The sequence below is a fragment of the Salvelinus sp. IW2-2015 genome, linkage group LG3 (genome assembly GCF_002910315.2).
Source record: "Salvelinus sp. IW2-2015 linkage group LG3, ASM291031v2, whole genome shotgun sequence".
In the NCBI taxonomy this organism is placed as follows: domain Eukaryota; kingdom Metazoa; phylum Chordata; class Actinopteri; order Salmoniformes; family Salmonidae; genus Salvelinus; species Salvelinus sp. IW2-2015.
In genome coordinates this window covers 20,700,615-20,761,562 of record NC_036840.1, presented here as the reverse complement: position 1 = coordinate 20,761,562, position 60,948 = coordinate 20,700,615, and the positions used below count along the sequence as shown (strand labels likewise).

Below are 60,948 nucleotides of genomic sequence, written 5' to 3'. Positions count from 1 at the left end.
TTGCAGCGCATTCATGGTCATACTTGTGTCTGTCTGTATTGTGTCCACCCACAGTGCATGTGACTACTGTATACCTACAGTACATAAATGAACGTTATTTGTAGCCTATAGGATATCTCATACACAAAATGCAGCTCAAAGTGAAAACTGTTGTTGTTAACTGTACGTGTGTGTGTGTGTGTGTGTGTGTGTGTGTGTGTGTGTGTGTGTGGATGTGTTTAACTATACTTGTAAGTCCCCACAAGAAAAGTAAATAAACAAACATTTGACCAACTGGGGTCAAATGCTATTTCTGGGGAGTTTAGGGTTAAGGTTAGAATTAGTGTTAGAATTAGGTTTAGGGTAAGGAGCTAGGGTTAGGGTTATGTTTTGAGGTTAAGGTTAGGATTAGGGGTTAGGGAAAATAGGATTTTGAATGGGACTGAATTGTGTGTCCCCAGAAGGTTAGTTATACAAGACTGTGTGTGTGTGTGTGTGTGTGTGTGTGTGTGTGTGCGTGTGTGTTAACAGTACATGTTACTGGACCTGCCACCTTGTAAAGTGATGAGATCGTCACCTAAGATATTCATTGAGTGTAACTCAGTAAGAGTAACTCTGTAACCGTCTGTGTGGTGTTGCTATGGCCAGGGGTTAGAACACTGTACAGTAGGTAGACCGTGGTGTTGTGTATCTTGAAGAAAGACATGTCTATGCTAAATCAATAAAAACAATGAAAAACCAAAACGAATAAAAGAGCAAGGTAGCTTGAAGACTCAAAAGGAATATTTTTTAAAGCATTCTAAAATAAAGCTCCACTAAATCAATTGGAAAAGATTACAACTCTTCCCTGTCTTAACCACCCCTGGTCAACCCCATTCCCCCTCTTTAGGGCCCCAAATGTCCCAGAATGTCCTTGATTCTCTTCCCAGTCTGAGAGCATCTCTGAGTCTATCTATCTGTGTGTGTGTGTGTGTGTTTGTTTGTGCCTATCAGTGTCTCCTGTGTGGTCCGGCCCAATTAAAACCTCAAAAAGAACACTGAATGGCCGTTGCTAATTGCGGGCAGAAAACAACACACTCAAACCAACAAATATACCCCCCCCCCTTCCATACACATACCAAATGGATCCATTTGTCCATCTGTCTGTCCCCAGTGTGAGTGTTAGCCGCACCATGGTCGAGGTGGTTGGGTTTAGGTTCAGGGTTGTGGGAGGGTGCAGTCTGTCTGTCTTTCCCAGTGAGGGGGCCACCATGTGGGGTCATGGAGCAGGTGGGGTCAGCTGGCACTGGTGGATCATCCCCGTCTAACCCCACCTGTCAAACACTGACACCATTTGTTGCTACCAGAAATAAACACTAGTGGTGTTTATCCCCAACCGTAATAAAAGCCTTAAGCCTCTCTCTTTCTGTTTCCTGTTCTCTGTTCCTATTTGTTGCCCAAAATAAACCACAGGGCTAGATTCAACCCGGATCGAGGAAAATCTGCGTTCCAGCGCAATTGAAATGAGGTCATTTCCGATTGAGCCAACATACGGCACACGCAGCGTTTCAAGTAAATGTAGTCTCGCGCCATAGCGCGGCTCTTCCGAGATCCGAATTGAATCTAGCCCTAAACACTAATCTGGTGGCTAGCCCTAAACTCTACTGTCTGATGTTGTTTCTTAAAAGCAATTTTGGCCCCCTCTCTTTCTGTTTCTAGCTTTTTCCCCCTAATTTCTCTGTCGGTATTCCTCCCTTTCTTTCACCCGTTCTCCATCTCCCTCTCCAGGGAGTGTGACCTGGCTATTGCAGGTTGTCATTTACAGCCATTTGTTGCCCCCCCTAAATGAACCCACAACCATGTCAGAGCAGATGAGAGACCATAGACACCATTGGAATCTTTTATACATTTCTATTACCATTTGCAGTTAAAGTTGTTAAAGTGCTCCCGTTTTTAAAAAACGGGTGCTGTGTTGTTTACAAGTGTTATACAGCAGATACCTTTTGATGGGTTGGTGTGTTTTAAATACAAACAGACAGAGAGGAATGGATATGGGGAGGGAGAGCGAGAAAGAAATCCATGAGTCATGTCACAGACGCATTGGTAAGAGCTCCCGCATGCACGCGTGCACACACACACACCCACACACCTGAAAAGAAAAAAAAGAGGACCAAATGCAGTCCTCTTTCTACCCACAAAACTAGATTATCTCTGTGCTTTGTTTTTTGAGTGGGGGAAGGTGGAGGGGTTATTTGTTTATTTTCTTGGTCGCAGAGAGCACAACATACACACACACACACAGCCACGTACTCCCACACTGATTTACTGTCGTATTCAAACCCTCCACCCATCAATGTAAATACCCAAAGTAGGCTACTGTCAATTATTTTCCGACAAATACTTTACAACCCACCGAGAAACAACAACCTTGACTCTTATAAACCCCTGATATTTAGTGAGCTAGTGTGTCATTTCAAACCATAAATGACATGGAAAATCTGGTAACCTTTTATAACCTCTATATAGCCACCCTTTTGACCTCTATGGTAACAATTGACACAAGTTCCTTTCGACCTCTATGGTAAGTGTGTCATTGTATTCTTGTGTATTGAAAAACATAATGACATGGAAAATCATGTAACCTCTATATAACCTTTTATAACGTGTTATAACCTTTGAGATAAGTTCCAGCTTGTCCTATATGCCATTGTGTTGTTGTGTACTGACCAAGTCTTATTTTGCATTTGCATTAAACATTGAGTTCCAACAGAATGTGTCCCTGAGGTGTATATGCCACTGCTTGGCTATAGTGTTGTGTTGTTTAGTAATGGCTCCATCAAACCCAGTGTTGGGGCCAAGGCCATAACCCAAAAGTGTGTGTGTGTGTGTGTGTGTGTGTGTGTGTGTGTGTGTGTGTGTGTGTGTGTGTGTGTGTGTGTGTGTGTGTGTGTGTGTGTGTGTGTGTGTGTGTGTGTGTGTGTGACCCAAAACTCCTTCTAATGGATGCCATCTTTATGGACAATTTAAATCAGATTGGTTTTCCATGCTGACTCTCTCTCTCTCTCTGTGCCCTGCCACACATCAACTACTTAAGTACCATTGCCTATACCACTGAAATATAAATACAGTACATTTGAGAAAAGGATAGTTCTGATACTGTGGTGCCATTGAGAATGTCATAGTTATGTTGGTAGTTGAGTTAATGCTATAAACAGATAATACTGTTGTTTTTAAATCTTCCACCCATCAAGCCTTGGTTGGCATCACCATTTCAGACAATGCTTACAAATGTTTTTACCAAAATGTCAACTTAACGTTGATCATTTTTTACCTACACTACATTCTACTGTGTGTTTGTATGTTTAAGAGTGTGCGTGAAAGAAAGGAAGAAAGAATTAAAGAAAGAAAATGGTCAACATAGCCCGAAGCCTACACATGTGCCTGTTTTTGTGACTTATGTTCAATGGGTATGCTATCCGTTTTATTTTTATTAATGTTTGTGTGTTTGTACATTGTGGTGCATAATAACACTTGTGTTACACTCTCACATTGTCGTGGCATTTTGTTTGCTTGTTGTTTGTGCCCCTGTAAAACACACACATCTCACCGCCCCACCTTTATTTTTTTGGTTTTCTTTTCTTTTTTTGTCCTTGTAAATTTCTGTAAGTCTAACACAAAAAGTGAGCTCTTTTAATATATAGAAAGAGCCTAACATTCTGGCATGCACTTGTTTTCTCTTTTTTTGTGTGTTTCTTTTCTTTTTACCTAACAACACCTAACAAAGGCAAATATCAAAACAGAGAAAGTTGAGAGAAAAAAAAAACGAAGGAACAAAAAAAAAACATAAAGAAACAATCAACAAAGAACTTCTGAAAACGTCAGAGTCTGTAGTGCCGTGTTTCATTTTCTAACATTTTGCATCTCTTCCCTGTTAGTCTTGCATTGTTCGTTTATCCTATAAGAAAAAAAATACCACTACAGATATACTACTCAAATACTACTTAAATACTACTCAAATATTACTCAAATACTACTACACACATAAGCAGCCTGAACTTCAGTTTGCTATTATCATCACAATGTTAGAATGGCTTCACAATGTTTCTACAGTTACACAAAGTTTCTGTGTTTTGCTGCTGTTCTGTCTTTAACAATGTCACAATATCTACTGTTGCATAATACATGTAATAAGGTTTATATGTTTGTAGATGTTAAAACGTCCTTGGTTAAACTACCTATCCTAACAATGGAGAGAAAGGGAGGTATGTTGAAATGCACAATTTTCTTTACAGATTACTACTACTACAACAATATTATATAAACGCAAGCAAAATTAAAAAAGGAAAGAAATGTTACCAGTCAATACTACTTCCCCTTTTGTAGCCATCACTTGAAGATTATACAGCGTGAAAAAAAAAAAATGTATTACATGTAAGTATATGGCTAGGTTTACACCGAAAAATCATTTTGTGAGTGTGTGTGTGTAAAGTCATTCAACTTTAACTTCTACCTCTGTGTCCCATATCTAAGCATATACTCTCCCCCCAAATAATACTAGCTTCCCTCCTTAGTAAAAAATAACGTGTTAAAAGAATCAATCACTTGGTCAATACAGAAAAATACTGCCATAGACAAAGTCAAAATACACATCTTAAGTAGTATCTTAAGTATTGTCCTAAGAGGTTTCTCAAGTATTATGTTGTATGTTTGAACTTAGTCATTTTGCTCAGTGTAAACCTAGCCACGTTTCTGTGCCAAACCCATCGTCACTCCCCAACATTCACACAGTTTGCATTCGAGGTGGAGAAAAACAACACGTTCAATAGACCTCTCGTAGATTGTAAAGGTTTTTTAAAAAATTATTGTATTTAAAATAGTTTTGCATCTGTCAGTCTCACAAATGGTTTTCTCTTCTGAAAACGGAATAATAATAATAATAATAATCAATAATAATAATAATAAATTAAAAAACGAAATCGTTTTTTTCAATCCGTTTTTCTCTCCAAATCACCGCTTGAGAATAAGCAGGGAAAGTTGGGTATAAAAAAACTATTAATAAGAGAAAAAAAAGAGAAAAGAAAGGAATACATTTTTTAAAAATAACCAACTTGTCTTGATTATTGTATGTACCCCTCGGCAGACACACAGCTGTAAATCCAATAAGAAGTCTCACTAAAATGACTTAAAACTGTAAAGTTATTAGACTAATAAATATACAGTATATCCTGACTTTTATCACTCAGGATCCTGTAATACTAGCATGAATTGATCAGTATAACCTGATTGCAGGTTATAACCTGTTATAACTGTTGAGTCAGTGGCATATAGGCTTCAACGCACAATATATTCCACACTATACTGTGCGTCCGTATATAATCGTGAGACTCTAGGTGAAACTCGACAGCTGCAGCCATATCAAGGAAAAAAGGGCTAAATGAAAACTCCAGCACCTTAACCTTTGCTCTATGACCTTTGACCTTATGACCTTGGTGGTTCCGAGCAGGGGTCAAGGTCTTGGCACTTTCATCTAACCCAAGTCTATATAACATATGTATTTGTATGTTCATTCAGACATTGGTCATTTAGTTGGACCCCTATAGGGAAAGTTTGGCAAGGTACGTGTGAATATTTTGCCGCTTTTTATATTTTGATGTTGAAAAATAAAAACAATCATGAACAGTAATGGCCATGGCTTGACCAAAGCTGTCTATTTGCTAACTTTAAAGGCGTCTCCAGATATATCTAATCTTGAAATCTCCAAATATCTCTTATTATTTCTAATAAAGGAGATTGTTAAGTCACTTTCAGGCACAGCAGTAATTGCCATCATTCAATTTCTGTACATGTACATTTACAGTGATTTTTTTTCTTTCGATTTTTACAGTAGGTCATACAGAGAGGCTGTGTTTCGACCTTAATATGATAGATAATCAATTCTGATTGTGACGTTATAACAATAGTATAGTTTGACAGATGGGGGCTGTGTTGTGTTGCCTTGGAGACCATCTGAGAAGACTTTGGTTTGACTTTACCTGAAATTTGGACCCAGAACACCCCAGTATTCGGGTAGATTATTCCACTTAATAGGGAGAATAATATCATAGTATGCTGTTTCTTTGCTTTACAACTTTGGATGTAAATAAGAAAGAAAGAAGGAAAGGGAGTAAGTAAGAGTATTCACTCAAGATTACCTGAGGAATGAATGTGGTGGTGGACCATTTGATCAGGAAGCTCTGAGACCTTTGAAGTGAATTGAATGAAACCCCACTGAATGACCACGTCTGGTGTTACACAGAAATCCCCCCCACCCCAGTCTGGTGTTACAGAAAAATCAATCCCACTTAACATTTTTCCAGAACTTGGGTATGGATACGCAACCGGAAACTGTTTTAGTGTTTGTTTTTATCTTAAAGTGCATATAGCATCTAAAACCTCTTTTAAACTGTTCAAACATACAAAATTACAATATGATGTGTCTTGTCTTCTTCTAAAAGTCCATATTCAGACTTCCTTTCAGATAGATGTTTAGGCTATTTACAATGTACACATGAAAGTATGCAACAAGGGTACATACTGTATATCATATGCAGGACAGTCAGTGCTACTTTGGGTTGGATAGCATGCACATAGCACGGTTAGCACGATTAGTTATCACAACACAGAGGCTATATGCATGGTCACAGATAGATAGGGTAGAGGGTCCAGTTGCGTTTCACCCATAGAGATAGAATACCTAGAATGGCCATCCCCATTCAAATCAATGGTAATGGCCGCCATGTTTCTATTCCTAGAGTTTCTTCCACTCCCATGTTCCTTACAGTATTTTTCATCAACAGTCATAACATATAAATGCACAAAAGCACAATACAGTAGTTGTTCACAGTTCGAAGAGACATTGGCATGGGGCAGTATGGTCAAGTAGTCACATTATATCATTTTCTTTTATCTCCCCCTCGGAAAGGAAATGAAGAGGAAAAGACTTGAAACCTCTTAGTTCTGCTTGTGGTTTCAGTTGAAAGTGTTTTGTTTTAATGACCGTTTTAGTTTAATTTATAATTTGCAGACATTAAGCTTTCATTTGCGCTTCTCTTCTTAATTACTTTTCACAGGTTTGGACAACATTTTGACACAAACTTGCCCTGCATTTCTGTCTTTGACTTAGATTAATATTTGTCTTAAATGAACTTTTAGTTGAATAAGGAGATTTAAGACTCTTTTAGGGTTCAGAGAAAGAGAAATAAACGTAAAGAAGGAGGGATGAAAAAACAAAAAACAAAGGAAAAAGAAACAATGTATAACCACTTTCCCAGGACAGGGCGATGATCAAACATGCATTATGGGTAGGTGCTTTCATTCATTTAGAAAATATAGAAAAATGGGATTATGATCAATTTGACATGTTACATGTGTGTGTTACATGTGCTTGTGTGTGTATTACATATGTTACATGTGTGTATTACATGTGCATGTCTGTGTACAACTACGCTACTCTTGGCTACTCGATATCAATGGCAGCACTGTCTGAATCCATTCCAAGCCTAGCTATAATTTACCCATTAATGACCATTATCCTGTCATTATAACCTCTACACAGAGTCCATTCCAACATCCAGAGCTTCACGCATTGAGCCAAAACCACAACCACCAGCAGCAGCTTCCAACAGCCATAAAAGTAGATAGTAGGTATCCGTCTGCCTCTCTCCAAAACCCACGACAAGCATCTGAAAAACTCTCTCTCTTCCTAACCTCTCCCCCCGTTCCCTCTTCTCCCCTTCCAAACTCCAGATAACTCGAGATAAGCGTCCCGAAAAACCCTACACATCTCTCTTTCCTAACCTCTCCCCCCCTTCTCCTCTTCTTCCCCTTCTCCTGTTCTCTCTTTACAGAGGTATTATCCCAAATGGAACCCTATTCCCTACATAGTGCACTACTTTTGATCAGAGCCCTATGGGCCCTGGTCAAAAGTAGTGTACTGCAGAGGAAATAGGGTGCCAATTAGGACGGAGGAGGAGTCTTTCCATTCACAACCCGCTGAGACAGTAGCGGATCAGGTGGTTTGGTAAGGAGACCATTGCCCTATTTGACTGAAAAGGGTCTCTGTCTCTCTCCCCGTGCAACCAGACACTGTGACACATCGACAGATTACGCACACACGCAGGCATGCACGCACGCACACACACGGGGAGAAAGTCTGGTTGAAACTCTAGCTAACTGTCGCGTAGCCTCTTCAGTGTCGCTGGGTAAGCAGTAAGCAGTTTAGGAGAGGAATAGACACTCCTGCCTGTGTTCACGTCGACGCATGTAAAGTGTGTGTGTGTATGTGTGTGTGTGTGTGTGTGTGTGTATATGTTTGTATGTGTGTGTTTAGGGCCCCTTACAGTATCATTTATCCTGCCATCAGCAGGCGATGGGCCTTCAACTCCATCTCATATGGAGTTAGTCTATATATATATATATAAATACAAACCTTGCTGGTTCTCACCTCCCCATAGGGGATTAAATGTATTTTAGTTTTGAAAGGAAACCCTGACCGTGTGTCTGAACCGGCACCCTATTCCCTATATAGTGCACTACTGTAGACCAGAGCCCTATTCCCTATATCAGGGATGGGCAACTTTGATGGGGGTGGGGACACAAAAAATCTGAACTCATCATGAGGGACCACAGTTACTCGCGGGTCTGCGTACCCATATGTGCATACCCCCCATCACATTGGCAGCAAATTATTTTAACAGCCCCCCTCTTGCCAGCTGAGAGAACATTTTAGAATCTTTAGTGGTACTTCTGTGCAATTTTACACATTTTGCCATGGGGTGTAGAGAAAATGTAGCAGTTTTAAAGCAAGTTTTCTACAATTCTCCACATTTTCCTATGGGGCAGAGAGATTTACCAATTTTATAACTCATTTCCTGCAATTCTACACATTTTTCTATAGGATGGAGAGAAATGTTTGCATAGCCGCGGGAAGTAGGGGTGCTAAGGGTACTTCACCACCCCATGATAAATCACATTTGTATTTTTATATATTAAAATATTAAAATACATTTTCTCCATCAAATTAGTACACTAGCCCTTTATTACTTGTGTATGAGCGGAGATAAATACTGGCCAGCAGAGCAGAGAACCTTGTGTATTCTACTATTCTAACTTGCAACAGTAAGTTGAGATCCCAACTGAATTGATCCGAGGGCCATCAAAAGGGGGCGGCCCATTTTGATAAGGGCTCTGGTCAAAAGTAGTGCACTATGTAGGGAATAGAGTGTCCTTCCGGACACAGCCTCTGCATACAAAACAGCATAGAGCGCTCACTTGACTTCCTGATTCTCTAGTTACCCTGGATAGCAGATGTAAAGACAACACTGGTTGTGTGAAAAATGTAACCCAGTCAAAATAACTGGTGACCAGATAAGACAATCTATCACTCACAACACAGCCAATGAGACACAGGCTGTAGACCTGTTCCTGGAGAGCTACCGTCCTGTGGGTTTTCACTCCAACCCTAAAATAGCGCACCTGATTCTAATCACTGGTTGATAAGCCGAATCAGGTTAGTTACAACTGGGGTTGGAGCGAAAACCTACATGAGGATAGCTCTTCAGGAACCGGGTTGGAGAGCCCTGTTGTAGTGTCTACAAGGACACATAGTGTGGATACATATCAATGGTAGTATGTATAAATAGTTTGACCGGCCTCGTCCTCGGTTGTCATTCACCTCTTCCTCTCTGTTGCTATCTCTGTCTCCCCCCACGTTTTTGCCTGAGGGTAAAAGCTGAGACTCTACAGTATGGAACTTCATAGAATGGTTATAAAGCGTCTTAGTGTGGCTACAAAGCTTCACAGAATGTTTTCAGGGTGCCTGGGGTACAGTAGTCTACAGTTCCTACTGTAACCGTCCTCCCCTGGTTTTTCCAACCTCTTATGACCTTTAATTACCAAAGTGGTAATGCAATAATAGAGAGAGAGAGCGACTCCTGTTACTCTACTCTAATCTCCTCTTCCACAACCCCCACACCATCCCTCCTTCCCCTCCTACTCTCCTGCTCTCCCTGACCTCTCCTTCCCTCAACCCCATATCCTCTATGACCTCCCTCCATCTCTCCCTCCCTCGTCTGTCTTTGCGACCAGGCCCCCCAAAAAAAGAAGTGAAAAGCCATTTCCTAAATGAAGGATGAGGGGTTCGTTTTACTCTCTCCTTCTCCACCACCGAGCATAGCTACCACTAGCCACTAGACTGGTCCCAGATCAGTATGTGTTTTAATCAACTTTCTCTGACTATCAAAGACAGAGGAGATGGTTGAAACGCATACAGATCTGGGACCAAGCAATGTTACCACTACAAGTTTGAGACAATACAATCTTCCCTGTGTTTGAAACACATCCCATGGCACCTTTCATGCTCCCTGTCAGACAAAATGCTAACAACTGTAACATGTCTCTGCTATATCTAATTCATGACAGCTCAGGCTTTCAATAATAACCGTCACTGCGTTCAAAAATACCAAATCTAGATTTAAAGAGATTAAATGTTGAGCGGTTTTAAGAACAATGTGAACATGGGTGAGGAATTAAAATGAAAAAAATGGGATGGTGGAAAAATACAGGGTAGATAAGAGGAAATAATTAGTATAAGATAAAATAATTGTAAAAAATGAAAGAATCTCAGACAAGATTAACAATTTGTACAATTGGAGAACACAAACCCATAGCAAGATGATAACCAGCCATCGACAGTCACCAGAATTGTAAATCAAAGCACTGTTTGTACATCAAATGTGATCAATAATGAGTATGTATGATTATTATGTTTAATCAACCAATTAAGCATCCAATCAGATTCATAACGAGAAAGAATTAATTCACAACGGAGATCTTATCTTTGCTCTGAGTCGCGTAACCGTGGCGATTGTAACCATGGCTGATTAACATCGCCGTTGACGACGATGGCAGCGAGACAGAACACATTAGAACACTATCGAGTGTTCCGTTCATCTTTCCATTCCATTCCCAACACTCCATCAATCATTTTGAACAGACCCCCGTTTCATTCGCTGCCCTGCTGCCCTCCCCAACAGAATCACTGCGGCAGAGGGCGAATGAATCGGCTGAACAAAATGCTTACTTTACCATCATTAGCCCGAGATCCGACTCAGTGGTAGCACAGTAACAGTAACCTCATTGTATAAAAAATAAAAAAATAAAACCAGCGCTATCAGGGATGGTTAGAGTATGAAGTACCCTCCTCTTGGTTTAGTACATATCCATACAGTAGCTTTCACATGTAAAGTGCATGTCTGTCACATACACAGTGCTTTAGGAAACCCTAAAAGATAGACCATATCTATTTCCAAAGCTGTTGGTTAAAAACCATTCATTCTCTTTGCTGTGTTTGTGTGCTCTTGGGGACAAGGGAGGGCAGAGAGTTTGTTTAGAATGTTTCAGAACAGTGGATGACTTGTACTTCTCTAGAGAACATCTCTGAGTGCAAGGATAAATCGGAGTGTTTGGACTATCTGCTATAGAGTCTTTTGATCAATCGGAATTATCTGATGGTAGACAAATTCATTTTGAAGCAGTCTAGAACCAATCCAATCTCTTTGGATCTCTACCAAACGTTGCCCTTCGAGCTTTCCCTCAAACACACAACCCAACATACCTTTACAAATAATCAAATAAGTACCAAGACAGAATATACCTACTGAATCCCACATCCCTCTGAAATACTGTGCACATATCTGTAGGTCAAATATATATAAATATACTAGACAACACAGACAAACCTCCAATTCACCAGACAACCGTTTGTATAGTCTAAGTGAAGATGGAGAACATGGGTATAGACAGTCTTTCCTGGGTGGGTATGTTGGGCACTGAGGCAGTTCGTATGACAACAACCTTGTCCCTGTGGTAGTAGATACAACATAGATTAGGACATGTTGTTGTGGGGGTAAGTGGGCATTTGGGCAATAGATTGCATGGGTGTGATGGGGCTGAGGGGTAGTTTTTGGGAAGGTGAAATGTCCTTTTGTGTGGACTTGATGCGTGTATGTGTGTGTGTGTGCGTGCGTGTGTGTGTGCATGTGTATCATATCAGATATGGTAAGTTTACCTAGCGTGTTCACCCTCCAACCAAATACATCCTCCCTGTCGTATCCTTGGGCCGTGCTGTGGTATCCAATTTAGCCATATGGTCTTGGAAAGCCATTGGATCAGTGGGTCTGTGGACTTTGCAGGGTATATTGGGTACACAATACAACACTGTCTATCTGAGACCATGCAACGTCCACCACCGTCAAACCACCATGACACTGTGTTATTATAAGATAGCTATATCACACTGCTCACTGACACTCGGATGCTTTTAAGAACTGAGAGCTCCGTTCTTACGGAGACCAGGAAGGAACAGTAGAACTGCTTTCCATTTGCCAGTTGTGCAGACAGACTGACAGACAGACAAACTCAGATATGGGGTGTGGACTGGACTGGAGAGAAAAGAGGATCATTTTCAAAATGTCAAACAGGGATATACTATTCTGTCTTATCAGAGAGACAAATTAGCTCCTCTGCTCCCATCTCACTGACTTTCCTGTAAATACACGGATCTCTATTCATGAATGTCCAACACCAACGAAAAAGTATTACTCACTTGTGTAGCCTACGATGCCACAATTAACTAGGCAATTTTCTGAATAGGTTTCATGAACGAGAAGCCAAGTAATGTTCATATTAGGTTAATAACGTTTTACTTAAGTTTCATGAATAGTAAAACCCTCGTCATCTGGTCCTCTGTTCACACACTAGCAGCAGGAAAGCAGGCTCTCCAAGACCATTTACATACACCAGATGGCCAGCATGGATATGACAGTACAACCAGGGCCCCTTACCTTTGACCAGCCAAGAGTTGACGATAATCTACATAATGATGTTTTAAACTCAGTGGCTTTTAATTGGTCTTGAATCTATTCATGAGGAACGAGAGAATGCGAGAGGGGTTGTTCTTGATTGTGAGGAAAAGCTCTACCTTCCCATATCATGGAGAATTTCTCAGAAATGATTTGTCTGGGGGGTTTCATGTGGGGTTTCGTATGTGGGGTAGGGGTAAGACTTTAGAGCCGGGTGGGAGTGGAGTGTATGAATTGGTAGATGTAAATGGGTTAGAATGTGAATGACAATCTTGTTAAAAATACATCTATGTAGGATTGCTTGTGTACTACTTCTCTTCTTCTCTTCACCACTGGATTCATGTTGCTAAAATCTTTATCTTCCTCTTCCTCACGACTAGCTGCAGCAAAAAAGGGGGGTCAGTCCAGCTTTGCTTCTTCAATAGGTGAAAAAAATAGGAAGTGCTTCTCAAAGAACTGAGAAAATCATCATCAGCCTTTACAAAGTATTGTTTTGTTGTTTCTGTTTTGCTTTGACGAATATGGACTCCGGTATGACATTTGCTTCATTCTTCATTCCACTTTCTCCAGGTATCTTGTCCATCTATCGTCCGATATCAATCCAGTCCAATCCTTCATTCATCATGTGTGAGTGCATGTGTGACCTTTCGTCTCGGAAAGACAGGAGGATGACAGATGGGGTGTCCAGACAAGGGTCAGTGTACCAAAAAAATAAAAAAAAGATATTCTCTTCCGCCGTCCAATTCATCCCTTACAACAAGGTCCCTTTTACAACGAGGGCAGGTTGGAGAGTCCATAGAATGGCCAGTATCTCTTCTGTAGTGGTTTTAGATGGCTTCAGTCTCAATTTGGGGGTTGCAATGTAGGCTCGTTCAGTGCTACGTCATGTCAAAAGCATCACTTCTTAAAGGGAACGTCCAAGAGCAAAGAGCCAAAAGCTTATAAAGCTTAGTAGAGTGGCTATGAAGCTTTGTAGAGTGGTTATGAGGCCTTTGAGATTTGCTGAGCTCTTACCACGTGCCAAAGCTTATGAAGCTTCTTAGGGTGGCTATGGAGCTTCGTAGAGTGGATATGAAGTGTCTTAGAGTGACTGTAGTATCTATGTTGATGTTTTCAACCACCATGAGGGACTAGAATTCAACCTTTACAAAGGTTGTCAGATAATATTTGTGATGGCGACGTTTACCGTTGAAATATTTCTCTAGCTACTGAACAATGTTGTTAATGTTAAGTCAATCTCAACTATATTAGTTCAATTGTTTGAGTCTTTGCGGAATACTGTGTAGAACATCTACCTTCTTCACACTGTTAGCAATCTACTATAGAGTGAGCTTAGATTGCACATTGTTATAGGAAAGCCTCCAGAAAGCTTCTGCTTGTTAATATATTACCTCTTTACATACTACTGATGCATTCAAGTACATGTGGAAAAGTAGCAATAAATTAGCAATATGGTCAAGTGCTTACAAACAAAACAACTGAGTGACTGTTAAAAAAAACAACGAAGACAACTAAATAGTTTTAAAAGTTAACTGGCCAGGTTTTAGTGTTATGAGCTAAGTGTGTTTCTAGTTGTTGCGTTTCAGCCATTTAGTGTGAATTATAAGCGTGCAAATGCTAGGTAAGATTCACTGAAGGGCTATTGTTTGTTCGACAGTATTTGGGCATTGGTTTGGTGTTAGATAGAATAAGTCCAAAAAGGATTTCTACCATTACTATGGATGGGAGTGATGCGTTCTGAATCAGTTAAAATCAGTTATCTCTAAAAGTAAACCAACTCCTCTATTCCTCACTTCATCACTTGCACGTTAGCACAACAGCTCATATGATTTAATAAAGTGCCTCAAGAGTTGTGCAGACTTATTTGCAATTCAGAATGTGTACATATTTATACTTTATATTTACAAAAAAAAAAGGATTAAACGGTATGACATACCCTAAACTAGCTTGCATTTTCTATTTTTTTTAAAGGAGTAACGTTAGCATAAAGTTACTCCTGTTGTTAAGAGTTCGATTTCTGCGATGACTGAATGGTAAAAGACGGAGAAATTAATTGAAACTAATTTGTCAAAGGTATTTCGAATAACTGCCTTTTTTCCTAAAATATTTTTTGTTAGCGGTAGTATTAATATCAAACATATTGCAAATCTAATGCTGCTTCTAAGTTGTTTCACTATAGACTTGCTTAGGGAGTTTGTTGCTAATCGTTCCGAAGTTTCTTAGGGAACTTTTCCATTTCATTTTCTAAAGAGAATGTGGTTTGTTCATTCGTTGGGTCTCTGAAACATTTTCTGAATTTGTCAACTTTTCCTGTTTTTTCCTTCATATTGTTTCTCCTCTTCCTCTTCCTCCTTCCTCTTCTGCCAGCTACATGACATCCGACTCGACCACGCACTGCTCTGTATATTCCTTAACCAGCTCCACCTTCAGTGTCTGGCGACAGAATTCGACCATGGGTTTCCACATGGGAGGATCCAGAAACATCTGACACATGACGTACCCCTTCAGGGTGGCTGTGTGGCGCCGGAGGTGACTCAGGAACTGCTGGAGCACCAGGCCTATGTCCTTACCGAACACGTCGATGTTGAGGTAGTACGTGTCGTCACCAACTCGGTAAGGACCTCCAGGCACCCGGAAGGGGTGGGTGCAGAGGCTGGCCACGGCGGGGACGTCACGGTCGTCCACCATCCAGTCGATGTCCTTGAATGAATGAATGAATTCATTTTATTTGAGAAATGTTCGGTAAGGAAATGTTCGGTAAGGAAATACGTATAGAGTTGCTTCAGCCATGGGAGTAGAGCAATACATTGAAAATAATCAAGGATTTTAAAAACTTTTGGGTTTCAAAATTAGGGTAACTTTCCCAAGTTTTACAGATGCTTATTTTCTCCTTATTCCGAGAGTCTTCCAACCGAGATTTCTGGGAAACCTGGGAATTTTGGGAAAGTTACAGGAATTTTGCAACCCTAAACACGATAAAGTCAACCAACTTGTTTCCATAGAGGTCCTCATTATGATATAACATTTTACCTTCTTCAGAAGAATGGCCATGTTGCTGGGTAGGGGCTTGAACGGCTGCCAGTCCTGGACGATGGTAGCGTTAGGGAGTACGTCGGACATCAGGCCAGAGTTGAGGAACATCTGGTGGGCCTCGTTGAGGTCCAGAAGGACCGGGGGAACCAGGGGGGTGTCAGAACCCTGGGGGGTACCCTCAGAGGAGGGAGGGAGGGTCACATGCAGCCCCAGTTCGGAGAGCCGGAGCTTGAGGTCTTCGGCATTGAAGCGAACTAGCAGGATGCCCTTTCGGAGAGAGGCGGTGGTGAAAGGACGTAGGGTAAAGAGAAGGTTGTATGGTTGGTTAATAGACTGTTGTGAAAGGGGAAATCTGTCATTTTGGTAGAACATGATTTCCTGACACAAGTGGACTAGAGTTATAATGGTTTCTAGTCAGAAATAGGACGAAAATGTTGGAAATTTGGAAGGCTTACAATACGAATCAATCAATTAACCAATCAGGCAAGCAACAAATTAACCAATTAACCAATACCTACCTGTTTGGTGATGAGGCGGTACTTCTGAAAATCCTTGGGCCCCAGCTGGTCGTCGCGGGTCAGCCTGGTCACCTTCACCTCAGGCCACTTGGACTTGACCAGCTGAGAGCAGAACCGCAGAAGCACCCCTGCCACGCCCTTCCCCCTCTCCTGGGGGGCCACACGTAACCCCTCCACCAGCATGGTGTCACCGTCATCTATCACACACACTGACTCCAGGGCAATCTGGTGGGGGGGAGAGGGGAGGAACGGAGAGATAAAGGAGAAGGGGATGGGGAAGAAAGGAGAGGGGGAGAGAAAGACGGAGGGAGATTATGAACAGCTGAAGAGATACACTTTGTGTGAACATTATCTGTAATTCTCTTGTTATTTCTAGGTAATATACAGTTGAAGTCTGAGGTTTACATACACCTTAGCCAAATACATTTAAACTCAGTTTCACAATTCCTGACATTTAACCCTAGTAAAAATTCCCTGTTTTAGGTAAGTTAGGATAACCACTTTATTTTAAGAATGTGAAATGTCAGAATAATAGTAGAGAGAATGATTTATTTCAGCTTTTATTTCTTTCATCACATTCCCATTGGGTCAGAAGTTTACATACACTCAATTAGTATTTGGTAGCATTGCCTTTAAATTGTTTAACTTGGGTCAAACATTTTGGGTAGCCTTCCACAAGCTTCCCACAATAAGTTGGGTGAATTTTGGCCCATTCCTCCTGACAGAGCTGGTGTAACTGAGTCAGGTTTGCAGGCCTCCTTGCTCACACACGCTTTTTCAGTTCTGCCCACAAATTTTCTATAGGATTGAGGTCAGGGCTTTGTTCTGCCCACATTTCCTTTGTGAACCAAATAATTTTCCTTCCCACATGATGCCATCTATTTTGTGAAGTGCACCAGTCCCTCCTGCAGCAAAGCACCCCCACAACATGATGCTGACACCCCCGTGCTTCACGGTTGGGATGGTGCTCTTCGGCTTACAAGCCTCCCCTTTTTTCCTCCAAACATAACAATGGTCATTATGGCCAAACAGTCCTATTTTTGTTTCATCAGACCAGAGGAAATTTCTCCAAAAAGTACGATCTTTGTCCCCATGTGCAGTTGCAAACCGTAGTCTGGCTTTTTTATGGCAGTTTTGGAGCAGTGGCTTCTTCCTTGCTGAGCGGCCTTTCAGATTATGTTTTACTGACTCGTTTTACTGTGGATATAAATACTTTTGTACCTGTTTCCTCCAGCATCTTCACAAGGTCCTTCACAAGGTCCTCCTGATTTGCACTTTTCGCACCAAAGTACGTTTATCTCTAGGAGACAGAACGCGTCTCCTTCCTGAGCGGTATGACTGCTGCGTGGTCCCATAGTGTTTATACTTGCGTACTATTGTTTGTACAGATGAACATGGTACCTTCAGGCGTTTGGAAATTGCTCCCAAGGATGAACCAGACTTGTGGAGGTCAACAATTTTTTTTCTGAGGTCTTGGCTGATTTCTTTTGATTTTCCCATGATGTCAAGAAAAGAGGCACTGAGTTTGAAGGTAGGCCTTGAAATACATCCACAGGTACACCTCCAATTGACTCAAATGATGTCAATTAGCCTATCAGAAGCTTGTAAAGCAATGACATCGTTTGAATTTTCCAAGCTGTTTAAAGGCACAGTCAACTTAGTGTATGTAAACTTCTGACCACTGGAATTGTGATACAGTGAATTATAAGTGAAATAATCTGTCTGTAAACAATTGTTGGAAAAATGACTTGTGTCATGCACAAAGTAGATGTCCTAACGACTTGCCAAAACTATAGTTTGTTAACAAGACATTTGTGGAGTGGTTGAAAAACAAGTTTTAATGACTCCAACCTAAGTGTATGTAAACTTCTGACTTCAACTGTAACTCTCAATGGTTCCAAAGTAGGCCACTCCTAACCTCCAGGGATTCTATTTCTATGGTATCACCCTTGAAGACTCTTGTAACTCCTCACACCACTTTGCCCTGTTTGTTTGCAAGCATCAGTATGACAGTGTGGTTGGTCTCGAACAGCCAGGCGGTGTAGCACGTGGGCAGGTACTGGTAGTTCCTAATACAGACCTTTTTACAGCTGAATAACCCCCTTATAAACAAGCTATGACATGTTTATATTACCCTTATGACAGCTTATAATACCGTTTATAGCCTTTTCTCACCACTTTGCCCTGTTTGCACTCCAGTACAACGGTACAGTTGGTCTCCTGTTGCCAGGCCTGGTAGCATTCCTAACACTCTTACAACACCTTAATAACATCTTTATAAACATGCTACAACATGCTTATGACACACTTTATAACCTTTTCTCACCACTTTGCCCTGCTTGCGGGCCAGTATGACGGTGCGGTTGGACTCGGACAGCCAGGCGGTGTAGCGGGTCGGCAGGTAGTCCAGCCCTCCATAGATGTCCTGGCTCATCGCCATGATCTCTTCAAAGTCCTCCTCTGTCGCCACGGTGAACTGGAGGCCCGTCTGGGGAGGGTTCTCGGGGAGCTGGGGGCGGGGCAGGCTGTTCTCAATCTTCATCTTTACAGCTGGCGACAGGAAGAAGGGATGGAGGGGGAGAGATGGGATGGAGAGGGAGGAAGGCCAGAAGAAGGGAGTGAGAAAGGGGGGAATAGAGGAGAGGAAAGAATATTGGAGAAAGTAGAGAGGAAGAGAAGAAGATGGAGGTGAGTAGGAGAGTGAGAGAGAAGGGTGGAAAAGGTCAAATAAGAGAGAGAGGAATAGATAAATGAAGAGATCGGGTAGAAATAGTGAAGGAGTGAGAGAGAAGGGATTGGAGGGAGATAGATTGATATAAAGAGAATGAGAGGAGGGAGTGAGGGAGAGAGATCAATAGAGATCAGGAAGAGGGAGAAAGAGAAAGGGCGAGAGAGTGCAAAAATCTGATTAGGGACCAGGAGCAGGCCTATAAAGCAAATGGACAGGAAGCACATCCGTTGCTGTAATTGAGAATGTGATCTGATTTAACTCCAGTAAAGTAAAGCTACAGTATATACTCTAGAGATAAATAGATAAATAACATCCAATCTTAAAGGGCCAGTGCAGTCAAAATTCTGTTTTGTATCATATTGTACAACAGCTTATGAAATTTACACTGTAAAAGTGTGACACATTTTTATCTGTGTTATATCCTGATTGTTGCTGGTTGAAAATACAATCTACACATGACCTTCTAATCCGCAGGTTTTGCATGGGTGGAGTTTCGGCTTGCCTGATGACATCATCAGGTGATAAATTAGTTAATAGGCCAATAAAATCGCTAAAAAGCGATTTGTGTTTCTTTTTGACAATTTTAATGGAAAACTATTATAGTAAAGTACTTAATTGTTACCCAAAAATAATTTGATATTGCTATAAAATAGCTGCATTGGGCCTTTAAGGAGAAATACTGAACAGCAGGTTCGACAGAAGGGAAATATGCTGCAGAACTCACATCCAGCATTTCTCCAAAGCTGCTAGGTACGCAAAGATTCCTTCAAAAAGAAAGATGACAAATACCCAATTTAATGGGGGAATGTAGTTTAGTGTGAATAACACAATGTTTAGCATATTTATACACTCGATGGCCAGTTTATTAGGTACAACACCTCGTTCACGAAAATGGTTCGCTCCTACAGACCGTAGCAGAGTCGTGTGGCCGTGGCTTTCTATATGAAGCAGGCAGACAGGCATAGACGCATTCAGTTATCGTTCGATTGAACGTCAGAATGGGCAAAACAAGTGACCTTAAGTGACAGTGGTATGATCGTCGTTGCCAGGCGCGCCGGTTCCAGAATCTCAGAAATGGACGGCCTCCTGGGCTTTTCACGCACAACAGTGTCTTTCTAGGGTTTACCGAGAATGGTGCGACAAACAAAAAACATCCAGTCAGCGGCAGTCATTTGGGCGAAAACAGCTTGTTGATGAGAGAAGTCGAAGGAGACAGGCAAGAATGGTGCAAGCTACAGTAACAGCGGGGCCACAAACAGGCAAATAACGGCACAGTACAACAGTGGTGTGCAGAATGGCATCTTGGAACCCACAACTCGACTGTCATTGTCACGGATGGGCTATTGCAGCAGACGACCACAACGGGTTGTGTCATGCTGATGGCAGAGTCAGGATTTGGCAAAAGCAGCATGAGTCTATGGCTCCATCCTGTCTAGTGTCAATGGTACAGGCGGTGTAATGGTTTCCTGGAACACGTTAGGTCCCTTGATACCAATTGAGCAACAAATCCATTCCCTGAAGAATTCAGGCTGTTCTGGAGGCTGACCCAGTACTAGATGGGTGTACCTAATAAACTGTATATTTTCCATTTAACCTTTACTTAAGTAGGCAAGTCAGTTAAGAACAAATTCTTATTTACAATGACAGCCTAAGCATAGTGGGTCAACTGCCTTGTTCAGGGGCAGAACAACATATTTTTACCTTGTCAGCTTGGGGATTTGATCTAGCAACCTTTCGGTTACAGGCCCAAGGCTCTAACCACTAGGCTACCTGTCACCCCAATGTAATACACATGATTTATATGAATATGCTAAACATTGTTTAAATACTCTAAACTAAATATTATTATTATTGTTTTTTTTGACCTTTTTTGACCTTTATGTTATTGAGACCTAGGTCTCTTTTCCAAATGCGCCCTGTATAATACTATATAAATATATGCATATATGCAAATATATGCAACTTTAGTGATCTTACATTTCCCCATTTACAGTCCTGGCAATTCCTATTACACCCATACACTGTTTAGATGCCTGTATACTTTATGCTTCACAACACTTGTTCTGTAATTCACATCAATAGGTCAACTTTAACATCAATGGGCATTGGTCAGACAGAGTAAGTAGCCTCAAAACACGTCAACCTCAAAGGGTCTTGGTCAGGCAGTCTACACAACCATAACCTCTTAACTTACTACCACATCCCAATGTTTTGACCAGAGTGGACGGGGTCTTGGTCAGGAAAAACACAGACAACACAACCCCTAACCACACAGACGGCACTAATGTGATTTCTGGTCACCGCCAGGACGCCAGCCCAGTTTGCCCGTCCAGTTTGGCAACAGTTTGTATGTGGCACAGAGAGAGGCGACTGGCATCCGTCCCTGTGGCGCGCCCCCCTCTGCCAACCCCCTATCCCCCTAATCCCTTCGGTAATTCCCCCTCACCCGCTTCCCTGGATTCCTCGGGAAAACACTGGCTCACTCGGGAAAACAATCACATTTTTCTGAGCTTGGGAAAAGAATGGGGCGAAACGAGCGAGAGAAGAGGAGGGCTCAGGTCGTTGGAAAGGTATTCCGGAAAGGTGCAGAGATTATTGAGTGGTTAAAGCCTGGGTGTGTGTCCATGTGTGTATGCATCCGTATGCGTGTGTGTGTCCATGTGTGCGCGTTTCTCCGTCCGTGTGTAATATGTGTGTACATTTTACATTTACGTTTTAGTCATTTAGCAGACACTCGTATCGAGAGTGACTTACAGTAGTGAGTGCATACATTTTCATATTTTTTTAGTGTGTATTTCTGTGTGTAAGAGTGTATCTCTGTCTCCATCTGTGTGTGTGTTCTCTGTCCCATGCATGGACAGTTAGTGTTAGTTGGCCCCAGGGGGAATGAGGATTCTAGCTGAAGCAGTGAAGCAGGGCCAGACATTTCCGATAATCTGTCGATGGGAGATGTGTCTGGGCTGGGGGAGGGAGGGAGGGAGGCCGCCTGCCTGGGACAGAGAAAACACTGTCTGGCCCCACCAGACCTAACACACTCCCTGTCTCTAACTGGTACTTTTCCATCAACTGGCATGCATAGGCATGGTGCCATAAACTCACTGGGGGAGGAGGGGGAGGGGGGGGCGCAGTGACAGTGTCACACACACACACACACACCACACACACAGTGAATCACTAACTGCCACATGGACTTTAGCATGACATCAATACACACCTCAGCAGCGCCCTTCCAATCAATCGACCGTCCACATATACACACACGCGCGCACACACACGCCACTGTCTACGACCCACGTGAACACTTCACTCGTTTTTCTATCTGTTAACCTCCTCGGTGAAATTAAATATCACATGAGAAAGATAATTACTACACAGATACACTCTTACGACAAAATGTACTATCTAGAACCTAAAAGGGTTCTTCCGGCTGTCCCCATGGGAGAACCCTTTTTGGTTCCAGGTAGAACCCTTTTGGTTTTAGGTAGAACCCTTTTGGGTTCAATATAGAACCCTTTCCACAGAGGGTTCTACATGGAACCCGAACCAAACCTGGAACCAAAAACGGTTCTCCTATGGGGACAGCTGAAGAACTGTTGTGGAACCCTTTTTTCTAAGAGTGTAAACAGACACCTGTCCATTACAGAAACACAAAAGCCTATCAGAGGTGCATGGTGTAAGGAGGAGAAGAGAGGATGGGAAGGTCGTTTCTGCATGATGTTCTTGCTGACGTTTGGTTGGCAGGCAAGCAAACATGCTGACCAAAGAGGCACCAAGTGACACACTCCATGACCAAAAGTATGTGGACACCTGCTTGTTGAACGTCTCATTCCAGAATCATGGGCATTAATATGGAGTTGGTCACCCCTTTGCTACTACAACAGCCTCCACTCTTCTGGGAAGGCTTTCCACTAGATGTTGGAACATTGCTTTGGGGACATGCTTCCGTTCTGCCACAACAGCATTGATGAGGTTGGGCACTGATGTTGGGCGATTAGGCCTGGCTTGAGGCCGGCGTTCCAATTCATCCCAAAGGTGTTTGATGGGGTTGAGGTCAGGGCTCTGCGCAAACCAGTCAAGTTCTTCCACACCGATCTCGACAAACCCTTTCTGTATGCACCTCGCTTTGTGCACGGGGGCATTGTCATGCTGAAACAGGAAAGGGCCTTCCCCAAACTGTTGCCACAAAGTTGGAAGCACAGAATCGTCTAGAATGTAATTGTATGTTGTAGTGTTAAGATTTCCCTTCACTGGAACCAAGGGGCCTAGTTTGAACCATGAAAAACAGCCCCAGACCATTATTCCTGCTCCATCAAACTTTACAGTTGGAACTATGCATTCGGGTAGGTAGCGTTCTCCTGGCATAAGCCAAACCCAGATATGTCCATTGGACTGCCAGATGGTGAAGCGTGATCCATCACTCCAGAGAACGTGTTTCCACTGCTCCAGAGTCCAATGGTGGTGAAATTTACAACACTCCAGCCGACGCTTGGCATTGCGTATGGTGATCTTAGGCTTGTTGCTTCCAGAGGCAGTTTGGAACTCGGTGGTGAGTATTGCAACCAAAAACAGACCATTTTTACGGGCTTCAGCACTCGGCGGTCCCGTTCTGTGAGCTTGTGTGGCTGAGCCGTTGTTGCTCCACTTCACAATAACAGCACTTACAGTTGACCGGGGCAGCTCTAGCAGGGCAGAAATTTGATGAACTGACTTGTTGGAAAGGTGGCATCCTATGACGGTGCCACGTTTAAAGTCACTGAGCTCTTCAGTAAGGCCATTCTACTGCCTATGTTTGTCTATGGAGATTGCATGACTATGTGCTCAATTGTATACACCTGTCAGCAACGGGTGTGGCTGAAATCGTCGAATTCCCTTATTTGAAGGGGTGTCCACATACTTTTATATATAGTGTATGTTCAAACCACATAATGTATACAGTAAGCCTATATGCATAAATTAAATAGATTGGAATCCATTTCTTCTTTCTTCCCATCTCTTAGAAACAGTGTGTCAAATCAAATCAAATTGTATTTGTCACATACACATGTTTAGCAGATGTTATTACGGGTATAGTGAAATGCTTGTGTTTCTAGCTCTAACAGTGCAGTAATATCTAACAGTAATATCTAACAATTTCACAACAATATAGAATAGGATAGAATAGAATAGCATAGAATAGGATACAATATAATAGGATAGAATATAATAGGATAGAATAGGATGAAATAGAATAGGATAGAATAGGATGGAATAGGATAGGATAGAATAGGATATAATAGAATATGACAGAGTAGGATGGAATAGGATAGAATATGATGGAATAGAATAGGATGGAATAGGATAGGATAGAATAGGATAGAATAGGATTGAATAGGATGGAATAGGATAGAATAGGATGGAATAGAACAGAATAGGATAGAATATAATAGGATGGAATAGGACAATAGAATGGAATGGAATAGAATAGGATGGGATAGGATAGAAAATGATGGAATAGGATAGGATAGAATAGGATGGAATAGAATTGGAATGGAATAGGATAGGATAGGATGGAATAGGATGGAATGTGATAGGCTAGAATAGAATAGGACAGAAAATGATGGAATAGGATAGAATAGAATAGGATAGGCTGGAATAGAATAGGATAGAATATAATAGGATGGAATAGGACAATATAATGGAATGGAATAGAATAGGATAGGATGGAATAGGATGGAATGTGATAGGCTAGAATAGAATAGGATAGAAAAGGATGGAATAGGATAGAATAGAATAGGATAGGATAGAATAGGATGGAATATGATAGGATAGGATAGAATAGGATAGAAAAGGATGGAATATGATAGAATAGAATAGACTAAGAAAGCATAGAATAAAGTAAATCCATTTGCCCTGACATTCTCTTTCGTCCTATCCATTTGAAACAGCAGTGACACTGACTTAACTGGATCACATGACAACAGAGGATGACAGCGAAGAGGAGGATTTAGGCTTTACAATGCTGCTGTCACAGTGTTGTGGTGATGATACTCTTGACTACACACACACACACACACACACACACACACACACAAGCACATACTTGCACACGTGCACAAACACACACACACACACACATATACATACACACACTGTCAGACACACCATCACACACACACACACGCTACTGTCCTGACTCTTCTGCTAAACACAGAGGATTGGAGCGATAGGCCTGCAGGCCAAGTTATTACGAGTTTTAGAGAGCCAAAACAAAGAGTGGTATGCAATAAGTGTGACCTCAGTACTTCACGCTATTGCAGTGTAAGTCCAATATCAACACGATAACCTATCCTATAACTCAGGTGAGTGGTGTGTGTGTGTGTGACTGTGTGTGTGTGTGGGGGGGGGTTGAGATTTCCATTTGATTTTGTCAATTTTATCCCGTGGGCCACACAAGGGACAAAGAAACGACAGATCACACCTTTAGGGGACGACGAAATTACTGATCACACCTTTAATTAACCTATTACACATAACACTCTTCACATTTTCTATTTCTGGATCAAATACTCACCTATGACCTTCCTTGTTCTCTTTCTCGAAGACCTTACGGGGTAAGATTGAGGATTCTCTATCTTTCTCTCGCTCTCTCTTTCACACTCACACTCACACACACACACACACACACACAGACACTCACAGACACGCAAACACGCACACTTCTAATCTTGGATGATTTATTCAGTGAACAGTGTCTGCCGATCCGTGTGAGGTAAAAATGCCACGTCGATACGTCCCATCATCATCGAGCACACGAGACGTGTGTGCGTGCGTGATCATTTTGCATAGGCACGATGCATTTCTCCGTCCTCTCATCTGAATAGGGAGAACGCATCAACACAATCTACAACTGGAGATGACGTTTACTTTTCACAAAGCAGATACCGAACATCCGTCGTGATTCCTGAATTAGGCTACATTAATGAAGGCTTTTGCTGCACTGTTTCAAGGTGATTGTAAAAGGGTATCCCCCTGGTGTCAGTTCGGTTTTGTCTTTGTAAATACGTCACAATAGGCAGCGCAACGTGAGGGTAGTAGCCCCTATCTCTTTCTATCGTTCTTTGTCACGAAAACATACACACACACAACAAACGCACGTGGCAGCAGCCTCATCCCCTCTCCCTCCCTCTCTCCCTTTCTCTCCCTCGCTCTTTGTCTCTTTCATCTGACTCCCTCCCTCTGGATCTAGTCCATGTGCTTATGCTTGTGTGTTTACATAACTCTCTGTGGTAAAATCCCATGACGTATTTATACACTGTATTTCCCCTGTACAGTATTTCCCTCCCAGAGCAGCTGATCTGAAGTCGGTTTTGACATTGCCCCTATAATGGTTAGGGTTAGGATTGGGGATTGCCTGAGCTGATCCTAGATATGTGCCTATGGGCAGCTTCTAATCAGTTAGATGATTTTTGCGCTAGAGGACGTCACACACGCTATGGAACATGACGTTTACATGTAATCAAAACGCCATATGTGGCCTGTTTTAACAGTTGTCTGAGGGCATCATCATCAAACATGAGTACAGTACCTCCTCTCGTTTGTATAAATTTCCCACTCCCCCTCTTTTTACTCCCATCTTCATCAGCCCATCATTTTACAGAACGTCTCCTTGTTTATATAAATGTCTCATTCTCTAATGTCCTGCTGTCTCTCTCTCTCTCTGTCTCTTTCTTTCTCTCTCTCTATCTCTCTCTCTTTTTCTCTCTCTCTGTCTCTCTATCTGTCTCTCATCCTATACTTTTTGTCAAAATCCCAAACTTATTATCCTGATATATGGCAGTTTTACATTGCATAATTTCAAAAGGCTAATTTCCTCTTCCCATCTCTCTGGTTATCTACGTTTTTTTAAAGGAGAATTACATACAATATCCTTGGGTTAGGTTTGGAAATCATACTAGAGCTACAGAAATGTACATCCTGCAGAAAATATATATGTATTAGATCATACTTGAGTAGAACAATGGTTTTTCACACATGGTCTGCGGGAGTACTGCAGCTGGTCTGCAAATTCTTTTATATATATATTTTATTATTAAAAAACAAACATCCAAAAACAATCATATTTGGGAGTATTAATGGCATTGTAAGCAATTTTACATTATTTTTCACAATACAAATTGTTTCTAATAATAATAGGCCTTTCATTTGTTACATTCACTGCAAAAATTCACTAAATATGATCGCAAGTATATTTTATGCTTAAAAGATTGCGTCTCCATGGATGGTGGTCCTCAACAGCTTTTGAAGGTTTTTGGTGGTCCCCGGAACAGAAAAGGTTGGAAACCACTGATATAGACATATTAGATCATACTAGAAGGGCTGCAGTAATATGGACCTACGGGTAACTGCCAAAATAAAGGAAACACTAACATAAAGTGTCTTAATAGGGAATTGAGCCACCACAAACCGCCAGAACAGCTTCAATGCGCCTTGTCTGGAACTCTTTTGGAGGGATACGACACCCTTCTTCCACGAGAAATTCTATAATTTGAGGGTTTTCTCAGGCGCCACTCCAGAATCTCCCATAAGTGTTCAATTGGGTTGAGACCTGGTGACTGAGACACACACACACACTCACACACCCTTTAAACCCTCTATGCTCCTTTGAGACCCCTCTTTCAAAGTCACTGAGATCTCTTCTTCTAGCCATGGTTCGAAGAATAATGAGCAACTGGGCATTTTCTTACATGACCCTAAGCATGATGGGATGTTTTAATTGCTTAATTAACTCAGGAACCACACCTGTGTGAAAGTACCTACTTTAAACATACCTTGTATTCCTCATTTACTCAAGTGTTTCCTTTATTTTGGCAGTTACCTGTACATCATACTAGAACTGCAGAAATGCAGACGCACATAATTCTAGAGCTGCAGAAATATAGACACCCATCATACTAGAGCTGCGCTGGACCAAGCAAACCCTAACACGCTAACATGTGACAAATAACATTTGATTTGATCAACCTAAACAAAAACGGACATCCGTTTGATGCAATGAGCTGGGATAGTAGGACAAATTTGAGAGTGCGACCAAAACAGTACCCCTTTTCGCATCTCTATGTTAAGAAAACGTCTTGGAAAACACTTATGAAACAAACATGCTATTCTTATCCAGCTGTGAATGACGAAGGCATGAGTCCGTTTCCCTTGAGGTCCATTATACTAATGTGGGTGACACAGGACAAATGCCCTGGCATGCATCACCATGATTATTAGGACACGCAAGGAAAATGAAATTAACATCTCTTATTGGAAAAGTAACAGGTCCCTACCTGTTTCAGTCTGTTGTCTTCCGTTTTGTGCCTAATGAACAAGACCCAGATCGGCATCACAATAATGTCTGCATCACAAGCAAGCAAATGCAGCAACAGACTAACAAGACTGAATAGCTGACGATGATGCTGTTGCACTGAACTCATCAACACTCTTACCTTCCCATAACTCTATCTGTCACTCACTCCGGTAAGAGAGTTAGCCAATCCACACAGATCTAGGATCAGCTTAACCTCCCCCACTCCTAACCTTAACCGTTAGGGTGGAAAAACACAGAACTTATCTCAGATCAGTGTGTAGGCAATACATGAGGAACTTCAACCAACAATTTTTTTAATTTAACCAGGCAAGTCAGTTAAGAACAAATTCTTATTTACAATGACAGCCTGCCGGGGAACAGTGGGTTAACTGCCTTGTTCAGGGGCAGAACGACAGATTTTTTCCTTATCAGCTCAGGGATTTGATCTAGCAACATTTCGGTTACTGGCCCAACACTCTAACCACTAGGCTACCTGCCGCCCCAAAATATATGTGTGTGTGTGTGTGTGTGTGTCGTCGTGTGTTGTGTGTGTGTGTGTGTGTGTGTGTGTGTGTGTGTGTGTGTGTGTGTGTGTGTGTGTGTGTGTGTGTGTGTGTGTGTGTGTGTGTGTGTGTGTGTGTGTGTGTGTGTGTGTGTGTGTGTGTGTGTGTGGTGTGTGTTGTGTTGTCAAGCCTTTATTAAACTGCATGGTCGTACTCAGTCCTGTGTGGGTATAGAGGGCACCCCAGCGAGTCTGAATAAAATAACCTTTGGGTTAAGAGGGACGGGAGGGAGGAGGGTTGTGTGGGGGGGGGGGGGGTTGATGAATGTGATGGGGAGGGGGGGGGAATCAAATGTGTGTGTATAGAAGGAATGAGGGGTGAATGGATAAAAAGGAGAGCGGATGCAGAGGGGTGTGGGGGGGGGGGTTGTGCGTGGTGGTGGGGGGGCTCAAACTTTTCAGGTACTAAGTTGTTGTACTAAGTGTGTAATTTTTTTATGGGCCTGATAGTAAATGACATGAAATTTAAAGGCAAAAATGAATGACTTTTTAATGTGGCATGAACACAACCAGTCATGATGTTTTCATCTGATTGTCAAACAAATCACTTCAAAAAGCAGGCTACCTGCGCATATTCGTCCACTCCAAAAGAATTCCAGCATGACATATAGGTGGGGGTCTTCGTTTCATTTAGAATAAGCTTTCATTTTCATGCCCAGGTAAATTGCATTTCAAACAAAAGGGAGAATGGTTAAATTAGCATTATTTACAGACTCCCCAAAGTTTGACTGTTGTTGCATTTAGAGAAGAGACCCCCACCCCACCTGTAATTCGCACACTGATCCCTGTGATATAAAAATTGCATACATACCTGATTTGTTGGATATTCAATAATTATTTACTTAACTATTAGTAAGACATTTCGGTCCTAGTAGTGTCTGTGTTTTTATGGTCTCCACCCTAGTTCCCTGCAGCTAATCTGGGCGTATGGTCACTAGAGATGGCTTGAGCTGACAGATGCGTTAAAGACTGCATTCCATAGACAAGATGTGGTCGGTGTAACCGAGATAGAGATAGCCAGGAGGAGTTTAGAACAATTCCTCATCGTCTCTAAATCATCCTTGCATCTGGGAAACTAAGCCAGGGAGGGGTTAAGACCACTTCCCCGTGCAGATAACGACAGGATGAACCCAGAGTGGCTTATGATGCTCCTTGGTCTGCATGAAGTGGTTGAACCAACCACGATGAAGCATTCTTAGTGTCAGCTATATACAGGACTCTGCATTTGTGTAAGGGTTAGGTTACTCAGTCCAACACTCAAGAGTGGGGGGTCGACCAGCCTCATTATTGCAATAATTAATCGATATTAAATTAAGAGGATTGTTTGAAAAAAATGACCAAGTTTCTCTCAGTACTGAATTTCCACGACAGCCCGCCGCACCAGCGCCTATACGCTCATTAATCTCACAGGTTGTGTGCCAAATGGCAACCTTTTCCTTATGTATTTCCCTCCTTTTGACCAGAACCCTACAGACCCTAGTCAAAAGTAGTGCACTACATAGGGAACAGGGTGTCATGTGGGACGCTCAGCAAGTCCTTCGTGCATGTCCTTTGAAAATGCTGCGACACTCACTTACTTCACTCCATCCCAAATCTATCTAGAGTGAGACACAGAGAGACAGTGAAAGAGAGAGAGCGAGAGATGAGAGCGAGAGACAGACCAGAAATCAAAGAGTAGGATAAGAAAGAGAGAACTGTCTGTATATCTATAAAAGGTTGGACAGTTTGAAAGCCTTGATGCCCTGAATCTGTCCTACTCAATGTTGTGCATTCCGATCTTTCTCCCTCATCAACTGTCTCTTGATACATTTAATCATGAGTACACAGTCATGTCTCCCCTCTTTCATTCCCGAATTCCAAACTGCCAAGTGGAATCAGATCACAAAGTATGCATGCATTCCCTCTTCATTCCCGAAGAGAGGAGCAAAAATGCGAGCGCACGCACACGCGCTCTTTGGCGCACGGCACGCGCACTATATGGGCAGGTTAGAAGGTTAGAAGAGCAGGTTGGTTAGAAGTCTCACTCCATCTCCCACAGTTCCTCGTGCCGAATGTGAGCGAGTTTCCGAACCCAGACGGAATGTGGAGAAATAGAACAGGCTTTGAATAAATCACGACCCAACTGCGCATTCGGGGCACGGTGGAACTGTCACAGGCTGGGAAATAACCATTGCTTAGAATGCTTTACATGTTAAGTTAAACCTATACCTATAATTACAGGAATTGCTGTTATAGCTAAAGTCTGATAAATAGCCTATAACCTAAATTGCGCCGCACGTGCACCAACGTTTAGAGAACCTAAGAATTCTAGCTGTCACGACTCTATCCAAGCACGTGCTGTACGTACACATACCGGAGGCGCGCGCACCGCTCAGCAGCTCCCTCACTGGTGCCATAGCTTTGCGGCCGCAGATGCATATTTATGCAACATAGCCTATGTTGTGAATAAAGGAATTGTTCATCGTAGCATGTCATCTCCTGCCCCCTAAATCCCCCGCTTCCATCCGCCCACACACATCATCTATCTGTCCTTTATACCTAAATGTATGCGACTCCTTTTCCAGGGGCTTTCAGCATTCCATACTGACTGCAACTGCATAGCCTATCTTTGGATCTAGCCTAACAAATGAATATATCGCAAAAGTGATATGCCGAAAGGTGATATCTGATAAACATATGTTTGTTATCTTTATTGTTTCATATTACTATATTCATTTATTATATTCGGCTGAGGGTGATGGTGGTGACAGCGCCAGGATTGCATCCTCAACGGTGATTGGATGAATCTTTGATCATGTCCATATTCGATTAGATAGGCTATCGGCATCATTCATCCGCATTGCCTATACTATAGTACATACAGACAGACACACAATTCCATAATGCTATAGGCCCACAGTAGACTATAAAACCTGCATTGTAGCCCATGGACTAGTTTCGGGGTAGTCTATACATCGTTTCATTGCTTTATCATTACCATCCCCTCCGCTGTAACTCAGTCTCTCGGGTAAATTCCTTAAATTTGGCCACACAAAATGGCCGATTAGAATAGGATGGGGATAGTGGAATAATCGGGTCGGAATATGAGAAAAGGTTTAGGTAGGCTAGAGAGACAAGATAGAAAGGCAATGCAGAATACCCGATCACACGTAGCCTATAAGGTGCCTTCTATGAAAACATAATTTGGCCTAGAAATAAAATATGATTTAAAATATGACAACTATAACAAAATCATAATGATCGATCATGGATGGATACCGTTATCGTGACTGATCGATAATCTTGACTATTCTCACCAATGTGCTCCAAATGTCTGCCACTGCCGGTGAAATGTATTAATTCCCTCTTACCGTTAGTGAAGCCCGGAGGTCTCGTGCAAGTGTTGTCGGTAACGGCAGGTGTATTGCCAGGTGCAAGAGGTGGATGGATGGTTACAGCGGCTACTGTTCAAATTCAGGATAAAATACAAATTCTCCCAGCCACCGGCTCGAGTTTTCAATATAAGAGATTACCGTTTAGGCCCCGCCTACAAACCCTGCATGCTCGGCTCTCTCTCCTCGTAGTAGGCTAGGCTATCCTAACCCCTGCCTACCATCATCACCAAAATATCCCCCACCCAGCCACCCATCAATATCTCTCTCTCTCTCTCTTTCTCTCTCTCTCTTTATTGGCATGGGAAACACGTTTACATTGCCAAACCAAGTGGAGTACATAATAAACAAAAGTGAAATAAACAATCAGAAATGAAAGGTAAATAGCCTATTACACTCAAAAAAGTTTCAAAAGAATAGAGACATTTCAAATGTTATATCACTGGCTGTGTACAGTCTCATAACAATATGCAAATAGTTGAAGTGTGAAAGGCAACATGTCACAAATCTTGATGCTGTGATGGTACACTGTGGTGTTTCACAAAATAGATATGGGAGCTGATCAAAATTGGATTTGTTTTCAAATGATGTGTGGTTCTGTGCAGTGGTGAGTTTACCATGTAAATCTGGTGGGGCAAACAAAAACTTTTTTTTTAGATGCATGCCAGCAAAGCCACTACACAACACACTACTACAGTAAACAATACATGAATGGCATTATAACGGTGACAAACAGTGTCCACAAGCTGTCCCAACAGCAGAGTCCCAACACCTTACCACTGCTATACCTGGCTATCAGCGGAGCCTTGTCTGGCAGTGAAACAGTTCATTCAGCCTCATTTACTTCCTTTTAAAAAAAAACTTGCAGTGTTCCGTTCAAATTGGACCGATTTACAAGTTTCCTCTCTGAAAAATGTAGTTAATTTAATCTGATTGTCATAAGGTTCCATGACTTTGTCCACACAGGGCATCTGAACGCACAAAATACATTTTGAGGATTTTCATTACATTTCAGTGTTTTATTTTAGCTTTTGTACACCTTTGGTGTTCCCCATCAAAAGTTTGAAATGAATGGGTGAGACTACAAAATTAATGTATAAAATTGATTTCAGGCACATGCCCATTCATGAAATGGACACACTTTCTCTCCCAGACCCCCACATGCATGTGTGTTTGAGCACACACACCTCACTCCCCTTCTTGGCTTCCATGGCAACCCCCACGGGAACCTTTCCCCAATAGAATCTTTCCCCCACAGGAACCACACCTGTTGGCATTCTCACAAACAATCGCAACATTGTTCCAATAATATATAGAACTTTTCTCTCAGCTCTGGTATATTAAGCTTTTTTGAGACCTTGCTCACAATTCATTCTGTGGCAGCACAATAACCAAACGATATACTGTATGTGAGGCTCTTGATCATATCTTTGATCATGACACTGGTGAGGAGGAGAGAGTCTTTGTTTAACTTTGACACAATGTAGTCTGTGATAAGTAGCACAATATGTTTCATCTGAGTATTTGTTATACTCAAAATAATCCATACATTATGCTTTTTTTACTCAAAAACGAGTTGTATGAGCTCAGGTCAATGAGGCCTAAAGGCCATAAATGTCACGTCCTGACCATAGAGAGTCCTTATTTTCTATGGTAGAGTAGGTCAGGGCCTGACTGGGGGGTTAGTCTAGTTTATTATTTCTATGTGGGGTTCTAGGTTTGTTTCTCTATGTTGGTGATTGTGTATGATATCCCAATTAGAGGCAGCTGGTAATCGTTGTCTCTAATTGGGGATCATATTTAAGTAGCATTTTTTCCACCTATGTTTTATGGGATATTGTTTTGAGTTAGTGCACGTAGCATCTCTGTAGTCACTGTTCGTTGTTAGTTTATTGTTTATTTGTTTTTGTCTTCGCTAAATTTCACTTTATTCATTAAATTATGTGGAACTCAACATCCGCTGCGCCTTGGTCCGATATTCATTTCAGCGAACGTGACAATAAATAGCAAATGAAAGTTAAAAACTTCTAATGTTCACAAGAACTTAAGTTGATAAAAATATCTAACACAAAATTAGGTGATAATATATGGATTATTATGGATTTATAATCAGTTATAATGGGGTGGTCATTTTGGACCAGGAACACAGAATTAATTAACATGAAACGAGCACAACAGGAGGGTTAAACAAATGTGGTTTCTACTGAAAATTGAGATATACAAACTATGACATAAGGGGACGACGAGCCGATAAGAGGCGATCCGTAATTTCGATTAAGACATTAATGAGCAAGCTAGGACGGACGTAGTCAATACAACTATTTGTTCAGCACTTTTTAAATGTACAGCGACAGAATTCAGAACATGGGCCGTTTTTACAGTATTCTCCCTGTACGCCAAGTCAGAACTATAGGATTAATAAAGAGGGCATATAAGCAGACAATGAAAGCTCTTACAATATCCGATGATTACATTTCTCTAAAACAGGCTATAGGCTACATGTGCACCACCAAGTCAGAACAGTAGGCAAAATGATGAGGGGGAAAAGGGACCAAATTATTAGGATGAGGCACATTGGCTACTAACAGCTTACTACACAACATACACTTAGTATTACTTTCTTAGCTACAGCATTCGTATCGCCCTGGCATATGACATGACTTATGAAGCAGCATACAAGGCATTTTTGGACTCACCTTGTTGTGCTGTGCTCACTTGAACAGGAAGGTGGCACGACGGTCCTGTGTGGGAAAATTTTGTCTTCAAGCTTTGTCATCAAAGTCTGGCATTCTCTGGATTTATGGTGCTTTCAAGACAACTGGGAACTCAGGGGAAAAAACAAGGTCTAATCATGATGATGTCAGTGATCTTCAGGTCGGAGCTCTAGAAAGAGGCCTGAATTCCCGACTTGCAATTCAAAGTTGGATGACAGTTTAAAACGTATTTTCCCAGTCGGAGCTCGTTTTCCTCAGAGTTCCCAGTTATCTCGAACTCACTGAAGTCTGAGATTTCCCAGTTCCGAGTTTCCAGTTGTTTTGAGCATGGCAGAGGTCATGCTGGATTGGCAGCATGGCCAATGTTGAATGTTTATCCTTTTAAGCTTGGTAAAGAGACCCTTAAACCCAGACTTGGGACCACACACCCACTCCACTGAAAAGCAGGCTAGTGATTGCTTTGCAATGCTTGCAGTTAGGCACCGATTCCTTCCAAACCACTCATTGTTGAATTTGCGATTTCCAACTTGTAATGTTTATGTCCAATGGCGATACGTTTTATCAATCACCCGCTATTTAAACAGCATTCGCGAGGCGAGGAGGGAGAAAGGATGGAGAAACCTGTTTCTCTCCTCAGGTGCTGCCTTTCGGGGAGGGTGTATTGAGTGGAAACAATTGTTGGACCTACGCCTGATACTCAGACAATAGATTGTGTCGAGTCACTGCACCCTGTTCATGGATCCGATTTCTTCTATTCCATTGCGTATTAAATATGCTTGGAAACTATATTGCAAAGAAAAGGAAATAAGAATAATATCATGAAGTTAGATACAATAGATACAATCTAGGCCTAAATATAATCCAACTCCAGATAACATTTTAATTGTATTTTTGCTGATTCTATGATTCCAGGTAAATAACTGCAAATGGATCCTGGACTTCGTGATGGGAGGCCCCCAGATGGTGAGGGTAGGCAACAAACATCCGCCACTCTGACCCTCAACACGGGGGCTCCTTTAGGGGTGCGTGCTTAGTCCCCTCCTGTACTCACTGTTCACCCACTACTGCATGGCCGCGCACAACTTCACCACCATCATTAAGTTTGCTGACGACGCAAAGTTGGTGGCCCTGATCACCAACGACAATGAGACAGCCTGTAGGGAGGAGATCAAAGACCTGGCAGTGTTGTGCCAGGATAAAAACCTCTTCCTCAACGTCAGCAAAACAAAGAGGCTGAATGGGGCCGAGCAGACCCCCGTTCACATCGACAGGGCTGTAGTGGAGCGGTTCGAGAGCATCCAAGCGCAGGCCGCTACTGAGGGTAGTGCGTACGGCCCAGTACATCACTGGGGCTGAACTCCATGCCATCCAGGAACTCTATACCATGCTGTGGCAGAGGAAGGCCCCAAAAAGCCACCCAGGTCATAGACTGTTCTCTCTGCTAACACATGGCAAGCGGCACCGATGCACCAAGTCTGGAACCAACAGGAGCCTGAACAGCTTCTATCCCCAAGCCAGATGCCTGCTAAATAGTTCAAACAGCTACCCTGAGTTGTTACCCCTTTTTCATGATATCCAATTGGTAGTTACAGTCTTGTCCCATCGCTGCAACTCCTGTACGGACTCAGGAGAGGCATGCATCCTCCAAAGCCAAGCCACACTGCTTCTTGACACAATGCTCGCTTCACCCAGAAGCCAGCCACACCAATGTGTCAGAGGAAACACCGTACACCTGGCGACCGCGTCAGTGTGCATTGTACCCGGCCCGCCACAGGATTTCCTAGGACGAAGCTGGGCCAATGGGGCTCCCGGTCAGCTGCGACACAGCCTGGGATCAAACCAGGATCTGTAGTGACGCAGATAGCACTGCGTCGCAGTGCCTTAGACCACTGTGCCACTTGGGAGGCCCCACATGAACCCTTTTTGCACAAACTTTTTGACTCATCACATACGCTGCTGCTACTGTTTACTATCTGTCACTTTAATCCTAGTTATACTGTATGCACATAGCTACCTCAATTACCTCGTACCGCTGCACATTGACTCGGTACTGGTACCCCTTGTATAAATAGCCAAGTTATCGTTACTCATTGTGTATCTATTATTACTTTTATAATTATGGATGGATCAAGGACTGACCATCCATGATATCAAAATTATAGTTTTAACCATGTTTTGAGGCTATAATAGTGTTTGTTTACAAATATTGGAGTCAAAACAAGCTTATATTTTGAGTTCTGATGGGGTATGACAGTTGAACTAAGTACATGAGGCATTTCGAAGTTATATTTTTCAAGAACCAATAGGCACATCCTTACGTTTTCATTCCAAAAATGAATGTAGCAACCCCTTTAATGTCAATCCCTGTATTGGTCTGTATATGTGTGTATTTTTGTCCCTGTATTTACTGAGCTGCACTAAATCAAATCCCTAACAATTTCATTTAGTACGGTAATGAAGTATCAAATGTTGAATCGTATCACAACTTACCATAGTTGGGTGACTTAGTCATATCCTTGACCCACATTGGCAGGGAAGAACAACATTACGACACAAATCTACCTTCCGCTACTACAAGATTCCTTTGCACACAATAGTTTACAATCTAACACACAGCAGACATGTACAACCAATTGACTGTTTTTGCTATCAGTTAACGATAATTGCTCCGGGGTTGTTGTCCTTGGTAGCTCAAGTACCAGGGTAGTGTGTTTGATTCCTGGGACCACCCATACAGTCTATGTCATGGAAAGCACAATTGTTTAATGTATTGTAGACTCTGTGTATATATTCATTTTAAATCGATGTAGATGTTATCTTGAATCTGCAACATCTAAGTCTGACATTTTCATCAATCACTCTCAATCAAACCCCATACCTGTAAAGAAACAGCGCCCTCTTCCTGTGACAGAGAGAAACACATCGTCTGCACACTGTAGGTTGGTTGGCACGTTCCTTGCTGCTCAGATTACTTTGACTCAAACTACAACTGTCCCTCTAGTGGTTTTAAATGATAACACACCCTTTTATCCTCCACTGTACAAATTCAACTGAACACGTTGCAGCGTTGATATTTTTTGCGAAGGATCACAACTCAAAATAAGCACCCAATATTCTGGTCTGACAGGAAAACAAAACAAAAATTCAAATGAAGTGAGAAATCCTTTATTACCAAAATGGGAAAAATACTTCATTTTTCTTAGTCCCAATCATATCTATTGGTCCTATTACATGTATAAATAAAAACATATCACATTTAATCTACAATATTAAATTACAAATAAATAATTTAAAATATATTACTATTTAACTAAATGACTATTCAACTAAAACTAAAAACCTATATATTTCAGAGTAGGGGAAAGTGGGGTAAGTTGTGCCAAAGGGTTAGTTGTGCCACCCCTTGTTTCTAGGAAACCGTACACAAAATAAATCATGTGACAAAATAACACATGGAATCAGGTAGTAACCAAAAAAGTGTTAAACAAATCAAAATATATTTTATATTTGAGATTCTTCAAAGTAGCCACTATTTGCCTTGATGACAGCTTTGCACACTCTTGGCATTCTCTCAACCAGCTTCACCTGGAATGCTTTTCCAACAGTCTTGAAGGAGTTCCAACATATGCTAAGCACTTGTTGGCTGCTTTTCCTTCAGTCTGCAGTCCAACTCATCCCAAACCATCTCAATTGGATTTTGGTTGGGTGATTGTGGAGGCCAGGTCATCTGACGCAGCACTCAATCCCTCTACTTCTTGGTCAAATACCCCTTACACAGCCTGGAGGTGTGTTGGGTCATTGTCCTGTTGAAAAACAAATGATAGTCCCACTAAGCGAAAACCAGATGGGATGGCGTATCGCTGCACAATACTGTGGTAGCCAAGCTGGTTAAGTGTGCCTTGAATTCTAAATAAATCACTGACAGTGTCATCAGCAAAGCACCCCCACACCATCACACCTCCTCCTTAATGCTTCACGGTGGGAACCACACATGCAGAGGATCATCCGTTCACCTACTCTGTGTCTCACAAAGACACGGCGGTTGGAACCAAACATCTCAAATTTGGACTCATCAGACCAAAGGACAGCTTTCCACCAGTTTAATGTCAATTGCTTGTGTTTCTTGGCCCAAGGCAGTATCTTCTTCTAATTGGTGTCCTTTAGTAGGGGTTTCTTTGTAGCAATTCGATCATGAAGGCCTGATTCCTCTGAACAGTTGATGTGTCTGTTACTTGAACTCTGTGAAGCATTTATTTGGGATGCAATCTGAGGTGCAGTTAACTCTAATGAACTTATCCTCTGCAGCAGAGGTATCTCTGGGTCTTCCTTTCCTCTGGCGGTCCTCGTGAGAGTCGGTTTCATCATAGCGCTTGATGGTTTTTGCGACTGCACTTGAAGAAATGTTAAAAGTTCTTGACATTTTCATGATTGACTGACCTTCATGTCTTAAAGTAATGATGGACTTTTGTTTCCCTTTGCTTATTTAAGCTGTTCTTGCCATAATAGGGACTTGGTCTTTTACCAAATAGGGCTATCTTCTGTATAGCACCCCTAACTTGTCACAACACAACTGATTGGCTCAAATGCATTAAGAAGGAAAGAAATCCTACAAATGTACTTTTAACAAGTGTCACGACTTCCGCCGAAGTCGGCCCTTCTCCTTGTTCGGGTGGTGTTCGGTGGTCGACGTCACCGGCTTTCTAGTCACCACTGATCCATTTTTCAGTTTCGTTTTGTTTTGTCTGTATTACACACACCTGGTTTCAATTCCCCTATCATGTTCCCTATTTAACCCTCTGGCATTCATTTCTGTTCTGTCCGTGATTGTTTGTTTTGTTAGTGTTTGTTGTTAGTGCTTGTGTGTTTATTATATTCCCTTTGAGGAATTTTTGCTTATATCTTGAGTAAACGCCGTTATTTTGCTCAACACCTGTGTCCTGCGCTTGACTCCGCTACATCTCTGCACACAACCCTGACAACAAGGCACACCTGTTAATTGAGATGTCCCCATTCCCCCGCTAATTGGTGAACCCTCACTCATAAAAGGATTGATCGCTGACCTCAGCAGCGATATCAAACCTAACTATGCCATTAGCGGAAAACCAGCAGATATTGCGACAAACGCCCTCCAAATTAAACCATTGGGCGCAGGAGTTGTATAGGTTCTCTCCAGTTTAGCCCTGATGTATCACCATCAGAGATTGGCATCGGTCCAGTACCGCAGTGCACAGCAGAAGCACATGCAAGAAACAGCTGATATAAAGGGACACTGTTCTAGTACAAATGCTGCAGGCCAAAGACGATCAGCTAATGAACACAATGGCCAAGTTGGATGACAAATCAGTGGACCTCACTGAAGTCGCTGACCAAATGAATGATGAGAGAAATCAGGTGATGAAGATGGAAATATTGATTTCTAAGCAAGCGGAGGAAATCTCATCACTGAATCTTTCGCTCCATACTCAAGACCTCTACCTGCAAACCGTGACAGATAAGTATGAGGCCGAACGGAGCAAGTGTGACGCTCATGTGTCTAAAATAAGTACTTTAAGCCCGCAAGTGGACGCTGCTGTGCAGCAGAATACCACACCAAGCAACCTAGCTCGCAACCGGAACTCGGTACACAAAGGAGTGAAGATGACAGAAGGTTTCAGACTTTGCCTCTCTCAGGGGTCCCTCAGTTTTCTCCTCTTGGCCATTTGGCACAGAGTCATTTGGCGCCTCCTCGCCTACAAAGCCAAACGCTTGGCTTCTTCTCTTGGCCTTTCGGCCGCAATTTCCCCACAGGATGAAACCAACCCTCTCCACACACTTTGCACGGAATGCCTTGACGAAATTGTCAAAAAACGTCCACATCTTTGACCCCGTTCCAGGGAAGCCAAACGACACTGAGACGTACTTAGCAGACATAGAGGACGCCTTGGATGGCTACCCGAATGCTACGGGTTCTGACAGGCTTTACCTGTTGAAGCGAACGTCGAAATGACATGTGACGAGGTTCATTGGTTTACAACAGCAAAACGTACAAAACGACTACACTAAACTTTCCATGGCTTTGAAAATAGAATTCAGTGGTCCCGGACTCGCGAACACGACAGCTCGCTGGATAACGCTGTCAAACAAGCTAGGAATGAACACCCACAAGCTTACTATCATGGGCTTCGTTCAGCCCATGGTAATAGCTCTTCCATGAAACAAGAATGGAAGAGCTATTACCATTCAAACAAATGTTTCTGTCGAACATGTATCCTCACTTCATTAACTACTTGGGCCCTACAGCCCACCTTGGTTTGCCAATCTCAGAACTCAGAGAACTTGCTAGCGCAGCTTTTGAGGCATCAAAAGTGCGCACCGCTAAGAGTCCTGACATCTCGGGTTTGAAAATTGAACAGGGGCACTCACTCCAGTTAGAGGATGTGTTATCAAGTATTGGAGTGTTGAGAGATGATGCACAACAACGGTTTCTACCACGAAACCACGATACCAAATCCCACCGCAGTCGAAATACCTGTAAAGTACGTCGCCAGCGAAACGACTACCGCTACTATCAACCTGATCGCTATGTTCCTGCACCTAACCCATACAAAAGTGTCAAAGCACAAGGGTAACAAGGGTAACAAAAGGTCCAATGACGACCGAAACCTAGACCATTACTCTCTAGAAGCTTTGCTAAGAGAAGTACAAATGCGAGGAAAATTTGGGAAAGGGGAAAAAGATCAGTCACTATGACTAGACGTGGAATTGCCGGACAACATGTCCGTCGGAATTAACACCATTAACAAGGGCGGAAACAATCAAATTACTCCTGCTCTTACTCAAGACCCTATCCAGGGCTCGCTCGATCAAGAAACAAGTCCACAGGCTTTGTCTATAGACTCTGATACAAATGTTGCAAAGCAAAAGTACAAAAACATCACAATAGCCAATTCCACTCAAACCCCGATTAGTCAATTTGTCTTCACCATGAACACAAAAGACACATCACGTCGTTGCAAACAACCACTCCACTTTGTGGGAAATATGTCCACAAAACGCAACTCAAAAAGGCCATACTTGGAAACAGTCCTGGAGGACTGCTTAGTCTGTGATGCGCTAATTGATTCAGGCTCGACAATATCGCTCATCTCTCAAACCTTGTTCAATGATCTCAAAAGGGCTTTGAACCCAGAGACACTACCCTTTGAGGTTTCACTCAGACTACCTCGCCTCTCATATTGAGACTCATGCTGAAACTACACTTCCAGGATGTATCGCTTGTTCACCCTGTGTGTTACCAGCCTTGAAACTGTACCACTACTGCTCGGAACAGACTTGATGGATAGTTGGATCCCTCTAATGGATTGGAAAACCAATCAAGTATGGTCACAGGTAATCGTGCTGTCTCCACTGACCACACTGTCTTCTCCTAACGCTAGCTGCAACACAGTCATCCACAAGGGGTATCTGTCGACAGAACCCCTTGGGAAAAATATGTTTCGAAACCTCTTGGTGCAGAATCTGACCCAAGGAGATATTACGATATCTCGTCACATTCAATCAGCAAACCTGATTGACCATTATTTTCATGATTTCGAGCCAACAGTCTCTGTGAATGAGCAACTTCCCTTCTCCTTGAAGTCATGCGATACTGTAGCTGAGATCAACTTCTCTTGTCCGTCGGACACTTCCGCAAGCACTGCGTCCATTTCAGGAATAAAAGCTTCAATAAGCTGGAGATTTGGTAGAAAGGATACAGCCAATCTAATAACAACACGGCTACTGACAACTCATACAAAGGCTCCAACCTTTTCGTTTGTGCCTCGGACACACACTGGTGGGGTTCCCGAGACACAAAGGGGGGAATACTAGCCCATGCCCATGATGAGTCTCCTCGAGGTCGTTGGGGGGGGTTTGAGACTACGTGCAACACTGTGCGAGGTTGCCCGAGCAGGAAACAAATCTAGTTGTAAACTTCCCCACGACAACAGTGAGGAGCGGACAAGCCCCTCGACGGGGATAACCTAAGAATTCATCTGAGATATCATTGAGGTGTACCACACGGGTTGTAAAAGAAGTCCAGTGGACTTTCCAACTCCAAAAGAAAATGGTAACAATAATCATTCCTTGCCATGTGTAGTCTCAACTAGAATGCAACTAGTGAAATGCTCTAATCATGTGTTCCGGTAGGATAACATTTTGGAATGAATTGGTAGGCTAGCTGGTCCCCTTGGGTACTAGTACCAATGCCAGCAACAGTCAGTCCAGCCACAATCAGTAAGAAGGTTAGAGACCTAACAATTCGAATTGCCATTGATAACAGCAACAGAGGAGTTAGTAGTCATGCAGATTGCAACACGGGGAAGGGAATCTTCTGACTGTGGTTAACACACATGCCACAAATACAGTGGTTCTTCTTTTAAAAGTTTTTTAAAAAGGTGCCAGAATGACGCAATTTACCACAATCTGCCACCATCTACCACAAACGGTCACGGCATAAGCTCAAAACTTTTAAAGGAAGAACCACTGTAAACAGAACCCTTCATTCAGGAGGAAAGTTATTAGAAGTCATGAACCATGATAACACCACTACCATGATCACACCGGCATACGATTGGTTCAGTGCTTATAGAGTACTTCCGTCGTGAGGTTAGCTCCTCCATGGATAACATAGCTATGAAATAGACTCCTTCATACCTATCGCCACTACAATGGTGTATGACACATTGACTTGAAGTAAAACCACTACAGGTCCCCTTAACATATGTCTTGAGATTGACATCAATTCTTACTGACCTCCAGTCATTGACATGGAAACCATGATACTTTACTTGTTCTTTTCCTTTGCATGTGCGCTTGTGTAAGCATAAACACACATGTACAATGGAATATTTAATGAGGACTTATGCTAGGATCACTTAAGGGTCCAAGCGAATTACCAGCCTTGGTAAACTTGGAAATTTATCCTGAGGCCTTTGACTCTAAAGCTACATTAATCACCAGTTTCTCCCCAGAGGTCCAAAAGGTCATCCCTGTAGACAGTCCGGAGCTAGTGCCTTACAGCTGTAGACTTATCATGTAGTTATCAACTTAGGATAGTGCCCTAAGCAACACACCGCTAAGTAAGAACGCCCTAGATATTACATTAGACACAATGCCATGATAGAGTAATTTAGCCAAGACCGTGGACGTATATAGAATACAGTCCAATTAGATGATTAAGGTGTGGTAACTATATTTTGTATATCTTTTGTTTGTGGTTTTGTTCATTTTTGTTCCATTTTCTTTGACACTTAGGAAGTGATAGAGCCACAAACAAGTTCCCCATACAGCCACCAGTTAGTGCCACAACAGCACTCATTTGGGGAAGAAATGTAATGATTTATTTCATGAGTGGTGTGCATTGTTAACATCTGCCTAAGTTACTGCCTAGATCTACCAACCTGGACAACCGGATTACGGGTCCAGAACGGCGATCCACAACCAGGACATCCCCTGGCCATTCTTGTGGTGGTCTGCAGCTTGCAGAAATCCTACCAGGGGAAACCACCAGAGGGGGACAGCAACGATGATCCACAACCGACATCCCGTGGTTGTTTTTATGGTGGGTTGCAACATGCAGAATCATCAAATCAGCTTGGCAAATGGCTGACAATAGCCAGACCCCCTCTCACCCACAGAAGAAGAGAGGAGGAGGGGGGGTTTGACACCTTAAAACTCTGTCATAAATTAGGCAGGAGGGGAATCTCCCTTCTGCTCTTCAGTATCAACCAAAGGAATGCCTTTGTCTCAAGAAGACTGTTGCCCACCCAAAAACTCTGGATAATGGAACAAGAATTCCAACATAAAGAATTTGGGAAATGGTCAGTGGGGAGATGTAGAAAAATCATGTCATATTATTTTTCATTTTGTCATGTCATTAAAAAATGTATAACGAAAATACTGTAACCTGAAAAGTAAACACAATGTTTATGTCAAGTTTCTATCCAATATGTTGTCTATGTAATATGAAGAACGATGAAACTATTGTTGTTATGATAGGAATGTGATTTTGGTTTTCTAATGAGATAATGTTTTTTTTTATGTCCTTTGCACATTTAACTAAGCCTGCCCCGAATGAGGTCAGAAGAGTGTGTCAGTGTGGTGGAACCACCCTTTTCAAGTGCTTAAAAGGACTTGTTAAGAATGAACATATTCAGACCAGAAAGCGTGGCGTGGTGGCTACACGGCTGAAAATGGTGAGACCAAAACATTGCTGGGTTGCTGCTGGCGTGTAAAATGGTCGGGAGCTGAACCCTTACTAATTCCTTTATGCCAGAAGATGTGTGACCGTGGTCCACACGTTGAAATAGTTGGAAACTCTGAACTCTCAATCTCTACATGAGGTGAAGAAGATAAACTTACCAGACCAGAAACAACGCCAGTCTGCAGCTGCATGTGTAAAGTGATTTGGAACTTTGACTATCTACCCGAGGAAGAAAAGAGGCGAGAAGCTCACTTCAGACAGTCACTTGTACAGCTAAGTAGCTGCTGTGAGGAAACGGTCATTGGAGACAGGACAACTAAGAAGAAGGACATTGTGACCTCAAGTGGACAACCAGAGCCTTACACCCATCGAGCCATTCCCCATAGAAGGATTGAATGGTTTCAACAGAGAGACGACGAACAAAGACATCTACATGTAAATACATTGCGTGTCTTACACAAACGGGAGGCAGCTCATGTGCAAGATATATGGTTATTGTGAGCGTAGTTTCCAAATATATGATAAACGTCCCTTTTTCCCTATCTCTCTATTTTTCCCACCCCTTCTCCATCTCTGCGTAATAAGCCGTCATATCTTGTCAGTCCACTAGGGACTTTTGTCTCATGTAAGTGCGTATGTGTATTCTTTGTTATTATCTAGTTAGTTATTAAACTCATAATTCAATCAATTTGTGCAGAGCTGAATAATCAGAAAAGACTGGGGTTCTTGCAGATTCAAGAGGTCTGCTATGTTCAAAATGAGACTGATATGAGGTAATGATTAATAAATGACTGTTATCGATATATTTTATGTATATATCATCTAGTGTTTAATTCAGGAGATGGTAACTCGTTAAACAACTTCTTCCGTGGTGCCCCAAATACTAATGAGTTAATTGTTACATGATTAATTTAATTGAGTAACAGTTAAACATAGTTAGTTGATTTGATAAATAACAATCATCACATTAATGAAAGTCATGTCACGACAGAACCAAGTACAAGAGAGTCCTGCCCTAGACAAGACAAATAGTAGCTGCCAGCCAGACATGTGTAACCTTCTGATAGAACTAAGAGCCACGGAAGCCAGACTGACATCTGCGAAGCGTCAGGTGGAAGAACTGAGGAACATGGAAGCTACTGTTGCTCTCCTACACAGAGAGACTGAATGTAATCTAAGGCAAACTGAAAATCAATTAAAAAAATGTTAATGTATTCAAATGCTCAGAATAAGAAACAACAGACTAACAACTAAGAGTGTTAGTCCACATCATGTCCAAATCCTCAGAAAGTATTTAAAATGGATTGTGAAGCTCAACAAAGTCCCTTATAGATGTTTTGAACATGATGAGAATAAAACGCTAAAATCCGTACCATGACTAGTATGGGATTTGTGCCACAAATGCTAAAAAAATTGCATGTGGAAACCATGCCAGGGAAACTAAACCAAAGCATCGATTGCTGTCATACCTTGTCCATAGACTGCTTACAGTGTAAGGAAACCAATGTGCATTTTGTAATTTGGGTGAACGATCCCTTTAAGTGGAAAAAAATTATTATGTTACTCTTTCGACATTTTATTGCGTTATCTTCCAAGTTATTACATTAACCGGCTTTATTACATGAAAAAATCAAAAAGTTATTACATTTAGAAAAGTTATTACATTAATCGGTGTTATTACATTAACCATTGTTACAGGGCGGATAAGAGTGACTCGTCTTGGAAGTAGTAGGGATAACAGCTGTCACAGTGAGGGAGGGTATCATATGAAAGCAGACTGCAGCAGTTATCCCAGGTAGTGCTCCAAATGTGCACTATATTTGACCAGACCCATAGAGCTCTAGTCAGAAGTAGTGCACTATATAGGTAGTAGGGTGCCATTTGGGATTAGGTAGTAGGGTGCCATTTGGGATGTAGAGGGCCAGAAATCTCTTTTATCAACCGTGTTGTTATCATCTCGTTTCCGCTGTCCCTAAAATACAGCATGTTCTAGTTAGACAAGATTAAAGTGAGGTTTTGATTGAAATGGGGAATGGGAAAGGGGGTCAGTCTTGGTCGTTCACAGTCACAGTATAAGTAACTGAATATTGTCCCATATTTTGTCTCTCATGACACCATATGTGATAGATACAGATTAATGCTTTCAAACAGTGGAGTGGGATATAGCAGTAGCCTACTTACCAACCCTGATCCTGGTCAAAGCAGTGCAGGCTTTTAGTCCATGCCAGCATTAATAGAACAAGTCGAGTGTGTTCTATTACAATCTGTCTGGAACTAAAGTCTACACCCTTTAGTCCTGGGCAAGAGTTGGTGACCACTGGACTATGAAGTGATCAAACAGATTAAATGAATACCCTATCCACCCATAGCCTACACCAGTGTGGCTGTTAATCTAGAGATGTAGGATCTTAATTTGATCACCCTGTTGCAGGATAACTTTCCTGCAACGCAGGAAATAAAGAACTCGCACTGTATTTGAAGTTTGTAATTTCCACTTCGATGTTACCTCTTTCTATAAACCCCTACAAAAATGTCCATTAATTATAATCCACATAATAATAAATGTTATGTTGCCGCAGGATTATTTTCCTGCTGTAGTAAACTGTCTAAAATTGAAATCCTATATCTGTAGGCTACCTAATAGGCTGTCAGAGTCATTTGGGATGAGCAGTTAGGCATATCTAACCGAAGTAGTACAGAGTGAACCTTTGTAACCAAAGTGCCCCTCAGATCATCAAACCAATATGTGCATGTTTGTGACTGTGTGTGTGTGTGTGTGTGTGTGTGTGTGTGTGTGTGTGGGGGGGGGGGGGGGATCTCCAGATCTCAACCCCATAGAAAATCTTTGGAGGGAGTTGAAAGTCCGCGTTGCCCAGCAACAGCCCCAAAACATCACTGCTCTAGAGGAGATCTGCATGGAGGAATGGGCCAAAATATCAGCAACAGTGTGTGAAAACCCTGTGAAGACTTACAGAAAACGTTTGACCTCTGTCATTGCCAACAAAGGGTATATAACAAAGTATTGAGATAAACTTTTGTTATTGACCAAATACTTATTTTCCACCATAATTTGCAAATAAATTCATTAAAAATCCTACAATGTGATTTTCTGGATTTTTTTTCTCATTTTGTCTGTCATAGTTGAAGTGMACCTATGATGAAAATTACAGGCCTCTCTCATCTTTTTAAGTGGGAGAACTTGCACAATTGGTGGCTGACTAAATACTTTTTTGCCCCACTGTAATTACATTCTAGACGATTCTGTGCTTCCAAATTCATGGCAAAAGTTTGGGGAAGGCCCTTTCCTGTTTCAGCATGACAATGCCCCTGTGCACAAAGCGAGGCCCATACAGAAATGGTTTGTGGGGATCAGTGTGGAAGAACTTGACTGGCCTGCACCAGAGCCCTGACCTCAACCCCATTGAACACCTTTGGGATGAATTGGAACGCCGACTGGCTGCCAGGCCTAATCGCCCAACATCAGTGCCAACTCTATATTCATTTTGGAATAAGATGTTCGACAAGCACGTGTCCACATACTTTTTGTCATGTCATGTAGTGTGTCGGAAACCGTATTGGATATTATGATATTGTAACGGTTGTCGTCGGTGGAAGGAGAGGACCAAAGCGCAGCATGGTTAGTGTTCATCTTATTTAATAAATCCAAAAACTGAACACTTCAAATACAAAACAACAAAATGAAAACCGAAACAGTTCTATCTGGTGCAGACACACAAAGACTGAAAATAACCACCCACAAAAGCCAACAGAAAACAGGCTACCTAAATATGGTTCCCAATCAGGGACAACGATTTACAGCTGCCTCTGATTGAGAACCATATCAGGCCAAACAAAGAAAACCAACACAGAAATAGAAAACATAGATTACCCACCCAACTCACGCCCTGACCAACTAAAACAAAAGACAAAAGAAAGGAACTAAGGTCAGAACGTGACAGATATCCCCAATGAGGTTATCAAATTCCTCTTCACCCCATGTTGTGTTTTATTTTAAATTCAGCAAATTCTATTTCCTCACTTTAAAATACCTCCCCTCCCATTGAATAAATCCAAATGAATAAATTATGACACCAACCTACGTGGGGGAATGTTTGGGTGAACTGTATATACATATGTAGGATCTTAATTTGAGCCAGTTTGCTACGGGAGGAAAATAATCCTGCAGCAACACAAAATGTTTATTGTAATGTGGATTATAATTGTTGGACATTTTTTGTGGGTGTTGATACATTTTTGTAAGGGAAAATCAAGTTTGAAATTTCAAAGTGGAAATTACAAACTTCAGAAGCTTTTTTAAACCTAAAAAACAAAACAAGTTTAACATTTCATGCATTGTAGGAAAGTTATCCTGCAACATGGTGATCAAATTTAGATCCTACATCTGTAGAATCTTCATGCAGCAGTGGCTCAAGGTCATCACTAGTTACCACAGCCACAAATGGTTAAACCCTGCCTATTTCTAAAATGTATCTTCTTAAAATCTGATTTCGATCCTAACCCTAATCTTAAACCTAACCCAAATTAGTGACTAAAATATTCATCAAACACCTATTTTTCAGTGGCAATTGATGAGACTATAAGTAAACAGTTGACTAAAACGAGATGAGACGAAATTATCTCTCTGACTAAAATCTGACTACTAAGTGGACTGGACAAGAGATTTTGGAGCGATTTAGAGCTTTTCAGGGATAAGCACAATTAATATCTGTTCAGCAGTGGGAAGGACACGCCAGCACACACAGCCAGCCTACATAAGCTGGTGAGCTGCGGGGGAGCAAGCAAGGAGTGTGGGCAGGCAGGCAGACAGGCTCCGCTCCGGCTCAGGCTCCGCCTCCGATTATACAAATCGCGCAGGCGACTCTCTTGCTTCCCTGTAGCTAACCAGTTATCACCAGCCAGTTAAGAGTCACAAGCTGCTTTACGAAATTTTAAACAATAGCAGCATTGAGTTTAATAGTAAAACAACAGCTTAACTAAGTTTTTCTCTCCCTTGAGCATAGAAAAGTAGGCTGTCTTTGAATTTGTAGTCTCGCTCAACCCTCCCACTGTCACCACTGCATTTCATAGCCAGGTTCTGTAGCCATCGTAGCCAAGTCTCCATCTTTTTTTCCTCAGAGAAAACAGCTTGATTATAGCCTTTATCATTCAAACGATATGACCCATAATACCATCGCTACGTTTTTTTCATTCTATCATACATTCATGGGCCGTTCTAAAACTAGGCTACTTGCGGACCTGGCCTTTAACCGTTTGTTTAGGCTACACCTTCTTCAGTCATGTCACCGCCCTGGTCAAATGTAGTGTACTGTATAGGGAACAGGATGCCAGTTGGGACACAGCCTGATATGATGTTGTGACATATTTATCTTCCCTGAGATATTCTGTTTCTTCTTCTTCAGCTGTCACCCCTGACCCCTGACCTCTGACCCCAAACCTTGACCCTGTTGAGGTCAAGCTTAAACTCGAGGAGCAAGGCACTGCAAAAATATTCCTGTCCAAATGAAAACTGTGAACCTCTCAATCTCCCCACCCCCCCTCTCTCTTTCTCTCTTTTCATCTCTCCCTCCCCTCTATCATTCTCTCTTTTCATCTCTCCCTCCCCTCTATCATTCTCTCCATTACATCCATTACTTCTTGACAATATATTCTTCGATTTGTCATTCCATACGACCTAGTCGTTCACACATAACCTATGCTATTTACGAAGGTAATCTCTTTATCAATGTGTTTCTTACCATGTCTGTAACATATTTGCTTTTACATCCTCGACAGGACTCTCTGGCCTGAAAGGAGAGGCTTCAGTGCCCTAATGTGTGTCATTGAAGTTATTTTGGATACACAGTAGGGAGGCTGTGTGGGCTAAATATAGACGTGGGGCAGGGGGTGGTGGTATGGAGAAGAGAGAGGGGGGGGGGGGGGAAGGGAGAGGTAGAGGTTGTAGTGAGGAGGAAAAGAAGAAAGGATTAGCTATTTAAATATAACTGTGCTTATCATAACAGGCTTCCTGTAAGACTTCCGGACAGGATAGGCTTCGGGATTAAAACTCCCTTATCTCTCCATTTACAGCAGAAATTCACCACTATCTGCTGTAGCTGTGCAGATAGAGAGAAGTTGAGACAGTCACGACTAAGTGACAATGGCACAAATCACAACTAGGCTACATCATTGTGCACAATCGTAGGCTCAGGCTGCAGAGAAAGCATTATGTTTATCCTAATTGTAATACAAACGTATTGTGTCACAAACATTTCATCACAACTACTACATCAGTATCATATTATCTGTTCATGCTGCAGATAAAACGATCTTGTTTTCCTAAACCGGAGTTGTTGTGTTGTTAGTTGACATCGTCTTTGTTTGGGCAATAAGAGATAACTTGAATAAAATACACTTGGACATCATCAAGTTGTCCAAGTGGGGCGACAGGTAGCCTAGTGGTTAGAGTGTTGGGCCGGTAACCAAAAGATCGCTAGATTGAATCCCTTAGCTGACAAGGTACAAATCTGTCGTTCTACTCCTGAACAATGCAGTTCACCCACTGTTCCTAGGCTGTCATTGTAAATAAGAATTTGTTCTTAACTGACTTGCCTGGTTAAATAAAAAAAGATGACCTTGTCCAAGTGTAATAGTTATTGCACTCTACAACCAGTAGGGGGTACTGTTGTACACAGCTGTTGCACCAACGCTCTGAATCAACACTGCCTTGATCCACATCTTTGGCACCCGGGGAACAGTGGGTGCTTTGCCTTGCTCAGGGGCAGAACAAAAGATCTTTACCTTGTCAGCTCGGGGATTCAATCCAGCAACCTTTTGGTTACTGGCCCAACGCACTAGGCTACAATAGGAAGATACACTATCTATACAGAAGTATGTGGACACACCTTCAAATCAGTGGATTCTGCTATTGCAGCCACACCTGTTCCTGACAGGTGTATAAAATTGTGCACACAGCCATGCAATCTCCATAGACAAACATTGGCTGTAGAATGGCCTTACTGAAGAACTCAGTGACTTTTAACGTGGCACCGTCATAGGATGCCACTTATCCAACAAGTCAGTTCATCAAATTTCTGCCCTGCTAGAGCTGACCCGGTCAACTGTAAGTGGAGTTATTGTGAAGTGGAAATGTCTAGGAGCAACAACAGCTCAGCCATGAACTGGTAGGCCACACGAGCTCACAGAATGGAACCGCTGAGTGCTGAAGCGTGTAGCGCGTAAAAATAATCTGTCCTCTCTAGAAGCAACATCAGCACAATAACTGTTTGTTGGGAACTTCATGAAGGCTAAACAGCCACACACAAGCCTAAGATTACCATACGCAATGCCAAACGTCAGCTGGAGTGGTGTTGATTCTGTGCTTGATTCTGTGCTTCCAACTTTGTGGCAACAGTTTGGGAAGGCCCTTTCCTGTTTCAGCATGACAATGCCCCCGTGTCAGTGGCGTGTATTCATGGCTGCCAAGGGAACCCAAAAAAACATAAAACTATTTATATTTTGTCTCTCTGTGTTTCATCATTTTCCTTCAATTCGCAAGAGGCTGAATGTATCTCAAAGGAGAAAACATCTGAGCGAGCAAAACAGCGCCCCTCTGTCTCTCTACATGTAGGCCATCTATCCGTGTCTGTCTGGTCCAAACGAGTATGACATTATTGCCGCACATAACATTGAAGGCAAGAGAAGCCAGCGAGCATTTGGCCTCCCTTGATAAAAAAAATATAACAGTTAGCCAATCAGCATTGACCTGAACTGAGCGAGCTCAACTGTGAATGGTCCTGGTGCACCAAAAGAAATCTCAAGAGAAGCCAGCTTTGATTCTGACATCACTCCTATCAAATCCCATTGAGAGCATTCATAACTGACAGAAAAATTTGAATTGTTGCATCTGGTTGTATTGTTGTCCTCCAGTGGCTAGCTAGCTACCTAGCTAAAATGGGCCCTTTCCTAAATTAGCCATGGATGGAGATAGAGATATGGCCTTTTGGTTTTACTTAATTCTCCGTACTGACCAATGATTATAACGGCAATTCTGATCCAACAATTAATTCATACATTGTTGTGCCCTTGGCCTGAGAGGAAGGAAGTTCAATATGTAGCTAGATGCAGAAGGCTAATGTTAACTAGCTAACTTTGCCCATGAATGGAAATTAGGTTAGCAAGCAAGCATTTTAGCCAGATAGATACAACAAAAAATAAAAGTGTGTACTGTATGACAGTTTCGTCAACATGAAAGAGAGGAGGATGGCATTGTCGTTTCTCTACAAGTAGGGTGAGTCAACATGTTTTTCTACTTGCATGAGCGCGCGCACACACACACACACACACTGACAGGCACACACAGAAATCAGAACCATGGACAGCCACATCATATTTAGCTTACGTTGATTGGACTAAATTGTTTTTGGTATCTTTTAGTTGTCACTGTATTAGACTAAGCAGAGGTGATTTTGTATTTATTATGGATCCCCATTAGCTGCTGCCAAGGCAGTAGTTCAAACAGACAGCTCGGTGCATTCAACATGTCAATACCTCTCACAAATACAAGTAGTGATGAAGTCCATCTGTCCTCCACTTTGAGCCAGGAGAGATAGACATACATATTATTAATGTTAGCTCTCTGTGTACATCCGAGGGCCAGCTGTTCTGAGCCAATTGCAATTTTCCTAAGTCCCTCTTTGGAGGCACCTGACCACACGACTGAATAGTAGTCCAGGTGCGACAAAACTAGGGCATGTAGTACCTGCCTTGTTGATAGTGCTGTTAAAAAAGCAGGGCAGCGCTTTATTATGGACAGATTTGTCCCTATCTTAGCTACTGTTGTCTAAATATGTTTTGACCATGACAGTTTACAATCCAGGGTTACTCCAAGCTGTTTAGTCACCTCAACTTGCTCAATTTCCACATTAGGGCCTATTCATTACAATATTTAGTCGAAGTTTAGGATTTAGTGAATGATTTGTCCCAAATACAATGCTTTAGTTTTTGAAGTATTTAGAATGAACGTATTCCTTGCCACCCATTCTGAAACTAACTGCAACCCTTTGTTAAGATTTGATGATGTTGAAGTTGAAATTGTCATGTTTTGTCATTGATCATCATGTCTTGTCCCTGTGCTTCCCTCTGCTGGTCTTATTAGGTTCTTTCCCTCTCTCCCTCTCTCGCTCTCTCTCTCTCTCGTTCCGTTCCTGCTCCCAGCTGTTTCTCATTCTCCTAAACTACCTCATTTACTCTTTCACACCTGTCCCCTATTTTGCCCTCTGATTAGAGTCCCTATTTCTCCCTCTGTTTTCCGCTTCTGTCCTTGTCGGATTCTTGTTTGATGTTTGCTGTTCTGTGTCCTTGTTCCGCCCTGTCGTGTTTTTGCCTTCTTCAGATGCTGCGTGTGAGCAGGTGTCTATGTCAGCTACGGCCTGTGCCTTCCTGAAGCGACCTGCAGTCTGTGGTCGCGTCTCCAGTCGTTCCTCTCTACTGACGAGAGGATTTCAGTTTCCTGTTTTGGATTTACCTAGGATATTATCCAGGAGTATCATTGTTTGTTAAAGACTGGAATAAAGACTCTGTTTCTATTAAGTCGCTTTTGGGTCCTCATTCACCAGCATAACAGAAATGGTGCTGGAATAGTGGAGGCAGCTCCTGTTTTCTTTGCGACTTGGGGTAACTCTCTTTGGTTCTAAATCAATAGTTGTTTTGTGGTCCGAAAATGTTGGGAAACATGAACTTGCTTGACCATGCTGTAGGTCATGTAACTGTCTGTTACTGTACGTGGTTGATTTTGCTAATACAGGCACTTTTGGATGTAAAAGGGTTTGGAAAATGAAACCTCTTGAAACTGCTTTTTATCTATCTGAATATTTTCTTCACTCTGTCTGGAAAAAAGATCTAATAGTGGCTGAGAATATACTATTTAAGATTTTTATCGGTTTCCCCAAATACCCAAGGGGAAATGTCATAACCACCGCGTCATAAAATGTGGTATTTTAGTTGAAAAGAAATTTACAGAAATTGTGCCTAAGGTAACATTTCACGTGAATTTTATTTCTTCTTAATTACATGTATTCATCATTGTCATGTCTAAATGTCCATATATGCCTTGATGATACCCAGAAACATGTATTTACCACATCAATATCTTAAAATTTTACATTACTTTAGAAATTATCTTAAGAAAAAGCATACAGTATAAGGTTCATATATGGGAAAAATCATCGATATCAATTGCAATTTAATAAACCTTTGCCTCTAAAATATTTGGTGTGATGGTAATGACTTAGCATTGTGGTAATGACAGAGTGTGGTGGAAATGACATTTCATATAAAACAACTGACAAAAAAATAACGTTTAACATTTTAATGTCACAGTTGTACGTGTTTCATTTTATTGAAGATATAGACCAGACTATTCGTTCCAATTCACCCAAAGGTGTTTGATGGGGTTGAGGTCAGGGCTCTGTGCAGGCCAGTCAATTTCTTCCACACCGATCTCAACAAACCATTTCTGTATGCACCTCGCTTTGTGCAAAGGGGCATTGTCATGCTGAAACAGGAAAGGGCCTTCCCCAAAACTGTTGCCACAAAGTTGGAAGCACAGAATCATCTAGAATGTCATTGCATGCTGTAGCGTTAAGATTTCCCTTCACTGCAACTAAGGGGCCTAGCCCAACGCATGAAAAACGGCCTCAGACCATTATTCCTCCTCCACCAAACTTTACAGTTGGCACTCTGCATTGGGGCAGGTAGCATTCTCCTGGCATCCGCCAAACCCAGATTCGTCCGTCGGACTGCCAGATGGTGAAGTGTGATTGTGTATGTTGATCTTATGCTTGTGTGCGGTTGCTTGACTATGGAAACCTATTTCATGAAGCTCCCGACGAACAGTTATTTTGCTGACGTTGCTTCCAGAGGCAGTTTGGAACTCTGTAGTGAGTGTTACATTGTAGGAGAGATGATTTCTACGCGCTACGAACTTCAGCACTTGGCGGGTTCGTCCTGTGAGCTTGTGTGGCCTACCACTTCGCGAATGAGCCGTTGTTGCTCCTAGACATTTCCACTTCACAATAACAGCACTTACAGTTGATCAGGGCAGCTCTAGCAGGGCAGAAATTTGACAAACTGACTTGAAGGAAAGGTGGCATCCTACAGTATGACGGTGCCGCGTTGAAAGTCACTGAGCTCTTCATTATGGACTATCCTACTGCCAATGTTTGTCTATAGAGATTGCACGGCTGTGTGCTCAATTTTATATACCTTTCAGCAACAGGTGTGGCTGAAAAAGCCGAATCCACTAATTTGATCCACTTATTTGAAGGCGTGTCCACATACCTATGTATATATAGCGTACGTCCTTGTCCTCTCCTTGGTTGATTTAGAGGGCATCTTACAGAATAATTTTTAATAAATAATTACATTTTTAAAACAAAAAATTATTATATTAATTAAAAAATTATAATACCATAGTAGGTCACATAAATAGACATCAAAATCACTCAATCATCCTATCCCAATACAACATGTAATGGTCTTATTTTGCACATAGGTGTCCAATTTCAACTTAACCATAATCATATATGTAATTTGTTTGTCTTTTCAGGTCTTAAGGTAAGTAAAATGTATGAACTCATTACCACCACTCATTACCACTACATTCGGTCCTTACCATCACAGTTATATGGTGTTAATGACGTGTGGTGGGAATGACATCTTTACAGTATTTGGTCATACTGTAAATAGCAGGGATTCTAGAATGCTAACTCCAGTTGAACAGCTAGCACATAATGTATCCTAAATACACATAATGAAAACATTATTTCAAAAATCGAACATAATTTGATGAAATTATAGCCTATTTGGTAATGACGTATAAAGTCATATTTACCTTTATTTTCTATAATTTCCTGGCATCTAAATTGAAATTCACCTCCATGACATCCATGTGCTCCACTGTCACTATTCATATCCATGGTAACCAAGTACACAAAATGTTGAAATTAGGTTATTATCATGTAATTTGCTTGTTGTGGTGATGACACAATACTTAGAGATGACTGTATTTTGTGTAAAAAAAAAGTATCAAATGGCTTATGCATATCTAATATATACGTAGTTTCCATTTATTTGACTCTTTTTTTAAATTTGGGTATATCATTTTAGGCGAAAATTGAAAAAAAGGGTCCGATCCTAACTACAAACAAGTGCATTAAAAATGTTGTAATTACGAAGACTTTTATAAGTGTAGTACATACAGAATGTAAAATGTTCTGGGTGTGAGACAGGACAAAAATAGTGCAAAACAGTGAAATCCAGACATGAAATACTTTAGAAAATAAAATAAAAAACATTTTGAAAGCTGAAAAATGTAAGGTTATTTTAGTCTCTACTTAATGTGAAATAAACAAATCTAAATGAAAATGTTATATTAAAGATCTAACCCTGAGACACATAAAGCCCCGTATTTGCAAAATCACCCACATGCAATATGCTTTGTGGACTTTTTGTGATCAAATAAAGGTGTGGTGAATTTATTCTGCCACTGTGTCTTCTTATTGTCTCTGCCTTTATGCCTATATATCACATTCGCAAGGCATATTAATTAATTATTGAACTATTATAACACATAGCAAGTAATATGGGGGGGGGGGGGCTTCCCCAGTGATTTTACCCACACACAGCTACTGCCTGGTGCACAAAGTGAGAAAAATACAGAAATGGTTTGTGCAGATTGGTGTGGAAGAACTTGACTGGCCTGCATAGAACCCTGACCTCAACCCCATCGAACACCTTTGGGATGAATTGGAACGTCGACTGGCTGCCAGGCCTAATCGTCCAACATCAGTGCCCGACCTCACTAACGCTCTTGTGGCTGAATGGAAACAAGTTCCTGCAGTAATGTTCCAACATCTAGTGGAAAGCGTTCCCAGAAGAGTGGAGGTTGTTATAGCAGCAAAGGTGTCCACATACATTTGGTTATGTAGTGTAAATGGTGGAATATGTCTACTGGTCTCCATTAGCAAAAGTCAGACAAATTTAACGAAATGAAACATAAATTTATACACTTCATGCTGTGTGCAATGGTAGCGTGGCCGAGCGGTCTAAGGCGCTGGATTAAGGCTCCAATCTCTTCGGGGGCGCGGGTTCGAATCCCACCGCTGCCAATATCCTTTTCTTTGTTGAAATTTTCATAAAGAATTATTTTTCATATACGACTATAACCTATGATATATTTCCTTTAATGTGCAAAAGTCACTCACATCATTACACAATGTAGTTTGTATTTCCAGAACGCGTTTCTCGAGTGGTACACGTTTCTCGAGTGGACCTGCGGCAGTCCGTAGTGTATTGATTCTTGAGCAGAAAACGTGTTGTCAAGGTTAGGTATAGAAACAGAACAGGATTCACTCTTTCCGGATAAAACTCAACATTTACAGGTATCTACTTGCACTTTATCACGTCGATAACAAACTATAATTTAGGGACTGGGACAAGGATAGCTTTTTAGTTAGCAAGCTAACTCTGGTCTTTCGCGCGACGAAAACGAGTTGCCTCTGCACTCTTTGTCGCGTTCCATTTTACTATATCCTTTCATCAAAGCAAATGTGTTGCTGGATAACTTGTCTCTGTCTGTACAGTGTGCCATTACTCCAAAATAGGAAAACGACTTGAGCACTTTGTATACCTCCCGACTAGCTCTGGTCCACGCGAATACGTCAGCGCGAAACGCTATTTGAAAATCCGACGCATGCGCATGGACCAGAGCTAGCTATGATAGCTCCTGTCTAATTGTTTGTCTTCCATCCAACTAAACGTTGCTACCTAGCTAACACAATGAAGCCGCCCTCTCGTTCTCGAATACAACCGACGCGCTATGTGAACAAGAAGACCGAAAAGACTGTCTCGAAGCGAAAATCAACGTTCGCGTGCGCGGGATGGAGTCGGACGGAGCAACAGGTCCTGCTGCGGTGCCTCAACAAGCAGAACAAGATGACTGGCGGGATCCACGGGGCAATAGACATAGAGGCCCTGCACGAGAAACTTCCCAAGCAGTCCAAAGAAGAAGTAAGTTAGCTAGAAAGTGCATTTCAAATTGAGGTCACGCTCATTCATTGTGCATGTGAGAGATGTATTTTTCTCTGTGTCTGTCGACCAGAAGTCCCCACAAGAATAGTAAACAAACAAACATTTGACCAACTGGGGACATTTTGTTGGTTCCCATATGGTCAAATGCTATTTCTAGGGGGGTTTAGGTTAGGTTTTTGGGTTAGGGAAAATAGGCTGTTTTGAATGGGACTGAATTGTATGCCCCCACAAGGTTAGCTGCGCAAGACTGTGTGTGTGTCCAGTTCTGTACCGTATGTTCATACATAACACACCAATTAGTGTTTCTCTTCCATCCACTCTCCCTCCCAGATCCAGTCCCAGTTGGAGTCTCTGATGATGCGTGTGCTGAGAGCGGTGGTGGGCCAGGTGAAGAGGCAGAGGTCTGAGCTGAAGGCAGCCCTAAAGCCCATCCAGCTGTGGGCTGAGCTGGCCCATGATATGGCTGGAGCTCTGGAGGAACCCATTACCTCAGCCTTCGCTCAGGTCTGTTCAGTTATTTATTTATATATATATAAAATTACACAATACCATGACTTTCAAGGGAAGGGGAAAGTATCTCAAAAGTGGCAATTATGTTAGAAAACAGTGCAAACATATGGACTACAACATCACTAGCCGGCTACCACCTGGTTACTCAACCCTGCACCTTGGAGGCTGCTGCCCTATATACATAGACATGGAATCACTGGCCACGTTAAATGTTTACATAGTGCTTTACTCATTTCATATGTATATACTGTATTCGATTCTACTGTCAATGCCACTCTGACATTGCTCGTCCTAATATTTATATATTTCTTAATTCCATTATTTTACTTTTAGATTTGTGTGTATTTTTGTGAATTGTTAAATACTACTGCACTGTTGGAGCTAGGAACACAAGCATTTCGCTACACCCACAATAACATCTGCTAAAAATGTGTATATGACCAATAAAATTTAGATGTATTCAAGATTGAAAGTTACAAACTCTCCCTCTCTCTCTCCCTATCCCATCTCCCCTCTATCGCTCTCTTCCCTTCTCCCTCAATCCTCTCTCCAGATGCTAGTCATCTCAGCCACAGAGCCCGGCAGCCTGACCAACTCGGACCCGCCTCGAGAAGACTACCTCCCTAAGCAACAACGCTCCAACTTCAAGACCATCCCACCTAGACCCATACCCACCTCTATCTCCCCCAAAAACCCAGCCCCCTCAGGGGTATCTAACAGCCCTATAGTGTTTAACATTGCTTCTACACCCCAACCACCACCTGCAGTCTCTGTACCAGTCTCTGGTGTTCCCACCACCCAGCCGTCCACAATGAACCCCGGTTCTGGCGCGTCCAAACAGAAAGGCAGGACCACTACACCAGCCTCTACGGTTGGAGCCCTACCCCAGGCTGGTTGCTCTAACTCCAGCATCCTCAGTCAGAATCAAGAAGGGTCTGCCATTTCCACTCTGCTTACAGTACCAATGCCTGTACAGTCCCTTTCTGCCTCATCGTCTGGTCCTACTACATCACT

General features: G+C 42.0%; 2 protein-coding genes and 1 non-coding gene across 3 annotated transcripts in view; 2 read left to right on the top strand and 1 right to left on the bottom strand.

The window, feature by feature from the left end:
• Positions 1-1,842: 1,842 nt before the first annotated feature.
• Positions 1,843-32,536, bottom strand: nat16 (N-acetyltransferase 16). The gene is made up of 5 exons (XM_023970782.2): positions 32,380-32,536; positions 18,735-18,958; positions 16,409-16,633; positions 15,888-16,157; positions 1,843-15,557 (listed from the first exon to the last, which is right to left on the bottom strand). Exons 2-5 carry the CDS (start codon positions 18,948-18,950, stop codon positions 15,225-15,227), a joined length of 1,044 nt encoding a protein of 347 aa, XP_023826550.1. The 5' UTR covers positions 18,951-18,958; positions 32,380-32,536; the 3' UTR covers positions 1,843-15,224.
• A 25,884-nt stretch (positions 32,537-58,420) lies between these two features.
• Positions 58,421-58,502, top strand: trnal-aag (transfer RNA leucine (anticodon AAG)). The gene has a single exon. It is a non-coding gene; the product is annotated as a tRNA-Leu (tRNA).
• A 141-nt stretch (positions 58,503-58,643) lies between these two features.
• The window catches only part of snapc2 (small nuclear RNA activating complex, polypeptide 2), a 4,406-nt gene continuing 2,101 nt past the window's right edge, over positions 58,644-60,948 (top strand). Inside the window, exons 1-4 of the mRNA XM_023970774.2 lie at positions 58,644-58,775; positions 59,165-59,403; positions 59,755-59,928; positions 60,488-60,948. The exon at positions 60,488-60,948 is cut by the window's right edge and continues 308 nt beyond it. Coding sequence (XP_023826542.1) covers positions 59,173-59,403; positions 59,755-59,928; positions 60,488-60,948 — 866 coding nt within the window. The 5' untranslated portion in view covers positions 58,644-58,775; positions 59,165-59,172. The remainder of the gene's footprint in view (positions 58,776-59,164; positions 59,404-59,754; positions 59,929-60,487) is intronic.

Coding starts and splice junctions, on each gene's coding strand:
- nat16 (XM_023970782.2), bottom strand. CDS start 18,950: ATGAAGATTGAGAACAGCCTGCCCCGCCCCCAGCTCCCCGAGAACCCT. Junction 16,634..18,734: donor CCCGCAAGCAGGGCAAAGTG/GTGAGAAAAGGT, acceptor CCCCCCCACCAG/ATTGCCCTGGAGTCAGTGTG. Junction 16,158..16,408: donor ACCGCCTCATCACCAAACAG/GTAGGTATTGGT, acceptor TCTCTCCGAAAG/GGCATCCTGCTAGTTCGCTT.